General features: G+C 52.0%; 2 protein-coding genes across 2 annotated transcripts in view; both read left to right on the top strand.

Moving 5' to 3' along the window:
- Positions 1–4,306, top strand: part of LOC144488634 (aquaporin-3-like) — a 14,808-nt gene extending 10,502 nt beyond the window's left edge. Inside the window, exons 5-6 of the mRNA XM_078206699.1 lie at positions 469–686; positions 4,072–4,306. Coding sequence (XP_078062825.1) covers positions 469–686; positions 4,072–4,306 — 453 coding nt within the window. The remainder of the gene's footprint in view (positions 1–468; positions 687–4,071) is intronic.
- A 10,876-nt stretch (positions 4,307–15,182) lies between these two features.
- On the top strand, positions 15,183–54,704 carry LOC144488632 (aquaporin-10-like). Its single transcript, XM_078206698.1, has 7 exons — positions 15,183–15,191; positions 17,943–18,095; positions 33,969–34,095; positions 45,631–45,768; positions 47,723–47,841; positions 50,201–50,418; positions 54,525–54,704. The coding sequence occupies exons 1-7, from the start codon at positions 15,183–15,185 to the stop codon at positions 54,700–54,702; spliced, it is 942 nt and encodes a 313-aa protein (XP_078062824.1). The 3' UTR covers positions 54,703–54,704.
- The last annotated feature ends 12,796 nt before the right edge of the window (positions 54,705–67,500 follow it).

The raw sequence follows: 67,500 nt of genomic DNA, 5'->3' as shown, positions 1-67,500 counted from the left end.
CACCGACCCTCCCACAGTGCGGCGCTCCCTCAGCCCTGACCCTCCCACAGTGCGGCGCTCCCTCAGCACCGACCCTCCCACAGTGCGGCGCTCCCTCAGCACCGACCCTCCCACAGTGCGGCGCTCCCTCAGCACCGACCCTCCCACAGTGCGGCGCTCCCTCAGCACTGACCCTCCCACAGTGCGGCGCTCCCTCAGTACCGGCGCTGGTAGTGTCGGCCTGGATTATGGGTCTTCCGTCAATGGGGCGGGAGAGGAATGGACACGTTAGCCGGCGCTGACGGAGCTGGGATAGCCAACGGTGGAGCCAAACCCTTCAGGGGGCAAGTTGTCGTTGGGCAGACGGGTACCGGAGCCGGGGAGGGCCGGATTTCCAGATGGTTAGGACATTGGCAGTGCCAGCTCTTCAAGGCTGCCCGGAATGATGAGAGGTGCTGACCCCATTTTGACCTTTCGCTCCACCTCCAGTTAATCGGGACCGGAACTCTACTGCTCTGTATCTTTGCCGTGGTGGATGCCCAGAACTATGGCGCCCCCAAGATCCTGCAGCCCATCTTCATTGGCTTGTCGGTGGTGGGCATCGGAATGTCGATGGGATCCAACTCCGGTTATGCCATTAACCCTGCCCGGGATTTCGGGCCCCGTCTGTGGACCCTCGCGGCCGGTTGGGGAAGTGAAGTCTTCACGTAAGTCCCAAGACCATTCCCTCCCTCCCCTTCACCCGCCTGTCCTGTCCCTGCAGAGTTTGGCAAGGGGGGAATCGTGTCAGACGAATTCACTTGAGTTCTTCGAAGAGGATAGATAAAGGAGAACCAGTCGATGTAATATATTTAGACGAGAGGGAGGGGGAAAGTTTAAGGGAGATACTCAGGGGAGACCTAGAGTCAGAGAGGTTTACAACATGGAAACAGGCCCTTCGGCCCAACTTTCCCATGCTGCCCCCTTTTTTATAAACCTCTAAGTTAGTCCCAATTGCCCGCGTTTGCCCTCTATACCCATCTACCTGTCTAAATGCTTTTTAAACGACAAAATTGTACCCGCCTCTACTACTACCTCTGGCAGCTTGTTCCAGACACTCGCCACCCTTTGTGTGAAAGAATTGCCCCTCTGGACCCTCACCTTAAACCGATGCCCTCTAGTTTTAGACTCCCCTACCTTTGGGAAAAGATGTTGACTATCTAGCTGATCTGTGCCCCTCATTATTTTATAGACCTCTCTAAGATCACCCCTCAGCCTCCTACGCTCCAGAGAAAAAAGTCCCAGTCTATCCAGCCTCTCTTTATGACTCAAACCATCAATCGTAGAATAGAATAATACAGTGCAGAAGGAGGCCATTTGGCCCATCGAGTCTGCACCGGCCACAATCCCACCCAGGCCCTATTCCCGTAACCCCAGACATTTATCCTGCTAGTCCCCCTGACACTAATTTAGCATGGTCAATCCACCAAACCCGCACATCTTTGGACATCAAGTCCCGGTAACATCCTAGTAAATCTCTTCTGCACTCTTTCTAGTTTAATAATATCCTTTCTATAATAGGGTGACCAGAACTGCACACAGTATTCCAAGTGTGGCCTCACCAATGTCTTGTACAACTTCAACAAGACGTCCCAACTCCTGTATTTAGCCTGATAGAGGACTGCAAAATGATGGGAGGCAGAGACAGGGTGGATAGTCAGAGGCTTTTTCCCCGGGGTGGGAGGGCCAGTTACAAGGGGGCGGGGGGGTGGGCACAGGTTCAAGGTGAGAGGGGGGAAAGTTTAAGGGAGATGTGTGGGGGAGGTTTGTCACGCAGAGAGTGGTGGAATCAGACACATGAACAACATTTAAGAGGCATCTGGATGGGTCCATGAATAGGGAGGGAATAGAGGGATACGGACCGGGTAAGGAGAGAAGGGTTTTTCTAGTTTAGTTCGGGCAGCGTGGTCGGTGCGGGCTTGGAGGGCCGGTTCCTGTGCTGTACTGTTCTTTGTTTATTTCCAAAAGTCATTCAGTTTTATTATCCATCCCTGGGACACGGCCGTCGCTGGCTGGGTCCAGCATTTATTGCCCATCCCTAGTTGCCCCTTGGAGGGCAGTTGAGAGTCACCCACATTGCTGTGGCTCTGGAGTCACATGTAGGCCAGACCGGGGTAAGGACGGCAGTCATCATTGAACCCTACAGTGCAGGAGGAGGCCATTCGGCCCATCAGGTCTGTACCAACCACAATCCCACCCAGGCCTCATCCCAATAACCCCATACATTAACCCTAACTAGTACCCCTGACACTAAGGGACAATTTAGCATGGCCAATCCACCTAACCTGCACATCTTTGGACACTAAGGGGCAATTTAGCATGGCCAATCCACCCTAACCTGCACATCTTTGGACACTAAGGGGCAATTTAGCATGGCCAATCCACCAAACCTGCACATCTTTCGACACTAAGGGGCAATTTAGCATGGCCAATCCATCTAACCTACACATCTTTGGACACTAAGGGACAATTTAGCATGGCCAATCCACCTAACCTGCACATCTTTCGGAGTGTGGGAGGAAACCGGAGCACCCGGAGGAAACCCACGCAGACACGGGGAGAACGTGCAGACTCCACACAGACAGTGACCCGAGCCGGGAATCGAACCTGGGTCCCTGGTGCTGTGAGGCTGCAGTGCTAACCCTGCTGTGCCACCGTGCCGCCCAGAAATGGGAGGGACCAGGGCATGAGTTGGAGGGGGCTGCAGAGAGAAAAGCAGAGAGGGAGAGGCGGAGAGAGAGAGAGAGACAGAGAGACAGACAGAGAGACAGAGACAGAGAGAGAGAGAGAGAGACAAAGAAAGAAAGAGAGACAGAGAGAGAGATAGAGACAGACAGACAGAGAGAGTGAGAGACGGAGAGAGGGAGACAGAGAAAGAGAGACAGAGAAAGAGAGACAGAGAGAGAGAGACAGAGAAAGAGAGAGAGAGAAAGAGAGAGACAGAGAGAGAGAGATAGAGACAGACACAGAGAGAGAGAGAGACGGAGAGAGGGAGACAGAGAAAGAGAGAGAGAGACAGAGAGAGAGAGATAGAGACAGACAGAGAGAGAGAGAGAGACGGAGAGAGGGAGACAGACAGAGAAAGAGAGAGAGACAGAGAGAGACAGAGATAGAGAGAGAGGCAGAGAAAGAGCGAGAGAGAGACAGAGAGAGAGAGAGAGACGGAGAGAGGGAGACAGACAGAGAAAGAGAGAGAGACAGAGAGAGAGAGACAGAGAGAGAGAGACAGAGAGAGACAGAGAGAGACAGAGACAGAGAGAGATGGAGACAGAGAGAGAGAGACAGAGAGAGAGACAGAGAGAGAGACAGAGAGAGAGAGAGACAGAGAGAGACAGACAGAGAGAGAGACAGAGAGAGAGACAGAGAGAGAGACAGAGAGAGAGAGAGACAGAGAGAGAGAGACAGAGAGAGAGAGAGACAGAGAGAGAGAGAGAGACAGAGAGAGAGAGAGACAGAGAGAGAGAGAGAGAGACAGAGAGAGAGAGAGAGAGACAGACAGAGGGAGACTGGGGTTGTTCTCCTTGGCGCAGAGAGGGTGAAGAGGGGAGATCGAGTCGTGGTTTTGCCCGGTGAGCGGGAGGCCTGAGTTTCAGCTCCTGTGTCTGTGTGTGTGTGTCTGTGTGTGTGTGTGTCTGTGTGTGCGTGTGTCTGTGTGTGTCTGGCTAATCCCGAGCCGGTGGCAGGAGGGGGGGTTCTGCTTTGGGTGGGGGGGAGGGGGGCTTGTGTTTGGGTGGGGGAGTGTGGAGTAGGGTGGGGAGGGGGAGAGGGTTACTTGGGTGGCAATAGATGTACGTAGCTTCCCTGTTTAATGCACCACCTGCCCCCCCCCATGGCAAAGTGAGAGAGGTGGTGCGGGCAGAGAGGCAGGGGGAAGAGGGCTGCTATTCGACTTTGGTGTGCGGCACATTACGAGGGAGCTCCTGTGCAAATCGGAGGGTGGGAGGGAGCCGGGGAAGGAGGTCGCGTGTTGGGAATGGGTGAGGGTCGGGTGGGAGGGTGATTGGCAATGGGAGTTTCTAACCCGGTCTCCATCTCTCTCTCTCCCACGGGCAGGGCTGGCGATGGCTGGTGGTGGATTCCCATCGTGGCTCCCATGGTTGGTGCCGTCCTGGGGGCTCTGGCCTACGAGTTGCTGGTGGAACTCCATCACCTCCCGGCCCAGGGAGACGGGAAGGAGCAGACGGAGCATCAGCTGAGGGAGGAAGCCGGCGGCGGAGGGGGGAAGGAGGGTCCAGCCTCCCGGAGGGACAAGGCCGGCATCGAGGACCAATTCGCCATGGCGATGTGAGGGGCAACGGCGCCCTTCCAACCTCTGTAACCCCCTACACCCCCTCCCTATCTCTGTAACCCCCTCCAGCCCCTACACCCCCTCCCTATCTCTGTAACCTCCTCCAGCCCCTACACCCCCCTCCCTATCTCTGTAACCTCCTCCAGCCGTTACACCCCCCTCCCTATCTCTGTAACCTCCTCCAGCCGTTACACCCCCCTCCCTATCTTGTAACCCCCTCCAGCATCAACACTCCCTCCCTATCTCTGTAACCTCCTCCAACCCCTACACCCCCCTCCCTATCTCTGTAACCCCCTCCAGCATCAACACTCCCTCCCTATCTCTGTAACCTCCTCCAACCCCTACACCCCCCTCCCTATCTCTGTAACCCCCTCCAGCCCCTACACCCCCTCCCTATCTCTGTAACCTCCTCCAACCCCTACACCCCCTCCCTATCTCTGTAACCTCCTCCAGCCCCTACACCCCCCTCCCTATCTCTGTAACCTCCTCCAGCCCCTACACCCCCCTCCCTATCTTGTAACCCCCTCCAGCATCAACACTCCCTCCCTATCTCTGTAACCTCCTCCAACCCCTACACCCCCCTCCCTATCTCTGTAACCTCCTCCAGCCCCTTCACCCACTCCCTATCTCTGTAACCTCTTCCACCCCTACACCCCCTTCCTATCTTTATAACCTCTTCCAGCCCCAACACCCTGTCCCTATCTCTGTAACCTCCTCCAGCCCCTACACCCCCCTCCCTATTTCTGTAACGTCCTCCAGCCCCTACACCCCCTCCCTATTTCTGTAACGTCCTCCAGCCCCTACACCCCCTCCCTATCTCTGTAACCTCCTCCAGCCCCTACACCCCCTCCCTATTTCTGTAACGTCCTCCAGCCCCTACACCCTCTCCCTATCTCTGTAACCTCCTCCAGCCCCTACACCCCCTTCCTATCTTTATAACCTCTTCCAGCCCCAACACCCCCTCCCTATCTCTGTAACCTCCTCCAGCTCCTACACCCCCCTCCCTATCTCTGTAACCTCCTCCAGCCCTCTACACCCCCTCCCTATCTCTGTAACCTCCTCCAGCCCCTACACCCCCTCCCTATCTCTGTAACCTCCTCCAACCCCTACACCCCCTCCCTATCTCTGTAACCTCCTCCAACCCCTACACCCCCTCCCTATCTCTGTAACCTCCTCCAACCCCTACACCCCCTCCCTATCTCTGTAACCCCCTCCAGCCCCTACACCCCCTCCCTATCTCTGTAACCTCCTCCAGCCCTCTACACCCCCTCCCTATCTCTATAACCCCCTCCAGCTCCGACACCCCCCTCCCTATCTCTGTAACCTCCTCCTGCCCCCTACACCCCCTCCCTATCTCTGTAACCCCCTCCAGCCCCTACACCCCCTCCCTATCTCTGTAACCCCCTCCAGCCCCTACACCCCCTCCCTATCTCTGTAACCTCCTCCAGCCCCTACACCCCCTCCCTATCTCTGTAACCCCCTCCAGCCCCTACACCCCCTCCCTATCTCTGTAACCTCCTCCAGCCCCTACACCCCCTCCCTATCTCTGTAACTTCCTCCAGCTCCGACACCCCCTCCCTATCTCTGTAACCTCCTCCAGCCCCTACACCCCCTCCCTATCTCTGTAACCTCCTCCAGCCCCTACACCCCCTCCCTATCTCTGTAACCTTCTCCAGCCCCTACACCCCCAGGTGAATTCTTTAGATTCACCACTCTCTGGCTGAAGAAATTCCTCCTCATCTCTGTTTTAAAGGATCGTCCCTTTAGCCTGAGGTTGTGCCTCTGGTTCTATTTTTCCTACTAGTGGAAACATCCTCTCCACGTCCACTCTATCCAGGCCTCGCAGTATCCTGTAAGTTTCAATAAGATCCCCCCCCTCATCCTTCTAAACTCCAACCAATACAGACCCAGAGTCCTCAACCGTTCCTCATACGACAAGCTCTTCATTCCAGGGAACATTCTTGTGAACCTCCTCTGGACGCTTTCCGAGGCCGGCACATCCTTCCTTAGATACGCAGCAAGATTCTCGAGTGTCGAGCCATTGGTTGTGGCGTTGGTATGATCTGGAATTCCGAATTCGCCCAGATTGTGAGGCTTCCGTGTTTGTAGCGTACACGATTTGAGGATTTTCTCTCTCTGGTATTTAACTGTGTCGCGGAACGGCAGAATAAAAAAATGTGTATATCCAATAAAAAATTGTCTCACCGTGACTCTGAATCAGAGGATGACAGAACCGCCCGACATACAGGAAGACCTGGTGGACATTCCATCTTCGCTACTCCCAGGACGTCAGCCTTGCTGCCCAGGCCCCAGTGTTTAACGCTCCTCCCTAATTGCCCCTCGAGAAGGTGGTGGGAGAGCCGCCATCTTGAACCCGCTGCAGTCCCCGTGTGTGGGGTAGGTACACCCACAGTGCTGTTAGGGAGGGAGTTCTGGGATTGTTATTGGACATCAGTCAGTCCCCGTGTGTGGGGTAGGGACACCCACAGTGCTGTTAGGGAGGGAGTTCCGGGATTGTTATTGGACATCAGTCAGTCCCCGTGTGGGGTAGGTACACCCACAGCGCTGTTAGGGAGGGAGTTTCAGGATTGTTATTGGACATCAGTCAGTCCCCGTGTGTGGGGTAGGTACACCCACAGTGCTGTTAGGGAGGGAGTTCCGGGATTGTGATTGGACATCAGTCAGTCCCCGTGTGTGGGGTAGGTACACCCACAGTGCTGTTAGGGAGGGAGTTCCAGGATTGTTATTGGACATCAGTCAGTCCCCGTGTGGGGTAGGTACACCCACAGCGCTGATAGGGAGGGAGTTCCGGGATTGTTATTGGACATCAGTCAATCCCCGTGTGTGGGGTAGGTACACCCACAGCGCTGTTAGGGAGGGAGTTCCGGGATTGTTATTGGACATCAGTCAATCCCCGTGTGTGGGGTAGGGACACCCACAGTGCTGTTAGGGAGGGAGTTCCGGGATTGTTATTGGACATCAGTCAGTCCCCGTGTGTGGGGTAGGTACACCCACAGTGCTGTTAGGGAGGGAGTTCCAGGATTGTTATTGGACATCAGTCAGTCCCCGTGTGGGGTAGGTACACCCACGGTGCTGTTAGGGAGGGAGTTCCAGGATTGTTATTGGACATCAGTCAGTCCCCGTGTGTGGGGGTAGGTACACCCACAGTGCTGTTAGGGAGGGAGTTCCGGGATTTTGACCCCAGCCACAGTGAAGGAACGGCCGATATATTTCCAAGTCGGGATGGTGAGTGGCTCGGAGGGGGAGCTTGCAGGCGGTGGGTGTTCCCCATGTGTCTGCTGCCCCCCCCTTGTCCTTCTAGATGGTAGAGTTAGAGAAACATAGAAGATAGGAGTTGGAGGAGGCCATTCGGCCCTTCGAGCCTGCTCCGCCATTCATAGAGTCATAGAGGTTTACAGCATGGAAACAGGCCCTTCGGCCCAACTTGTCCATGCCGCCCCTTTTTTTTAAAACCCCTAAGCTAATCCCAATTGCCTGCGTTTGGCCCATATCCCTCTATACCCATCGTACCCATGTAACTGTCTAAATGCTTTTTAAAAGACAAAATTGTACCCGCCTCTACTACTACCTCTGGCAACTCGTTCCAGACACTCACCACCCTCTGTGTGAAAAAATTGTCCCTCTGGACCCTCTCCCCTTAAACCTGTGCCCTCTAGTTTTAGACTCCCCTACCTTTGGGAAAAGATATTGACTATCTAGCTGAACTGTGCCCCTCATTATTTTATAGACCTCTATAAGATCACCCCTCAGCCTCCTACACTCCAGAGAAAAAAGTCCCAGTCTATCCAGCCTCTCCTTATAATTCAAACCATCAAGTCCCGGTAGCATCCTAGTAAATCTTTTCTGCACTCTTTCTAGTTTAATAATATCCTTTCTATAATAGGGTGACCAGAACTGTACACAGTATTCCAAGTGTGGCCTTACCAATGTCTTCATAGAATCATAGAAACCCTACAGTCCAGAAAGAGGCCATTCGGCCCATCGAGTCTGCACCGACCATAATCCCACCCAGGCCCTACCCCCATATCCCGACATATTTTACCCGCTAATCCCTCTATTCTACGCATCCCAGGACACTAAGGGGCAATTTTAGCGTGGCCAATCAACCTAACCCGCACAGCTTTGGACTGTGGGAGGAAACCGGAGCACCCGGAGGAAACCCACGCAGACACGAGGGGAATGTGCAAACTCCACACAGACAGTGACCCAAGCCGGGAATCGAACCCAGGTCCCTGGAGCTGTGAAGCAGCAGTGCTAACCACTGTGCTACCGTGCCGCATCTGGGACGTCTTGTACAACTTCAACAAGACGTCCCAACTCCTGTATTCAATGTTCTGACCGATGAAACCAAGCATGCCGAATGCCTTCTTCACCACTCTGTCCACCTGTGACTCCATTTTCAAGGAGCTATGAACATGTACCCCTCGATCTCTTTGTTCTGTAATCTTCCCCCAACGCCCTACCATTAACTGAGTAAGTCCTGCCCTGGTTCAATCTACCAAAATGCATCACCCCGCATTTGTCTAAATTAAACTCCATCTGCCATTCGTCAGCCCACTGGCCCAATTGATCACCATCACGGCTGATCATCCAACTCAATAGCCTAATCCTGTTTTCTCCCCATAACCTTTGATCCCGTTCGCCCCCAAGTGCTCTATCCAGCCGCCTCTTCAATACATTCAATGTTTTGGCATCAACTACTTCCTGTGGGAATGAATTCCACAGGCTTACCGGGTGAAGAAATGTCTCCTCACCTCCATCCTAAATGGTCTACCCCGAATCCTCAGACTGTGACCCTCTGGTTCTGGACTCCCCCACCATCGGGAACATCCTCCCTGCGTCTCCCCTGTCTAGTCCTGTTAGAATTTATATAAGTCTCTATGAGATCGCCCCCCCCCCCCTCATTTATAGAGATATACCGCACAGAAACAGGCCCTTCAGCCCATCTCCTCCATACTGGCCAGGTTTCCGAATCTGAACTGGTCCCATTTGCCTGTGTTTGGGCGCATCTCCCTCTAAACCTCTCCCATCCATGTACCTGTCCAAATGCCTTTTAAATGTTGTCCTTGTCCCCGCCTCCACTACCCCCTTCTGGCAACTCATTCCACACACCCACCACCCTCTGTGTGAAAGAGTTGTCCCTTGGGTCCCCCTTTCCCCTCTCACCTTTAACCTCTGCCCTCTAGTTTTGGACTCCCCCCTACCCTGGGGGAAAAGACCCCGGCTGTTCACCCCTCATGATTTTATAAACCTCTATAAGGTCACCCCCACATCCTCCTACGTTCCAGGGGACAAAGTCCCGGCCTACCCAGCCTCTCCTTAGAACTCAAACCTTCCAGTCCCGGTAACATCCTTGTAAATCTTTTTTTGCCCCCTTTTCAGTTTAATAACACCCTCCCTATAGCAGGGCGATCAGAATTGTACACAGTACTCCCAAATGTGGCCTTACCAATGTCTTGTACAGCTGTAACATAACGTCCCAACTCCTGTACTCAATGCTCTGACTGATGAAGATAAGTGTGCCAAATGCCTCCTTCGCCACCCTGTCTACCTGTCTAGGTGGCACAGTGGGTTAGCACTGCTACCTCACAGCGCCAGGGACCCGGGTTCGATTCTCACCTCAGGTCACTCTCTGTGCGAAGTCTGCACGTTCTCCCCGTGTCTGCGTGGGTTTCCTCCGGTTTCCTCCCACAGTCCGAAAGTCGTGCTGGTTAGGGTGGATTGGCCAGGCTAAATTGCCCCTTAGTGTGCAAAGATGTGCAGGTTAGGTGGATTGGCCATGCTAAATTGCCCCTTAGTGTCCAAAGATGTGTGGGTTAGGTGGATTGGCCATGCTAAATGGTCCCTCAGTGTCCAAAGATGTGCGGGTTAGGTGGATTGGCCATGCTAAATTGTCCCTTAGTGTCCAAAGATGTGCAGGTTAGGTGGATTGGCCGTGCTAAATTGCCCCTTAGTGTCCAAAGATGTGCAGGTTAGGTGGATTGGCCATGCTAAATTGCCCCTTAGTGTCCAAAGATGTGTGGGTTAGGTGGATTGGCCATGCTAAATGGTCCCTCAGTGTCCAAAGATGTGCGGGTTAGGTGGATTGGCCATGCTAAATTGTCCCTTAGTGTCCAAAGATGTGCAGGTTAGGTGGATTGGCTGTGCTAAATTGCCCCTTAGTGTGCAAAGATGTGCTGGTTAGAGTGGATTGGCTGTGCTAAATTGCCCCTTAGTGTCCAAAGATGTGCGGGTTAGGTGGATTGACCATGCTAAATTGCCCCTTAGTGTCCAAAGATGTGTGGGTTAGGTGGATTGGCCATACTAAATTGCCCCTTAGTGTCCAAAGATGTGTAGGTTCGGTGGATTGGCCATGCTAAATTGCCCCTTAGTGTCCAAAGATGTGTAGGTTCGGTGGATTGGCCATGCTAAATTGCCCCTTAGCGTCCAAAGATGTGTAGGTTCGGTGGATTGGCCATGCTAAATTGCCCCTTAGTGTCCAAATATGAAGATTAAGTGGATTGGCCATGCTAAATTGCCCCTTAGTGTCCAAAGATGTGTGGGTTAGGTGGATTGGCCGTGCTAAATTGCCCCTTAGTGTCCAAAGATGTGCAGGTTGGGTGGATTGGCCGTGCTAAATTGCCCCTTAGTGTCAGGGGGACTAGCTGGGGTAAATGCATGGGGTTATGGGGATAGGGACTGGATGGGATTGTGGTCAGTGCAGACTCAATGGGCCGAATAGCCTCCTTCTGCACTGTAGGGATTCGCGGATTCTATTCTCTGATTCTAAGGTATTCCTGCCGATGTAACTAATTGCTTTAAAGCGGACTTAACAGCATTCAAAAAACAGCTTGGAATTCTGGGTTTAGCTTAGAAATTGGCCACATTCTCTGCGGGTACAATGTAAGACAAACAGCCTTTCTCACAAGGCAAACAGCAGTATACCACGGTCACAGGAGCTGACACGATAGTTAAGAAAGCCCCACCACCGCCTCTACTTTCTCAGAAGACTAAGGAAATTCGGCATGTCAGCTACGACTCTCACCAACTTTTACAGATGCCCCATAGAATGCATTCTTTCTGGCTGTATCACAGCTTGGTCTGGGCTCCTGCTCTGCCCAAGACCGCAAGAAACTACAAAAGGTCGTGAATGTAGCCCAATCCATCACGCAAACCAGCCTCCCATCCATTGACTCTGTCTACACTTCCTGCTGCCTTGGGGAAAAGCAGCCGGCATAATCAAGGACCCCCCACACACACCCCGGACATTCTCTCTTCCACCTTCTTCCGTCGGGAAAAAGATACAAAAGTCTGAGGTCACGTACCGACCGACTCAAGAACAGCTTCTTCCCTGCTGCCGTCAGACTTTTGAATGGACCAACCTCGCGTTACGTTGACCTTTCTCTACACCCTAGCTATGACTGTAACACTACATTCTGCACTCTCTCGTTTCCTTCTCTGTGAATGGTATGCTTTGTCTGTATAGCGCGCAAGAAACAATACTTTTCACTGTATCCCAATACATGTGACAATAATAAATCAAATCTATGTACTCTATGAATGGTATGCTTTGTCTGTATAGCGCGCAAGAAACAATACTTTTCACTGTATCCCAATACATGTGACAATAATAAATCAAATCTATGTACTCTATGAACGGTATGCTTTGTCTGTATAGCGCGCAAGAAATAATACTTTTCACTGTATCCCAATACATGTGACAATAATGAATCAAATCAAATCAAAAGCCAATTGTTTCTGAGCAGTTGGAGACTGCTTGTGATAACTCAGGATACGTATTCCATTAATCTGTCGACACAAATCGATGTTTAGTTAGTTCGATCCAGTTTATGTTTTGAGTTTTCTAATCCTACACAGTGCAAGCTGTCTTCTGCTGCGATCTCCATTTCTCCCTCCCTCTCTCCTAAAGTCATCCTAACATCGCTTTCTGTGAATGCTTTTAAAGGAGGCTTTAATAAAGGAGTTTCAGGTCAGACCAGTTGTCCCGAGGTCTATTCTAAAGGAAGGAATGGATCCTACAGCCTTGTATTTATCTGAGTTGAACGCCATCCGCCATGTCTTGGCCCATTTGAGCAAGATCCCACTGTAGTCTTCGATAACCCACGTCACTCTCCACCACGCCAGCGATTTTGGGTCTCATCCGCAAACTTACTGACCATTGCCTCCGAAATTCCCATCCAAATCATTTCTATAAATGACAAGCAGTTGGACGCAGTGCCGATCCCTGCGCTGTACCACTGGTCATGATGTGGAGATGCCGGCGTTGGACTGGGGTAAACACAGTAAGAAGTCTAACAACACCAGGTTAAAGTCCAACAGGTTTATTTGGTAGCAAAAGCCACACAAGCTTTCGGAACAGGCTGTCCCTTCGGCAGGTGGGTGGGAGTTCTGATCACAAACCGGGCACAAAGACACAAACTTAATTTACATGAATTATGATTGGAATGTGAGTCTTTACAGCTAATCAAGTCTTGCTATACTGGTCACAGGACTCCAGTCTAATTAACAACCCTCTACTGCCATCCTCTGTCTCCTGCCAGTAAGGCAATTTTGCATCCAACTATCGCTTCCTCAGCACCGACCCTCCCACAGTGCGGCGCTCCCTCAGCACTGACCCTCCCACAGTGCGGCGCTCCCTCAGCACTGACCCTCCCACAGTGCGGCGCTCCCTCAGCACTGACCCTCCCACAGTGCGGCGCTCCCTCAGCACTGACCCTCCCACAGTGCGGCGCTCCCTCAGCACTGACCCTCCCACAGTGCGGCGCTCCCTCAGCACTGATCCTCCCACAGTGCGGCGCTCCCTCAGCACTGACCCTCCCACGGTGCGGCGCTCCCTCAGCACCGACCCTCCCACAGTGCGGCGCTCCCTCAGCACTGACCCTCCCACAGTGCGGCGCTCCCTCAGCACTGACCCTCCCACAGTGCGGCGCTCCCTCAGCACCGACCCTCCCACAGTGCGGCACTCCCTCAGCACTGAACCTCCCACAGTGCGGCGCTCCCTCAGCACTGACCCTCCCACAGTGTGGCGCTCCCTCAGCACTGACGCTCCCACAGTGCGGTGCTCCCTCAGCTCCGACACTCCCACAGTGCGGTGCTCCCTCAGCACTGACTCTCCCACAGTGCAGTGCTCCCTCAGCACTGACCCTCCCACATTGCGGCACTCCCTCCGCAATGACCCTCCAACAGTGCGGCGTTCCCTCAGCACTGACCCTCCCACAGTGCGGCGCTCCCTCAGCACCGACCCTCCCACAGTGCGGCGCTCCCTCAGCACCGACCCTCCCACAGTGCGGTGCTCCCTCAGCACTGACCCTCCCACAGTGCGGCGCTCCCTCAGCACTGACCCTCCCACAGTGCGGCGCTCCATCAGCACCAACCCTCCCACAGTGCGGCGCTCCCTCAGCACTGACCCTCCCACAGTGCGGCGCTCCCTCAGCACCGACCCTCCCACAGTGTAGCGCTCCCTCAACGCTGACCCTCCCACAGTGCGGCGCTCCCTCAGCACTGACCAATCCACCTAACCCGCACATCTTTGGACACTGAGGGGCAATTTAGCACGGCCAATCCACCTAACCTACACATCTTTCGAACTGTGGGAGGAAACCGGAGCTCCCGGAGGAAACCCACGCAGACACGGGATTTCAATTTACTCAAGAATAAAGTATTTCAATTTCTTTACTGGAATGTGGGGGCCTTTCTGGGCGAGATCTCTCATTTCTCCCACTCCCTTGTTGCCCCTTGAACTGAGTATCTCACTTAGACAGAGGCGGGTAGTTAAGAGTTGGCCACATTGCTCTGTGTGTGTGTGTGTGGGAGAGAGATCTGGAGTCACATGTCGGCCAGACCCGGCAAGGACGGCAGATTTCCTTCCCTAAAGGGAACATTAGTGAACCAGATGGGTTTATTTTTTTACGAGAATCAATGGTAGTTGTCATGGGATCACCGTTACCGAGACTCGCTCTCAATCCCAGATTTTTATTAATCGAATTTAAATCCCCACCGGATGTCCGGGGTGGGATTTGAACCTGTGTCGTTCCACCCTCCCCCAGAGCCTGGGGCCCCTCTGGATTACTAGCCCAGTGACAACACGACTGGGCCATCGTCTCCCCGTGTGTAGTCCGGGTGGGTGCGAGATTTCCCAAGGTTTACCCGGGCCCCGAAGGCGGTTAGTTGGCATCGAGGCCCATGATTCAGGCCCTGGATGGCTTCCAATGGCAGAGCGGACCTACAGAGGGGCCGAATGGCCTCCTTTACCCTCCCCTTTTCGGAGCTGGGTTCCTCTGCCCCCTCCTCCCCGATGGCAGTTTGTTGACGGAATGCCAAGATTTCGAACCATTGTTGGCCAACAATGACCCCCCCCCCCCTCACCCGCCTTGACATTCCGAGTCGGAACATAGGACCCGGCCAATCAGTGAAGCTGGCCCTGGGCTGGGGTCAGAGGACGGACGTTCCCATTGGGTGAGGAAGGGGCCGCCTCCGGGGAGATGGGGAGAGCCAATCGCGAAGGACGTTGGTGGAGGGGGCGGGGAGGGTGGGGGTTGAGGAGTGCGTCAAGGCAACCCGCCATTTTGCTCAAGGAACCATCCAACTGTCCATTCACATCGCTCCCAGCCTCTCCCCCTTGCCACACGGGAAAGGGGAACGTCCTCTGGGGGTCCCCTACCGCCGTTAGCCAGGGTCCGTGGGGATCCATACATAACCTGCAGTCACCCCGTGGGAGAGCCTGGCTGTGGCAGGCGAGGGTTAACCTTCGCCCAGGCTGGGAGTTGGACCCAGGGTCGAAGGTTTTCTTCAGGGTCAAGGGTAGCTCCTATCTATCTCTCTCTCTCTATCTCTGTCTCTTCCAGTAAAGGCAGCGATGTCGCAGGTAGGAGAGGGTGCATCCTGAAACGGGGATTTACAACGAGCAAATATATGGGGGAGGGAGACGTGAGAGAGATCAGATACCCAGTGGAATTGGCCCTATTCGGGTGACGTGATATAGTTAGGAATTAGGAGTACCAAAGGTTGCAATGGGGAATTGGGTTAACCCTCTATTTAACCCCGTGCTGTACCTGTCCTGGGAGTGTTTGATGGGGGACAGTGTAGAGGGAGCTTTACTCTGTATCTAACCCCGTGCTGTACCTGTCCTGGGAGTGTTTGATGGGGACAGTGTAGAGGGAGCTTTACTCTGTATCTAACCCCATGCTGTACCTGTCCTGGGAGTGTTTGATGGGGGACAGTGTAGAGGGAGCTTTACTCTGTATCTCACCCCGTGCTGTACCTGTCCTGGGAGTGTTTGATGGGGACAGTGTGGAGGGAGCTTCACTCTGTATCTAACCCCGTGCTGTACCTGTCCTGGGAGTGTTTGATGGGGACAGTGTAGAGGGAGCTTCACTCTGTATTTAACGCCGTGCTGTACCTGTCCTGGGAGTGTTTGATGGGGACAGTGTAGAGGGAGCTTTACTCTGTATCTAATCCCGTGCTGCACCTGTCCTGGGAGTGTTTGATGGGGGGACAGTGTAGAGGGAGCTTTACTCTGTATCTAACCCCATGCTGTACCTGTCCTGAGAGTGTTTGATGGGGGACAGTGTAGAGGGAGCTTTACTCTGTATCTAACCCCGTGCTGTACCTGTCCTGGGAGTGTTTGATGGGGACAGTGTAGAGGGAGCTTTACTCTGTATCTAACCCTGTGCTGTACCTGTCCTGGGAGTGTTTGATGGGGAGAGTGTAGAGGGAGCTTTACTCTGTATCTAACCCCGTGCTGTACCTGTCCTGGGAGTGTTTGGTGGGGGACAGTGTAGAGGGAGCTTTACTCTGTATCTAACCCCGTGTTGTACCAGATCTGGGACAGAGGGTATAGGGTTGGAGGAGGTTACAGAGATAGGGAGGGGGTGTAGGGGCTGGAGGAGGTTACAGAGATAGGGATGGGGTGTAGGGGCTGGAGGAGGTTGCAGAGATAGGGAGTGGTGCGTAGGGGCTGGAGGAGGTTTTAGAGATAGGGAGGGGGATATAGGGGCTGGAGGAGGTGACAGAGATAGGGAGGGGGTGTATGGGCTGGAGATGGTTACAGAGATAGGGAGGGGGGGGTGTAGGGACTGGAGGGGGTTACGGAGATAGGGAGGGGGTGTAGGGACTGGAGGAGGTTACAGAGATAGGGAGGGGGTGCAAGGGTTGGAGGAGGTTACAGAGATAGGGAGGGGGTGTAGGGGCTGGAGGAGGTTACAGAGATAGGGAGGGGGAGTAAGGGTTGGAGGAGGCTACAGAGATAGGGAGGGGGTGTAGGGGTTGGAGGAGGTTACAGAGATCGGGAGGGGGTGTAGGGGCTGGAGGAGGTTACAGAGATAGGGAGGGGATGTAGGGGTTGGAGGGGGTTATAGAGATAGGGAGGGGGTGTAGGTGCTGGAGGAGGTTATAGAGATAGGAGGGGGTGTGTAGGGGCTCGAGGGGGTTACAGAGGTAGGGAGGGGGTGTAGGGGCTGGAGGGGTTACAGAGATAGGGAGGGGGTGTAGGTGTTGGAGGGGATTATAGAGATAGGGAGGGGGTGTAGGTGCTGGAGGAGCTTACAGAGATAGGGAGGGGGTGTAGGGGGCTGGAGGAGGTTACAGAGATAGGGAGGGGGTGTAGGGGGCTGGAGGAGGTTACAGAGATAGGGAGGGGGTGTAGGGGCTGGAGGGGGTTACAGAGATAGGGAGGGGGGTGTAGGGGCTGGAGGAGGTTACAGAGATAGGGAGGGGGGTGTAGGGGCTGGAGGAGGTTACAGAGATAGGGAGGGGGTGTAGGGGCTGGAGGAGGTTACAGAGATAGGGAGGGGGGTGTAGGGGCTGGAGGGGGTTACAGAGATAGGGAGGGGGTGTAGGGGCTGGAGGGGGTTACGGAGATAGGGAGGGGGTATAGGTGCTGGAGGAGGTTACAGAGATAGGGAGGGGGTGTAAGGGGTTACAGAGATAGGGAGGGGGTGTAGGGGCTGGAGGAGGTTACAGAGATAGGAGGGGGGGTGTAGGGGCTGGAGGAGGTTACAGAGATAGGGAGGGTGTGTAGGGGCTGGAGGGGGTTACGGAGATAGGGAGGGGGTGTAGGTGCTGGAGGAGGTTACAGAGATAGGGAGGGGGTGTAAGGGGTTACAGAGATAGGGAGGGGGTGTAGGGGCTGGAGGAGGTTACAGAGATAGGAGGGGGGGTGTAGGGGCTGGAGGAGGTTACAGAGATAGGGAGGGGGTGTCGGGGCTGGAGGGGGTTACGGAGATAGGGAGGGGGTGTAGGGGCTGGAGGGGGTTACAGAGATAGGGAGGGGGTGTAGGTGCTGGAGGAGGTTACAGAGATAGGGAGGGGGTGTAAGGGGTTACAGAGATAGGGAGGGGGTGTAGGGGCTGGAGGAGGTTACAGAGATAGGAGGGGGGTGTAGGGGCTGGAGGGGGTTACAGAGATAGGGAGGGGGTGATAGGGCCAACATTAGGGTAATGGGAGGGCCTCATAGTCGGAAGAGAAGGTTGCCGGGGTCAGAGGTGACAACCGGAGGGTAAATCAGTTGGCAATGATCGCTGCTAAGGACTTGCATCGTTGACTTTGTTGTTGCCCTTGGATCCATTGTGGTGTCTTCTCTCACTGAACCCTCACCCTTGAACCCTTGTCCTTGAAGGTCAACAGAGGGGTAGATCGACCTGTGACCCCGGTCAGCCAAGCGATGAGCAAAGCATCCAATGGCATGAAGATATTGAGGACAAAACTGAAGGTTAAGAACAAGCTCGCTCGGGCGTGCCTCGCAGAGTTCCTGGGAGTTTACATTCTGATGGTAAGTCACAAAACACATTCTCCTTCTCTCCACATTTCCATTTATCCTTCTCTGCACCCGGACATCACTTCATTCCTTCCTCCGGAACTCCCAGGATCAGTACAGCATGAGGTTAGATACAGAGTAAAGCTCCCTCTACACTGTCCCCATCAAACACTCCCAGGACAGGTACAGCACGGGATTAGATACAGAGTAAAGCTCCCTCTACACTATCCCCCATCAAACACTCCCAGGACAGGTACAGCACGGGGTTAGATACAGAGTAAAGTTCCCTCTACACTGTCCCCCATCAAACACTCCCAGGACAGGTGCAGCACGGGGTTAGATACAGAGTAAAGCTCCCTCTACACTGTCCCCATCAAACACTCCCAGGACAGGTGCAGCACGGGGTTAGATACAGAGTAAAGCTCCCTCTACACTGTCCCCCATCAAACACTCCCAGGACAGGTACAGCACGGGGTTAGAGACAGAGTAAAGCTCCCTCTACACTGTCCCCCATCAAACACTCCCAGGACAGGTACAGCACGGGGTTAGATACAGAGTAAAGCTCCCTCTACACTGTCCCCATCACACACTCCCAGGACAGGTACAGCATGGGGTTAGATACAGAGTAAAGCTCCCTCTACACTGTCCCCCATCAAACACTCCCAGGACAGGTACAGCACGGGGTTAGATACAGAGTAAAGTTCCCTCTACACTGTTCCCCATCAAACTCTCCCAGGATCAGTACAGCACGGGGTTAGATACAGAGTAAAGCTCCCTCTACACTGTCCCCCATCAAACACTCGCAGGACAGGTACAGCACGGGGTTAGATACAGAGTAAAGCTCCCTCTACACTGACCCCCATCAAACACTCCCAGGACAGGTACAGCATGCGGTTAGATACAGAGTAAAGCTCCCTCTACACTGCCCCCATCAAACACTCCCAGGACAGGTACAGCACGGGGTTCGATACAGAGTAAAGCTCCCTCTACACTGTCCCCCATCAAACACTCGCAGGACAGGTACAGCACGGGGTTAGATACAGAGTAAAGCTCCCTCTACACTGTCCCCATGAAACACTCCCAGGACAGGTGCAGCACGGGGTTAGATACAGAGTAAAGCTCCCTCTGCACTGTCCCCCATCAAACACTCCCAGGACAGGTACAGCACGGGGTTAGATACAGAGTAAAGCTCCCTCTACACTGTCCCCATCAAACACTCCCAGGACAGGTACAGCACGGGGTTAGATACAGAGTAAAGCTCCCTCTCCACTGTTGTTGTACCTGTTAATTCTCAGATACTTGTGACCGGTTTGCTTACCGGTTTTACCCCGGTGCCATTATTTGCAAAATGGACAAAGGACAAACACAAGTAAAGGTTCAACAAGTTTATTAATAATAACACTATTAACCCTTAAATTACCCACATAAAACAAGAGGAATCCCCAGATTCAAGTATACTACCCGTAAAGATGGTTTGGTTGAACTGCAGGCCCGATTCTCTGAGTCCCTCTGGTCTGTCGTCACGAAGGTGAGTCTCGATGGCCGCTTCTTCCTTCCTTCTCTGGTCAGTCTTCCGAATGGTCACGGTCGTCTCCTTCGTCGCGTCTTCACTTCTGATGTGTCTAAAAATGTGTCCCTTTATCCCACTGCCTGCTTGCCTTTCCAGAAACTTCTCTGGCTTCCGGCCAATGAGGTTCCAGGAGGGGGTTCCAATACCCAGTGGGTTTCTTGATGTCTGCCTGACAGGACACCAGGGTCCGCCCCCCAGGTGTCCATCTCTGTGCTGTTGCTTACAAGTAACTGCAGGAACTTTCGGTGACGGAAAGTCTGGCCCGATCTGGGCTTCTAACAATAGACCGATGCATTTCAATGAGATGCAATGATCTCCTGCTGAGTATCAGGAGAGTGCAACGACCTTTGATGGGTGGTTGATGGGTCAGGCCCAGGCATGTTTGTGTATTTGTACAATCGGCCTGTCCGAGGTTTGACTGTGTTTGATTTCAATGTGCCCAATTCTTTAATTTAGGATATCCAATTTTATCAGCCTTAAAACTAGGCCCTGTTTATATCACCACATTCCCTCCTCTTGATCCAATGAGCCTCAGCGAACCGGATCACACAATTCTTACCAAACCATCTCAACAAGCAAGTACCCCGAATCTGAGGTTGATAATATCATCCCTAACCCACAATAGTACCAACAAATTTAAGTGAAGTAAAATAATTAACAAACAATAAGAAACAACACATCAATCGGGTATATACAAAACAAAGCAATAAACAGTACAGAATATTAAATATAGATAGGAGAGTATCAAGGCTATTGATTGCAGAGCCTCTCCCGATGTCGGATGGCCCTTTGCCGAGTCAAGTTTTGCAGAAATTCCTTCTTCCATCGGGCGAATTTGAATGTGAGGGTGGTTAGGTACACCGCCATGAATAGGATTCCTATTATGGCCGGGTGTGACAGAATGCGGACCCATGGGTGGATTTGGACGTTTGAACCCCAATCCCAGAGGTCCTCCCACCATGTAGTGACTCTAATTTCACTAATGTTCTTTTCTATTTCCCTTATTTGCTGCCCCACTTTGACAAAGGTCTTGTGTGCTGTGATCAATTGTGTCCGAATTTGTTGAGGTTTCTCGAGGAGAAGTGTTATCCCAGTATCAAATTTTTCAAAATAGTCTCCCAGGCTTTGTCTCAACTTCTCGCTGGCGTTTATTAGTGTTTTCTCTCTTCTGTGTCTGTCTACCATCTCGATTAACCCTATCCGAGCGGGAATCTGTGCTTTAATGCCAAAGGTAGTGTTGTGGATGTTACAAATGGTTGCCCCATACTGGTAATTTTCTAGTGAGGTTGTGATACAATATTCTCCCTCGCCCCCGGAAGCCACCCGGGTGACACCCCTTTCCAAATCTCCAATGTCCAATTTAGGTTGGTGGTTGTTCTGAATCCACACAGGGCATAAACAAAGAACAAAGAACAGTACAGCACAGGAAACAGGCCCTTCAGCCCTCCAAGCCTGTGCCGCTCCTTGGTCCAACTAGACCAATCGTTTGTATCCCTCCATTCCCAGGCTGCTCATGTGACTATCCAGGTAAGTCTTAAACGATGTCAGCCTGCCTGCCTCCACCACCCTACTTGGCAGCGCATTCCAGGCCCCCACCACCCTCTGTGTAAAAAAACATCCCTCTGATATCTGAGTTATACTTCGCCCCTCTCAGCTTGAGCCCGTGACCCCTCGTGATCGTCACCTCCGACCTGGGAAAAAGCTTCCCACTGTTCACCCTGTCTATACCCTTCATAATCTTGTATACCTCTATTAGATCTCCCCTCATTCTCCATCTTTCCAATGAGAATAACCCCAGTTTACCCAATCTCTCCTCATAGCTAAGACCCTCCATACCAGGCAACATCCTGGTAAACCTTCTCTGCACTCTCTCCAATGCCTCCACGTCCTTCTGGTAGTGCGGCGACCAGAACTGGACGCAGTACTCCAAATGTGGCCTAACCAGCGTTCTATACAGCTGCATCATCAGACTCCAGCTTTTATACTCTATACCCCGTCCTATAAAGGCAAGCATACCATATGCCTTCTTCACCACCTTCTCCACCTGTGTTGCCACCTTCAAGGATTTGTGGACTTGCACTCCTAGGTCCCTCTGTGTTTCTATACTCCTGATGACTCTGCCATTTATTGTATAACTCCTCCCTACATTATTTCTTCCAAAATGTTCATTTTCATACACCGGATATGGGCACACAACCATTTTTTCTCTGTGTTCACATTTCAAGAAGAGTTTTAACAACACCAGGTTAAAGTCCAACAGGTTTATTTGGTAGCAAATACCATAAGCTTTCGGAGCACTGCTCCTTCGTCCGATGGAGTGGAAATGTGCTCTCAAACAGGGCACAGAGACACAAAATCAAGTTACAGAATACTGATTAGAATGCGAATCTCGACAGCCAACCATGTCTTAAAGATACAGACAATGTGGGTGGAGGGAGCATTAAACACAGGTTAAAGAGATATGTATTGTCTCCAGACAGGACAGCCAGTGAGATTCTGCAAGTCCAGGAGGCAAGCTGTGGGGGTTACTGATAGTGTGACATAAATCCAACATCCCGGTTTAGGCCGTCCTCATGTGTGCGGAACTTGGCTATCAGTTTCTGCTCAGCGACTCTGTGCTGTCGTGTGTTGTGAAGGCCGCCTTGGAGAACGCTTACCTGAAGATCCAAGGCTGAATGCCCGTGACTGCTGAAGTGCTCCCCCACAGGAAGAGAACAGCCTTGCCTGGTGATTGTCGAGTGGTGTTCATTCATCCGTTGTCGTAGCGTCTGCATGGTTTCCCCAATGTACCATGCCTCGGGACATCCTTTCCTGCAGCGTATCAGGTAGACAACGTTGGCCGAGTTGCAAGAGTAGGTACCGTGTACCTGGTGGATGGTGTTCTCACGTGAGATGATGGCATCCGTGTCGATGATCCGGCACGTCTTGCAGAGGTTGCTGTGGCAGGGTTGTGTGGTGTCGTGGTCACTGTTCTCCTGAAGGCTGGGTAGTTTGCTGCGGACAATGGTCTGTTTGAGGTTGTGCGGTTGTTTGAAGGCAAGAAGTGGGGGTGTGGGGATGGCCTTGGCGAGATGTTCGTCTTCATCAATGACATGTTGAAGGCTCCGGAGGAGATGTCGTAGCTTCTCCGCTCCGGGGAAGTACTGGACGACGAAGGGTACTCTGTCCACCATGTCCCGTGTTTGTCTTCTGAGGAGGTCGGTGCGGTTTTCCGCTGTGGCGCGTCGGAACTGTCGATCGATGAGTCGAGCGCCACATCCTGTTCTTATGAGGGCATCTTTCAGCGTCTGGAGGTGTCTGTTGCGATCCTCCTCATCCGAGCAGATCCTGTGTATTCGGAGGGCTTGTCCGTATCTCCACATCCTGTTCACATTTCTCCAGACTGGTGCCTATGAGCTTCCCTCCTTTCTCAACCACATACGGTCGAGTCCCCTGGTATCCCATCCACATCCCTCCTTTAATGATCCCTATATTTTCAAAAAGTCTCAACCCGACCTTATCTTTTAAAATTACTGGGATCCCCAACACCATTCCTAGTGCAGTCCCCGGGGTTCCTCTACAACTATCGCTGGACCAGACCTTGGTCAGTTGCCGTGATTGGCAGTTAGTGACATTGGGGTGTCTTTTTCCCCGGTACAGGTGTTCATTCTGTCCATCACGGATCCAGGACGGAACTTTCCCCCTGCTAACCCGGTCGAGATTCTCTCCTAACTGCTCGACCATCCGTTGCCCATAGATGCTACACAGGGTCCGGTTCCGTTGCCTGGCATCATCTTCCAACCTCTCTCGGGCGATCTGATTAATAGTTTGGGCATGTCTTTCTAGTACAATAACCATAAGGCTACTGTTCTCAGCCAAATCTCCCTCGGCATCTTGCCGAGCATTTTCATTTAAACTGTCCAAGGTCTGTTTAACTTGTCGAGTTAGGACTCTGAGTTTATTATCCAAATCAGCCAGATCCAGTGCGTTAATGGTGGATACCCCCGCTCCGTACGCAGTCGCCAGATCATTCAGGATTCCCTCCTCTTTCGCCCCTTTGACCTGGGCGTCTCTTCCCCCGGGTGTGTCTTTCGGCTCAGCAGCCTCTGGGTCAAGTGGAGGTACAACTTTCTAAGTGGGGAGGGACACCAGTGGATAAATGTATTCCAGCTAAATCTACCACTCCTGGTACCAATTCGTAGTGTGTGTTGTCGAATAATATTTTCCCTGTATGTTTTTCGTTTCAACCCATTTTGGGGACCTGGGGTGGTTTTGGGACAAGTGGGGATGGTTAACAGTTGGTCTTAACCCATTCTTAATTTCACAGTATATATACTCATTCTGAATAACCTTACCGAGGCTCTTCTTTCCCAATTCCAGCCCTTTTTCTGGGCCATGGGCTAGACAGGCTAGCTCCATTTCCCCCATGGTTAGTGTACGCCCACCAATCACTAGTGAGGGTTGTCCTTAGGGGGCAGTAATCAGAGCTCCCATTATCTTTCCTAGAAATCATAGAAACCCTACAGTGCAGAAGGAGGCCATTCGGCCCATCGAGTCTGCACCGACCACAATCCCACCCAGGCCCTACCCCCACATATTTTACCCGCTAATCCCTCTAACCTACACATCCCAGGACTCTAAGGGGCAATTTTTAAACCTGGCCAATCAACCTAACCCGCACATCTTTGGACTGTGGGAGGAAACCGGAGCACCCGGGGGAAACCCACGCAGACACGAGGAGAATGTGCAAACTCCACACAGACAGTGACCCGAGCCGGGAATCGAACCCGGGACCCTGGAGCTGTGAAGCAGCAGTGCTAACCACTGTGCTACCGTGCCGCCCCTGTACACCACTCTTTGGTTATTACACTCATAGGTGATACTCTTATTGGGGTGTACCCATAGGATGCCATCCTCACATTTGCCAGCATCTGGTGGGGTGAACCACATATAACCGGGGTATCGGAGGCTGATCTTCTGGTCTTTGGTTGATGAGGTGTCTGTGGTTTGGTCTGAGATGAGGAGTCCCAGATAGCAGAGGAGTATGGAGTTCATTCTGGGGGAGATCAAGGTAGCACTTGTTAATTAGAAACATAGAAATAGAAACATAGAAAAACTACAGCACAAAACAGGCCCTTCGGCCCCACAAGTTGTGCCGAACATATCCCTATCTTTTAGGCCTACCTATAACCCTCCATCCTATTAAGTCCCATGTACTCATCCAGGAGTCTCTTAAAAGACCCTATTGAGTTTGCCTCCACCACCACTGACGGCAGCCGATTCCACTCGCCCACCACCCTCTGTGTGAAAAACTTCCCCCTGACATTTCCCCTGTACCTACCCCCCAGCACCCTAAACCTGTGTCCTCTCGTAGCAGCCATTTCCACCCTGGGAAGCAGCCTCTGAGAGTCCACCCGATCTATGCCTCTCAACATCTTATATACCTCTATTAGGTCTCCTCTCATCCTACGTCTCTCCAAGGAGAAAAGACCGAGCTCCCTCAGCCTATCCTCATAAGGCATGCCACTCAATCCAGGCAACATCCTTGTAAATCTCCTCTGCACCCTTTCAATCTTTTCCACATCCTTCCTGTAATGAGGCGACCAGAACTGAGCACAGTACTCCAAGTGGGGTCTGACGAGGGTCTTATATAGCTGCATCATTATCCCCGGACTCCTAAACTCAATCCCTCGATTGATAAAGGCCAGCACACCATACGCCTTCTTAACCACCTCCTCCACCTGCGGGGCCGGTTTTAGAGTCCTATGGACCCGGACCCCAAGGTCCTTCTGATCCTCTACAGTACTAAGAGTCTTTCCCTTTATATTGTACTCCTTCATCCCATTCGACCTGCCAAAATGGACCACGACGCATTTATCTGGGTTGAAGTCCATCTGCCACTTCTCCGCCCAGTCTTGCATCCTATCTATGTCCCTCTGTAACTTCTGACATCCCTCCAGACTATCCACAACCCCACCAACCTTCGTGTCGTCGGCAAACTTACCAACCCATCCCTCCGCTTCCTCATCCAGGTCATTTAATTCTTATTAACACCTGATTCTCTTTTCCTTTTCTTTACTAGAATGTCGTATGACTCCCGTATCTTTTTTTTAAAAAAACAAAGAAATAAGTAAATGAATAATAAAGGCCCAATCGTGTCAATCGAAGGGTTGGTCGGGAATCAGTGTTTAATGGGGTTGAATGGGGTAAGGAGTTGGCAGAGCGTGTGGGTATGTGGCATGTGTCCTTGTTGTTGGAGGACTAAGGCCCAGTATCACAATAGATCCTTCATCCCACAACCAAACTGTGGTGTGTCGGAAAATTATGACGCAGGATAATGTGGGCAGATAAGAAACCCTTTTCAATTGGGTGATGCGTGGACTGGACAGATAAAGCTATTTACAATCTGGACTGTGACGTCCTGATTCTTTCTCAGTGGAGGGAGCCTATATGGGTGGGCTTTGGCTGCCAGGTACCCACTGCATTACCACCTCTGGTAGTGAGCGTGGGTCAAACGGTTCTGGGAGTCCCGGTACCAGGGGCGCCACAGGGGGTAATGTTTGCGGGGTGCGCCATCCTTTTGGTCGCGCTCCCCTGGGTTAGGGTTTTATTCCTGATGCCCTGTAAATTGGGGCGGGAACCGCAGATTCGTGCGCTGTTCCTGGGGGTAGTAGGTGGGGGTTATAGTGGCTTGTCGGGCCGGTCCTTCGAGGGGCATGGGTCGGGGTCCATGGTCAGGGAACCGCTGAGATGGTCACGTGGGGTGGTGCCCTACAGTCCCGGGCAAAATGGTTGGGTTGCCCTCAGTTATAACACTGTGCTTGTGGGGGTGCATATCTGGGGTTGGTTTTATCTTGTCCCCTGTACCTGGGGTTGGGGATATATCGGGGTTCTGCGCGGGGCAGCGGTTTTCTGTATCGATGATTGGCAGGGGTTTATGGGGGTGAGTTTTCCTGTCCCCTGTTTCCACCTCCCCCTTCATTACACCAAACCGGGGCTGGGTCTGTGTGGATTGGGTTCATCTTTCCGTGTTTTGGGGGTGTCTGTTTGTCTGACCTCCCGTTCCCCCACACGAGTCATTTTGCGGATGGCCCAGGCTTCTGTGTGTGTATTATCATCGGGATCAAAATTCTCACAGGCTTTCCGACTCCCCTCGGTGGCGTGTGCTATCAGGGTCCGGGTCCATGTGGGCCGGTGGTGTGCATTTAATTGGACTCGATTTAATTGGCCAAAAACCGCAACAAATTGGTTCCATAGTCGGCCAGCATAGGCTGTCGGGTGCTCCCCTCTCTTTTGTTGGCAGTTGTTTAAGCCTTGTACCGGGTCATCCCTATTGTAGCCTATGGCAGCCAGAACGGCCGCCTTCATTCCTGGTAGGGTTCCCCCAGCCACGTTCTGGGGTTCGGGTAGGGCGGAACGGATGGCAGGACTTAGACATAACAGAATAAGTTTAACCTCTTCTGCCTCGTCTAGGCCGTTCAAAACACGATATTGGGTGACCTGGTCAAAGAGAGCATGTGGATCCCCGGAGGGTTCAAATATTCCAATCACTTTAGCTATGTCAGTGAGCTGGGTCATGGTGTATGGAGTGACATAAGTCACATTGTCCATCCTGTCGTTGGGTGGTGACCGGATTCATCGGTACAGGAACGGGATTAGTGACTGGATTTATCGGAATGGGAATTGGACTCGGAGCAGAGACTGAGTTTTCTAGGATAGGGGCCAGATTAGGCGGTGCCGTTGGTTCCACTCCCGGGAAGGGAGGTGGGGGTCTCCAGTCGGCAGTGACGCTAGCTGTTGCATAATGGCAGGCATCCTCTTCTAAATCCCCCCACTCTACCCCTGGGTCACTATCCCCTGTTTCGGTCGTGTATGCACACATTACACCCCTTTTTATGGCTGGTTGTGATTTTAAATCTTCAATCTCGCGCAGGCATTTGGAGTGGTCTGTTGCGCGGGCTGTATTTACTTTTCCTGCTTGGTGCAAAACTTTTACTGCAGCCTGTAGGTCGCTGCATTTGCGTTTAACTTCCTCTCCCTGTTGCAGCGCAGCCTCTCTCTCACGGACAGCACGCTGTGCCTTTTGGCAGGCTTTATCACATTGAGCCTGGAATTGGCTCATGTGTATCATATTAATCTGGTTCCTTTCCTCTCGTGTGCCTACCTCCCCTTCCAATTGTTGTATGCGTGTGGTAGCATTCATTAAGTCCTGCTTTAGTTGGGTTACCTAGGCCTCTCTGTCCCGTTTAACCCAGATAATCACCGCTTCTCTACCAAGGAGCTGTTCCAGGCAATCGCAATCGCCTTCCTAAGCTCGGGAGCCCTTTCACCCATTTCCTTATGGGCACGATTCCAACAATTCTCCCCCTCGGATCCCAGATCCGCTTTCGGGGCGTCACCCCACTGCACCCATTTGTGCCACTTATGGTTCAAATATAAACGGAGAACTTCCTCCCATTCAGCATGACTGGCCATAATTATTTCCTTTTAGGATTCGTCACTTGAGTATGGGTAAGGGATCGGGGTAGGGGTCCGGTTTTCACTAAATTCCCTCTCGTAGATTTTACCCAAATTCCCGAGACTGTTCCAGTTCGAACTACACAGTTTGTCCACCTCGTGTTACAGACACCGGGTTTATGGCCCAATTTACTGGTCGAATCTGTATCACTCACTTAAGACTGGCCGTCACGTGGGGCAGCTGCCCTCTTAATTCAGGCTCAGACGGAGTGTTGGAGAATACCGGGTTGAAGGTTCGACTTCGGAGCAACGTATCACTTCTTATCGAAGTCCCATCTGGGTCGCCATTGTTGTACCTGTTAATTCTCAGATACTTGCGACCAGTTTGCTATCTCCAAGGTTTTACCCCGGTGTCCATATTTGCAAGATGGACAAAGGACAAACACAAGTAAAGGTTCAACAAGTTTATTAATAATAACACTATTAACCCTTAAATTACCCACATAAAACAAGAGGATACCCCAGATTCAAGTATACTACCCGCAAAGATGGATTGGTTGAACTGCAGGCCCGATTCTCTGAGTCCCTCTGGTCTGTCGTCACGAAGGTGAGTCTCGATGGCCGCTTCTTCCTTCCTTCTCTGGTCAGTCTTCCGAATGGTCAAGTTCGCCTCCTTCATCGAGACCTCACTGCTGGTGTGTCTGAAATGTGTCCCTTTATCCCCAGCCTGCTTGCCTTTCCAGAAACTTCTCCGGCTTCCGGCCAATGAGGTCCCAGGAGGGGGTTCCAATACCCAGTGGGTTACTTGATGTCTGCCTGACAGGACACCAGGGTCCGTCCCCCAGGTGCCCATCTCCATGCTGTTGCTTACAAGTAACTGCAGGAACTTTCGGTGACAGAAAGTCTGGCTCGATCTGGGCTTCTAACAATAGACCGGTGCTTTTCAATGAGGTGCCATGATCTCCTGCTGAGTCTCAAGTAGAGTGTAACGACCTTTGATGGGTGGTTGATGGGTCAGGCGCAGACACATTTGTGTATTGTACAATCGGCCTGCCCGAGGTTTGACTGTGTTTGATTTCAATTTGCCCAATTCTTTAATTTAGGATATCCAATTTTATCAGCCTTAAAACATTCCCTGTTTATATCACCACACTGTCCCCCATCAAACACTCCCAGGACAGGTACAGCACGGGGTTAGATACAGAGTAAAGGTCCCTCTACACTGCCCCCCATCAAACACTCCCAGGACAGGTACAGCACGGGGTTAGATACAGAGTAAAGCTCCCTCTGCACTGTCCCCATCAAACACTCCCAGGACAGGTACAGCACGGGGTTAGATACAGAGTAAAGCTCCCTCTACACTGTCCCCATCAAACACTCCCAGGACAGGTTCAGCACGGGTTAGATACAGAGTAAAGCTCCCTCTACACTGTCCCCATCAAACACTCCCAGGACAGGTACAGCACGGGGTTAGATACAGAGTAAAGCTCCCTCTACACTGTCCCCATCAAACACTCCCAGGACAGGTACAGCACAGGGTTACATACAGAGTAAAGCTCCCTCTACACTGTCCTCCATCAAACACTCCCAGGACAGGTACAGCACAGGGTTAGATACAGAGTAAAGCTCCCTCTACACTGTCCTCCATCAAACACTCCCAGGACAGGTACAGCACAGGGTTAGATACAGAGTAAAGCTCCCTCTACACTGTCCCCCATTAAACACTCCCAGGACAGGTACAGCACGGGGTTAGATACAGAGTAAAGCGCCCTCTACACTGTCCCCCATTAAACACTCCCAGGACAGGTACAGCACGGGGTTAGACACAGAGTAAAGCTCCCTCTACACTGTCCCCCATCAAACACTCCCAGGACAGGTACAGCACGGGGTTAGATACAGAGTAAAGCTCCCTCTACACTGTCCCCATCGAACACTCCCAGGACAGGTACAGCACGGGGTTAGATACAGAGTAAAGCTCCCTCTACACTGTCCCCCATCAAACACTCCCAGGACAGGTACAGCACGGGGTTAGATACAGAGTAAAGCTCTCTCTACACTGTCCCTCATCAAACACTCCCAGGTCAGGTGCAGCACGGGGTTAGATACAGAGTAAAGCTCCCTCTACACTGTCCCCCATCAAACACTCCCAGGACAGGGACAGCACGGGGTTAGATACAGAGTAAAGCTCTCTCTACACTGTCCCCCATCAAACACTCCCAGGACAGGTACAGCACGGCGTTAGATACAGAGTAAAGCTCCCTCTACACTGTCCCCCATTAAACACTCCCAGGACAGGTACAGCACGGGGTTAGATACAGAGTAAAGCTCCCTCTACACTGTCCCCCATCAAACACTCCCAGGACAGGCACAGCACGGGGTTAGATACAGAGTAAAGCTCCCTCTACACTGTCCCCCATCAAACACTCCCAGGACAGGTACAGCACGGGGTTAGATACAGAGTAAAGCTCCCTCTACACTGTCCCCCATCAAACACTCCCAGGACAGGTACAGCACGGGGTTAGATACAGAGTAAAGCTCCCTCTACACTGTCCCCATCAAACACTCCCAGGACAGGTACAGCACGGGGTTAGATACAGAGTAAAGCTCCCTCTACACTGTCCCCCATCAAACACTCCCAGGACAGGGACAGCACGGGGTTAGATACAGAGTAAAGCTCCCTCTACACTGTCCCCCATCAAACACTCCCAGGACAGGTACAGCACGGGGTTAGATACAGAGTAAATCTCCCACTACACTGTCCCCCATCAAACACTCCCAGGACAGGTACAGCACGGGGTTAGATACAGAGTAAATCTCCCACTACACTGTCCCCCATCAAACACTCCCAGGACAGGTACAGCACGGGGTTAGATACAGAGTAAAGCTCCCTCTGCACTGTCCCCATCAAACACTCCCAGGACAGGTACAGCACGGGGTTAGATACAGAGTAAAGCTCCCTCTGCACTGTCCCCATCAAACACTCCCAGGACAGGTACAGCACGGGGTTAGATACAGAGTAAAGCTCCCTCTACACTGTCCCCCATCAAACACTCCCAGGACAGGTACAGCACGGGGTTAGATACAGAGTAAAGCTCCCTCTGCACTGTCCCCATCAAACACTCCCAGGACAGGTACAGCACGGGGTTAGATACAGAGTAAAGCTCCCTCTGCACTGTCCCCATCAAACACTCCCAGGACAGGTACAGCACGGGGTTAGATACAGAGTAAAGCTCCCTCTACACTGTCCCCATCAAACACTCCCAGGACAGGTTCAGCACGGGTTAGATACAGAGTAAAGCTCCCTCTACACTGTCCCCATCAAACACTCCCAGGACAGGTACAGCACGGGGTTAGATACAGAGTAAAGCTCCCTCTACACTGTCCCCATCAAACACTCCCAGGACAGGTACAGCACGGGGTTAGATACAGAGTAAAGCTCCCTCTACACTGTCCCCATCAAACACTCCCAGGACAGGTACAGCACGGGGTTAGATACAGAGTAAAGCTCCCTCTACACTGTCCCCCATCAAACACTCCCAGGACAGGTACAGCACGGCGTTAGATACAGAGTAAAGCTCTCTCTACACTGTCCCCATCAAACACTCCCAGGACAGGTGCAGCACGGGGTTAGATACAGAGTAAAGCTCCCTCTACACTGTCCCCCATCAAACACTCCCAGGACAGGGACAGCACGGGGTTGATACAGAGTAAAGCTCTCTCTACACTGTCCCCCATCAAACACTCCCAGGACAGGTACAGCACGGCGTTAGATACAGAGTAAAGCTCCCTCTACACTGTCCCCCATTAAACACTCCCAGGACAGGTACAGCACGGGGTTAGATACAGAGTAAAGCTCCCTCTACACTGTCCCCCATCAAACACTCCCAGGACAGGTACAGCACGGGGTTAGATACAGAGTAAAGCTCCCTCTACACTGTCCCCCATCAAACACTCCCAGGACAGGTACAGCACGGGGTTAGATACAGAGTAAAGCTCCCTCTACACTGTCCCCCATCAAACACTCCCAGGACAGGTACAGCACGGGGTTAGATACAGAGTAAAGCTCCCTCGACACTGTCCCCCATCAAACACTCACAGGACAGGTACAGCACGGGGTTAGATACAGAGTAAAGCTCCCTCTACACTGTCCCCCATCAAACACTCCCAGGACAGGAACAGCACGGGGTTAGATACAGAGTAAAGCTCCCTCTACACTGTCCCCCATCAAACACTCCCAGGACAGGTACAGCACGGGGTTAGATACAGAGTAAATCTCCCACTACACTGTCCCCCATCAAACACTCCCAGGACAGGTACAGCACGGGGTTAGATACAGAGTAAATCTCCCACTACACTGTCCCCCATCAAACACTCCCAGGACAGGTACAGCACGGGGTTAGATACAGAGTAAAGCTCCCTCTGCACTGTCCCCATCAAACACTCCCAGGACAGGTACAGCACGGGGTTAGATACAGAGTAAAGCTCCCTCTGCACTGTCCCCATCAAACACTCCCAGGACAGGTACAGCACGGGGTTAGATACAGAGTAAAGCTCCCTCTACACTGTCCCCCATCAAACACTCCCAGGACAGGTACAGCACGGGGTTAGATACAGAGTAAAGCTCCCTCTGCACTGTCCCCATCAAACACTCCCAGGACAGGTACAGCACGGGGTTAGATACAGAGTAAAGCTCCCTCTGCACTGTCCCCATCAAACACTCCCAGGACAGGTACAGCACGGGGTTAGATACAGAGTAAAGCTCCCTCTACACTGTCCCCATCAAACACTCCCAGGACAGGTTCAGCACGGGTTAGATACAGAGTAAAGCTCCCTCTACACTGTCCCCATCAAACACTCCCAGGACAGGTACAGCACGGGGTTAGATACAGAGTAAAGCTCCCTCTACACTGTCCCCATCAAACACTCCCAGGACAGGTACAGCACGGGGTTAGATACAGAGTAAAGCTCCCTCTACACTGTCCCCCATCAAACACTCCCAGGACAGGTACAGCACGGGGTTAGATACAGAGTAAAGCTCCCTCGACACTGTCCCCATCAAACACTCCCAGGACAGGTACAGCACGGGGTTAGATACAGAGTAAAGCTCCCTCTACACTGTCCCCATCAAACACTCCCAGGACAGGTACAGCACGGGGTTAGATACAGAGTAAAGCTCCCTCTACACTGTTCCCCATCAAACACTCCCAGGACAGGTACAGCACGGGGTTAGATACAGAGTAAAGCTCCCTCTACACTGTCCCCCATAAAACACTCCCAGGACAGGTACAGCACGGGGTTAGATACAGAGTAAAGCTCCCTCTACACTGTCCCCCATCAAACACTCCCAGGACAGGTACAGCACGGGGTTAGATACAGAGTAAAGCTCCCTCTACACTGTCACCCACCAAACACTCCCAGGACAGGTACAGCACGGGTTAGATACAGAGTAAAGCTCCCTCTACACTGTCCCCATCAAACACTCCCAGGACAGGTACAGCACGGGGTTAGATACAGAGTAAAGCTCCCTCTACACTGTCCCCATCAAACACTCCCAGGACAGGTACAGCACGGGGTTAGATACAGAGTAAAGCTCCCTCTACACTGTCCCCATCAAACACTCTCAGGACAGGTACAGCACGGGGTTAGATACAGAGTAAAGCTCCCTCTACACTGTCCCCCACCAAACACTCCCAGGACAGGTACAGCACGGGGTTAGATACAGAGTAAAGCTCCCTCTACACTGTCCCCATCAAACACTCCCAGGACAGGTACAGCACGGGGTTAGATACAGAGTAAAGCTCCCTCTACGTGATAATATCTGAACTCTCTCTCTCTCTCAGACGAATGCAACCCGTGTTGATAATAAACTTTTCCTTATTTAGTTGATGGGAACATCCACTGTCGCTCAAGTGGTGACGAGCTTTGACCAGAAGGGGACATACATTTCCATTAATTTTGGCTACGCAATAGGTGTTTTATTTGGCATCTACGTGTCGACAGGTGTCTCAGGTAAAGCATGACATCGACTAACAGATACCCGGGAGTGAGTTACAGACGGGAATCTAATCGAGGGGTTCGGGGTGGTTTATATATAGAATAACAGATACCCGGGAGTGAGTTACAGACTGGAATCTAATCGAGGGGTTCGGGGTGGTTTATATATAGAATAACAGATACCCGGGAGTGAGTTACAGACTGGAATCTAATCGAGGGGTTCGGGGTGGTTTATATATAGAATAACAGATACCCGGGAGTGAGTTACAGACTGGAATCTAATCGAGTGGTTCGGGGTGGTTTATATATAGAATAACAAATACCCGGGAGTGAGTTACAGACTGGAATCTAATCGAGGGGTTCGGGGTGGTTTATATATAGAATAACAGATACCCGGGAGTGAGTTACAGAGTGGAATCTAATCGAGGGGTTCAGGGTGGTTTATATATAGAATAACAGATACCCGGGAGTGAGTTACAGACTGGAATCTAATCGAGGGGTTCGGGGTGGTTTATATATAGAATAACAGATACCCGGGAGTGAGTTACAGACTGGAATCTAATCGAGGGGTTCGGGGTGGTTTATATATAGAATAACAGATACCCGGGAGTGAGTTACAGACTGGAATCTAATCGAGGGGTTCGGGGTGGTTTATATATAGAATAACAGATACCCGGGAGTGAGTTACAGATTGGAATCTAATCGAGGGGTTCAGGGTGGTTTATATATAGAATAACAGATACCCGGGAGTGAGTTACAGACTGGAATCTAATCGAGGGGTTCGGGGTGGTTTACATATAGAATAACAGATACCCGGGAGTGAGTTACAGACTGGAATCTAATCGAGGGGTTCGGGGTGGTTTACATATAGAATAACAGATACCCGGGAGTGAGTTACAGACTGGAATCTAATCGAGGGGTTCGGGGTGGTTTATATATAGAATAACAGATACCCAGGAGTGAGTTACAGACTGGAATCTAATCGAGGGGTTCGGGGTGGTTTACATATAGAATAACAGATACCCAGGAGTGAGTTACAGACTGGAATCTAATCGAGGGGTTCGGGGTGGTTTATATATAGAATAACAGATACCCGGGAGTGAGTTACAGACTGGAATCTAATCGAGGGGTTCGGGGTGGTTTACATATAGAATAACAGATACCCAGGAGTGAGTTACAGACTGGAATCTAATCGAGGGGTTCGGGGTGGTTTATATATAGAATAACAGATACCCAGGAGTGAGTTAGAGACTGGAATCTAATCGAGGGGTTCGGGGTGGTTTATATATAGAATAACAGATACCCGGGAGTGAGTTACAGACTGGAATCTAATCGAGGGGTTCGGGGTGGTTTATATATAGAATAACAGATACCCGGGAGTGAGGTACAGACTGGAATCTAATCGAGGGGTTCGGGGTGGTTTATATATAGAATAACAGATACCTGGGAGTGAGTTACAGACTGGAATCTAATCGAGGGGTTCGGGGTGGTTTATATATAGAATAACAGATACCCGGGAGTGAGGTACAGACTGGAATCTAATCGAGGGGTTCGGGGTGGTTTACATATAGAATAACAGATACCCGGGAGTGAGTTACAGACTGGAATCTAATCGAGGGGTTCGGGGTGGTTTATATATAGAATAACAGATACCCGGGAGTGAGTTACTGACTGGAATCTAATCGAGGGGTTCAGGGTGGTTTATATATAGAATAACCGATACGCAGGAGTGAGTTACAGACTGGAATCTAATCGAGGGGTTCGGGGTGGTTTATATATAGAATAACCGATACGCGGGAGTGAGTTACAGACTGGAATCTAATCGAGGGGTTCGGGGTGCTTTATATACAGAATAACAGATACCCGGGAGTGAGTTACAGACTGGAATCTAATCGAGGGGTTTGGGGTGGTTTATATATAGAATAACAGATACCCGGGAGGGAGTTACAGACTGGAATCTAATCGAGGGGTTTGGGGTGGTTTATATATAGAATAACAGATACCCGGGAGTGAGTTACAGACTGGAATCTAATCGAGGGGTTTGGGGTGGTTTATATATAGAATCACAGATACCCGGGAGTGAGTTACAGACTGGAATCTAATCGAGGGGTTCGGAGGGTGTGGTGAACCATCGTTGGTTCACCACTGGGGGTTGTTATTATGTTACTGTTGGGCTAGGGTGTTATTACTGTGGGGGTTGTACAATGTTGTTGGGTTAGGGTGTTTACCTGTTATAAGTGTTATCATGGCACACTCCAGTGGGGTCCCGCCTCCGGTGGCAGGGTATAAGACCCCCTGCTCCGGCAGGACCCCTTCAGTCTGAACTGGTGAATTCGTGTTAGTAGTTTCATTGTTACTGTATTAAAGCCTTCAATACTAAAGCCTTGATTCCAGGTGCTCATTGACGCGCATCAATTTAATACAGTAAACAGAGAGTATGGAACAGATCCTAAAACCGGATCGTCTGACACTGGACCCACGTGCGGTCGGTGCAGCTAACACGTTCGAACATTGGTGGAAGTGCTTCGAGGACTACCTGGCAGCCTCGGTAGCTATCACTACGGACAGTGATAGACTCCAGGTCCTCCACGCGAGGGTAAGCGACACGATTTACCTAGCCATTCGTGCAGCTCCCACTTACCAGGGTGCCGTCGAGCTCCTAAAGAATAGGTACATTACGCCACCCAACGAGATTCACGCTCGTTACCTCCTCGCTACACGACGTCGGCAGTCGGGCGAAACCATGGAGGACTACGCCAATGAGCTCCTGCAGCTTGCCAGGGGTTGCGACTGTAAGGACGTCTCCGCCGAGCAGTACATGTACGACCTCGCCCGAGACGCGTTCGTAGCAGGGGTAGGGTCCTCGTACATCAGGCTTAAATTACTAGAAAAGGGGAAACTCAACTTGACCCAGGCAATGGGGATGGCCGTGAGGTTGGAGGCGGCGTCGAAGAGCTTGGCGCTGTACCCCGAGGACCACGTGCAGTCAACGTGGTTGGAGCAAGCTCTGCTCCCTCCTCGCCCCGTGAACCCGCGCTCCCAGATCGATTCGACGACGGCGGCAGCTCCAGGTGGCCAGCGATGCTATTTTTGCGGTGGGGCCAAGCATCCACGGCAACAGTGTCCGGCAAGAACGGCAATCTGCAGCCAGTGCGGTAAAAAAGGCCACTACGGCAAAGTCTGCAGGTCCAAACCTAAAAACGGCAGTGCAGCTTGTAACCCTCCAGAACGGTGACCATCTCTTTCGGCGCCGCAGTACCCACGAGGTCCGACCACGTGCGATCTCAGGACGGCGCCATCGTGGCAAACAGAGGAGGAGGAAGACCACCAGGAGTCGCTGCGCTTGGCGCCCTCGCCCACGTGCGATTCATGGGGGCGGCCATCATGGTCCACGACGACTAGGAGCGACCAGCAGGGGTCCTCAGCATCCACATCGGCAGCATGCAGCAGCGACCAGCAGGGGTCCTCAGCATCCACATCGGCAGCATGCAGTGACGCCCAGGGGCCAACGGTGGCGTCGATCTCTCTGGATCAGACCAGGCATTACAGACTGGAACATTCCATGATGGAGGTAAAGGTTAGTGGCAGAACTGTGAATTGTCTGTTTGACAGTGGGAGCACCGAAAGTTTCATACACCCTGAAACTGCTAAAAGGTGTGGACTCCGGGTTCTCCCTGCCAAACAGACAATTTCCATGGCATCACAGTCCCGGTCTGTACCGATCCAAGGACGATGTATGGTAACTCTTGAGGTACAGGGCACAGTTTACGAGCAATACAGGCTCCTTGTGCTACCTCACCTTTGCGCGCCAATTCTCCTCGGACTAAACTTTATGGTCCACATGAAGAGTGTGATCCTACAGTACGGTGGGCCACTCCCTTCACTGGCAGTAGGGAACCAGCCGCAGCCTCCAAATTGCCCAAAGCGCCCCGCGTGCAATCTATCCACCCTGAAGATCACGACACCATCCCTTTTTAAAAATCTGGTACCTGGCTGCAAGCCCATCGCTACTAAAAGTAGGCGTTACAGCGCTGAGGACCGGATCTTTATTAGATCTGAGGTTCAGCGGCTCCTCAAGGAAGGGATCATACAGGCCAGTGCTAGTCCGTGGAGAGCGCAGGTCGTGGTAGTCAAAAGCGGGAACAAACCTCGGATGGTCATCGACTATAGTCAGACCATTAATAGATACACGCAGCTGGATGCGTATCCTCTCCCGCGCATTTCTGATATGGTCAATCAGATTGCGCAGTACCGAGTGTTTTCTACCATAGACCTTAAGTCCGCCTACCATCAACTCCCCATCCGCCCAGAGGACCGACAATATACGGCCTTTGAGGCGGATGGTCGTCTATACCAATTCCTCAGGGTTCCATTTGGTGTCACCAATGGGGTCTCGGTCTTCCAGCGTGCTATGGACCGAATGGTGGACCAGAACGGGTTGCGGGCTACCTTCCCGTACCTGGATAACGTCACCATCTGCGGCCATGACCAGCAGGACCACGACACGAATCTCCAACACTTTCTGCGCACTGCATCTCGCCTGAATCTGACCTATAACAGGGAGAAGTGCGTATTCCGTACGCGTAAGTTAGCCATCCTCGGATACGTGGTGGAAAACGGGGTCATTGGCCCTGATCCAGACCGTATGCGACCACTCACTGAACTTCCCTTGCCCGCTAGCACGAAAGCACTGAGGAGATGCCTCGGGTTCTTTTCGTATTATGCACAGTGGGTCCCCAACTACGCGGACAAAGCTCGTCCGCTCATTAAGTCCACGACCTTCCCACTTACGCCGGAGGCCCAATTGGCCTTCAAGGTTTTGAAAAGCGACATCTCGAAAGCCACGATGCACGCGGTGGATGAATCCATCCCTTTCCAGGTGGAGAGTGATGCATCGGACTTCGCCCTAGCCGCCACACTAAACCAGGCAGGCAGGCCCGTCGCGTTTTTTTCCCGCACCCTTCAAGGCCCAGAGATTCGGCACTCAGCGGTGGAGAAGGAGGCTCAGGCCATTGTGGAGGCAGTCAGACACTGGCGCCATTACCTGGCAGGTAAGCGGTTCACCCTGATCACGGATCAACGATCCGTGGCGTTTATGTTCAGTAACACGCAGAGGGGCAAGATCAAGAACGATAAGATCTTGCGGTGGAGAATTGAGCTCTCCACCTATAATTACGATATTATGTATCGTCCAGGGAAGCTCAATGAGCCCTCGGATGCCCTCTCGCGCGGAACATGCGCCATCATGCAGGAGGACCGCTTGAAGGCTCTCCACAATGATCTGTGTCATCCTGGAGTCACCAGACTCTACCACTTCATCAAAGCCCGCAACCTGCCCTACTCGGTGGAGGATGTCAGGTCAGTTACTAGAAGCTGTCGGATTTGCGCAGAATGCAAACCACACTTTTATCGACCAGACCGGGCACAATTGGTCAAGGCCACTCGCCCTTTTGAGAGGCTGAGTGTGGATTTTAAGGGCCCCCTTCCCTCAACGGACCGGAATGTCTATTTTCTCAATATAATAGACGAATATTCCCGGTTTCCGTTTGTTTTCCCCTGTGCGGACACGTCAACTGCCACCGTCATCAAGGTTTTCAGTGAACTTTTTACCCTGTTCGGGTACCCCTGCTATATTCATAGCGACAGGGGCTCGTCGTTCATGAGCAACGACTTGAGGCAATTCCTGCTCTCATTCGGGATTGCCTCTAGTAGAACCACGAGCTACAACCCTAGGGGTAACGGACAGGTGGAAAGGGAGAATGCTACAGTCTGGAAGGCTGTCCTACTGGCACTGAAATCCAGGGGCCTTCCAGTCTCCCGTTGGCAGGAGGTCCTTCCAAATGCGCTCCATGCTATCCGCTCCCTCCTGTGTACGGCAACCAATGCTACTCCCCACGAGAGGATGTTCTCATTCCCTCGGAAGTCGTCCTCGGGGACCTCATTGCCAGCCTGGTTGACGTACCCAGGACCCGTCCTTCTGCGGCGCCATGTGAGGGCTCGCAAGTCCGACCCCTTGGTCGAACCGGTCCAACTCCTCCACGCCAACCCTCAGTATGCCTATGTGGCATATCCTGACGGGCGAGAGGACACTGTCTCCATTAGAGACCTGGCGCCCGCAGGGGACGTAGCAACCCCTGTCGCTCCTATTCCCCCAGTCACAGATCCACTACTCCTCATTACTTCCCCAGACGTGGCGCGGTCAGCACCGGGACCAGTGCATAACACTTTTACTCCCATGTACAGCTTGCCTGAGACTCGGAGATCGGCGCCACCATCATCATCATCACCACCACCACTACCACCAAACGTTCCAGGATCCCCTGCACCATCGCCTCACCAGGGCCGGCCGGCCCGGGAGTCCTTGAGGGGACAGCCAGAGGTTACTTTGAGAGAGCTACCACAAGCACCTGCTCCGTTTTCGCAACCGGTGTTGAAGAGATCGGCACCTGCTCCGGTTTCGCAACCGGTGTTGAGGAGATCGCAGCGTCGGTGCGGTCCTCCAGACCGTCTGGACTTGTGAATCCTGTTATTTTTTTTGTTATTGTCTGTTTTCGTCCACCCCGCCACCTTTTGTTCCTAAAGGAGGGGTGAATGTGGTGAACCATCGTTGGTTCACCACTGGGGGTTGTTATTATGTTACTGTTGGGCTAGGGTGTTGTTACTGTGGGGGTTGTACTATGTTGTTGGGTTAGGGTGTTTACCTGTTATAAGTGTTATCATGGCACATTCCAGTGGGGTTCCGCCTCCGGTGGCAGGGTATAAGACCCCCTGCTCCGGCAGGACCCCTTCAGTCTGAACTGGTGTATTCGTGTTAGTAGTTTCATTGTTACTGTATTAAAGCCTTCAATACCAAAGCCTTGATTCCAGGTGCTCATTGACGCGCATCAGGGGGGTTTATATATAGAATAACAGATACCCGGGAGTGAGTTACAGACTGGAATCTAATTGAGGGGTTCGGGGTGGTTTATATATAGAATAACAGATACCCGGGAGTGAGTTACAGACTGGAATCTAATCGAGGGGTTCGGGGTGGTTTATATATAGAATAACAGGTACCCGGGAGTGAGTAACAGACTGGAATGTAATCGAGGGGTTCGGGGTGGTTTATATATAGAATAACAGATACCTGGGGGTGAGTTACAGACTGGAATCTAATCGGGGGGTTCGGGGTGGTTTAAATAGGGAATAACAGATACCCGGGAGTGAGTTACAGACTGGAATCTAATCGAGGGGTTCGGGGTGGTTTATATATAGAATAACAGATACCCGGGAGTGAGTTACAGACTGGAATCTAATCGAGGGGTTCAGGGTGGTTTATATATAGAATAATAGATACCCGGGAGTGAGTTACAGACGGAATCTAATCGAGGTGTTCGGGGTGGTTTATATATAGAATAACAGATAGCGGGGAGTGAGTTACAGACTGGAATCTAATCGAGGGGTTCGGGGTGGTTTATATATAGAATAACAGATACCCGGGAGTGAGTTACAGACTGGAATCTAATCGAGGGGTTCGGGGTGGTTTATATATAGACTAACAGATACCCGGAGTGAGTTACAGACTGAAATCGAATCGAGGGGTTCAGGGTGGTTTATATATAGAATAACAGATACCCGGGAGTGTGTTACAGACTGGAATCTAATCGAGGGGTTCAGGGTGGTTTATATATAGAATAACAGATACCCGGGAGTGTGTTACAGCCAGGAATCTAATCGAGGGGTTCGGGGTGTTTTATATATAGAATAACAGATACCCGGGAGTGAGTTACAGACTGGAATCTGATCGAGGGGTTCGGGGTGGTTTATATATAGAATAACAGATACCCAGGTGTGAGTTACAGACTGGAATCTAATCGAGAGGTTCAGGGTGGTTTATATATAGAATAACAGATACCCGGGAGTGAGTTAGAGACTGGAATGTAATCGAGGGGTTCGGGGTGGTTTATATATAGAATAACAGATACCCGGGAGTGAGTTACAGACTGGAATCTAATCGAGGGGTTCGGGGCGGTTTATATATAGAATAACAGATACCCGGGAGTGAGTTACTGACTGGAATCTAATCGAGGGGCTCAGGGTGGTTTATATATAGAATAACAGATACCCGGGAGTGAGTTACAGACTGGAAGCTAATCGAGGGGTTCGGGGTGGTTTATATATAGAATAACAGATACCCAGGTGTGAGTTACAGACTGGAATCTAATCGAGGGGTTCGGGGTGGTTTATATATAGAATAACAGATACCCGGGAGTGAGTTACAGACTGGAATCTAATCGAGGGGTTCGGGGTGGTTTATATATAGAATAACAGATACCCGGGAGTGAGTTACAGACTGGAATCTAATCGAGGGGTTCGGGGTGGTTTATATATAGAATAACAGATACCCGGGAGTGAGTTACAGACTGGAATCTAATCGAGGGGTTCGGGGTGGTTTGTATATAGAATAACAGATACCCGGGAGTGAGTTACAGACTGGAATCTGATCGAGGGGTTCGGGGTGGTTTATATATAGAATAACAGATACCCAGGTGTGAGTTACAGACTGGAATCTAATCGAGGGGTTCGGGGTGGTTTATATATAGAATAACAGATACCCGGGAGTGAGTTAGAGACTGGAATCTAATCGAAGGGTTCGGGGTGGTTTATATATAGAATAACAGATACCCGGGAGTGAGTTACAGACTGGAATCTAATCGAGGGGTTCGGGGTGCTTTATATATGTAATAACAGGTACCCGGGAGTGAGTTACAGACTGGAATCTAATCGAGGGGTTTGGGGTGGTTTATATATAGAATAACAGATACCCGGGAGTGAGTTACAGACTGGAATCTAATCGAGGGGTTCAGGGTGGTTTATATATAGAATAACAGATACCCGGGAGTGAGTTACAGACTGGAATATAATCGAGGGGTTCGGGGTGGTTTATATATAGAATAACAGATACCCGGGAGTGAGTTACAGACTGGAATCTAATCGAGGGGTTCGGGGTGGTTTATATATAGAATAACAGATACCCGGGAGTGAGTTACAGACTGGAATCTAATCGAGGGGTCAGGGTGATTTATGTATAGAATAACAGATACCCGGGAGTGGGTTACAGACTGGAATCTAATCGAGGGGTTCGGGATGGTTTATATATAGAATAACAGATACCCGGGAGTGAGTTACAGACTGGAATCTAATCGAAGGGTTCGGGGTGGTTTATATATAGAATAACAGATACCCGGGAGTGAGTTACAGACTGGAAGCTAATCGAGGGGTTCGGGGTGCTTTATATATGTAATAACAGGTACCCGGGAGTGAGTTACAGACTGGAATCTAATCGAGGGGTTTGGGGTGGTTTATATATAGAATAACAGATACCCGGGAGTGAGTTACAGACTGGAATCTAATCGAGGGGTTTGGGGTGCTTTATATATAGAATAACAGATACCCGGGAGTGGGTTACAGACTGGAATCTAATCGAGGGGTCAGGGTGGTTTATGTATAGAATAACAGATACCCGGGAGTGGGTTACAGACTGGAATCTAATCGAGGGGTCAGGGTGGTTTATGTATAGAAAGCAGATGTGGATACAACCTTGGGTAATACGGAATCATTGGGATGACAGACGGGATTCCGAGGGTTAAGTTATGTCGAGGTGTGATTTCCAGAATCCGCCTGGAATTCTGAACATTTGAGGCCGTTTGGATTCGCGTTCCGGAGATCAGAAGGTTTGTCGGTCGAGTGGGGAGGGAATATTTAGGCCCATTTCTGGATTTGCGGCCTAGTGCAGGCAAGTGGAGCGACCAATCAATGAAAGGACGTGAACGTGGGAAGCTGTTTGCTGCCCAGATTGGGGGGCGATGGGGGATTGAGGTTTGGAAGCCTGTTGCTCCAAGGCCTCAATCTGGATCGACTGTCAGGTGTCAAGGGGCTCCAGGCCTAGGGTAGGCGGATGTCGCTAGGCCGCAGGTCAGGCCTGGTCTCACTGAGCGCTAAGACAGGGTCAAGGAGCTAAATTGTCCGGAAACATTCCCCCCCCACTAGAGAGGGGCTCTGTCCCCAACGTCCACCATGTCCCCCAACCTCCGCAACCCCCCAACCCCACCCACCCCCAACCCCCATCCATACCCCTGCCATTTTTGGAACATAGGAATTAGGAATTTGATCTGATGTATTTTTGTCACATGTATTAGGACACAGTGAAAAGTATTGTTTCTTGCGCGCTATACAGACAAAGCATACCGTTCATAGAGTACATAGATTTGATTTATTATTGTCACATGTATTGGGATACAGTGAAAGTATTGTTTCTTGCACACTATACAGACACAGCATACCGTTCATGGAGTACATAGGGGAGTAGGAAAGGAGAGAGTGCAGAATGTAGCGTTACAGTCATAGCAAGGGTGTAGAGAAAGATCAACTTAACGCGAGGTAGGTCCATTCAAAAGTCTGACAGCAGCAGGGAAGAAGCTGTTCTTGAGTCGGTCGGTACGTGACCTCAGACTTTTGTATCTTTTTCCTGAAGGAAGAAGGTGGAAGAGAGAATGTCCGGGGTGCGTGGGGATCCTTGATTATGCTGGATGCTTTTCCCGAGGCAGCGGGAAGTGTAGACAGAGTCAATGGATGGGAGGCTGGTTTGCGTGATGGATTGGGCTACATTCACGACCTTTTGTAGTTCCTTGCGGTCTTGGGCAGAGCAGGAGCCCCATACCAAGCTGTGATACAACCAGAAAGAATGATTTCTATGGAGCATCTGTAAAAGTTGGTGAGAGTCGTAGCTGACATGCCAAATTTCCTTAGTCTTCTGAGAAAGTAGAGGCTTAAGTAGACAGAGTCCATGGATGGGAGGCTGGTTTGCGCGATGGGACAGTGTTACGTTCACGACCCTTTGTAGTTTCTTGCAGTCTTGGTCGGAGCGCGGTTCAAGGCCTGAACTTGTCAACTTCTGCTCCCACTTCCTATGTTCCTACGTCAAACCCTGGAATCAGTCTGGGAAACCTTCTCTCTCCCGCACTCTTGGAAGCATTGATCCAATATCCCCCCACGGCACGGTAGCACAGTGGTTAGCACTGCTGCTTCACAGCTCCAGGGACCTGGGTTCGATTCCCGGCTCGGGTCACTGTCTGTGTGGAGTTTGCACATTCTCCTCGTGTCTGCGTGGGTTTCCTCCGGGTGCTCCGGTTTCCTCCCACAGTCCAAAGATGTGCGGGTTAGGTTGATTGGCGATGCTAAAATTGCCCCTTAGTGTCCTGGGATGCATAGATTAGAGGGATTAGCGGGTAAATATGTAGGGATATGGGGGTAGGGCCTGGGTGGGATTGTGGTCGGTGCAGACTCGATGGGCCGAATGGCCTCTTTCTGTACTGGAGGGTTTCTATGTTTCACCCCGACCATTCGAAGGGACATTTTCGAATCTGCTTCCCTTCCGAGAAATGCCCCCCCGACCTCGCGCCAACGCACCTCCTTTTACGCCAATCCGATGGTCCTCAGTTCGCTCCCGAATTGTTACCCGGTGGTCTCGAACCTCCCCCACCCTCACTAACACTCTTTTTTGTCTTTCAGGGGCACACCTGAACCCTGCCGTCACCTTCAGCCTGTGCGTAATTGGCCGCTTCCCGTGGAAAAGGCTCCCGTTCTACACCATTGCCGAGTGCCTGGGGTCCTTCACCGCCTCGGCGACCACTTACTGCCTGTATTACGGTACGTGACATGGCGGGAAAGGTCGGGCGCCGTCCCCGCGCCCTCCACCCGCAGGCGCTCAATCTCCTCTCGACACTGCCTGCTCTCTGAAAGGGTCTCCCTTTTGGAATTACTGCCATTGACAAATACCGCCATTTTGTTTAGGGACATCCTGCCGACTACCCGCCATTTTGTTTAGGGATCTCCTGCCGACTACACAGAGCTTGACATAGAACTAGCGCCCCTCCCCCGTGCGCGCATCGCCAATGATGTAGAGCGTGTCACTGGGGACAGCACCGTGGCACAGTGGGTTAGCACTGCTGCCTCACAGAGCCAAGGACTCGGGTTCGATTCCCGGCTCGGGTCACTGTCTGTGTGGAGTCTGCACCTTCTCCCCACGTCTGTGTGGGTTTCCTCCGGGTGCTCCGGTTTCCTCCCACAGTCTGAAAGATGTGCGGGTTAGGGTGGATTGGATCCATCCCTCAGCACTGACCCTCTCACAGTGCGGCGCTCCCTCAGCACTGACCCTCCCACAGTGCGGCGCTCCCTCAGCACTGACCCTCTCACAGTGCGGCGCTCCCTCAGCACTGACCCTCCCACAGTGCGGCGCTCCCTCAGCACTGACCCTCCCACAGTGCGGCGCTCCCTCAGCACCGACCCTCCCACAGTGCGGCGCTCCCTCAGCACTGACCCTCCCACAGTGCAGCGCTCCTTCAGCACTGACCCTGCCACAGTGCGGCGCTCCCTCAGCACCGACCCTCCCACAGTGCGGCGCTCCCTCAGCACCGACCCTCCCACAGTGCGGCGCTCCCTCAGCACCGACCCTCCCACAGTGCGGCGCTCCCTCAGCACTGACCCTCCCACAGTGCGGCGCTCCCTCAGCACCGACCCTCCCACAGTGCGGCGCTCCCTCAGCACTGACCCTCCCACAGTGCGGCGCTCCCTCAGCACTGACCCTCCCACAGTGCGGCGCTCCCTCAGCACCGATCCTCCCACAGTGCGGCACTCCCTCAGCACTGACCCTCCCACAGTGCGGCGCTCCCTCAGCACTGACCCTCCCACAGTGCGGCGCTCCCTCAGCACTGACCCTCCCCACAGTGCGGCGCTCCCTCAGCACTGACCCTCCCACAGTGCGGCGCTCCCTCAGCACTGACCCTCCCACAGTGCGGCGCTCCCGCAGCACTGACCCTCCCACAGTGCGGCGCTCCCTCAGCACTGACCCTCCCACAGTGCGGCGCTCCCTCAGCACTGACCCTCCCACAGTGCGCGCTCCCTCCGCACTGACCCTCCCACAGTGCGGCGCTCCCTCAGCACCGACCCTCCCACCGTGCGGCGCTCTCTCAGCACCGACCCTCCCACCGTGCAGCGCTCCCTCAGCACCGACCCTCCCACAGTGCGGCGCTCCCTCAGCACTGACCCTCCCACAGTGCGGCGCTCCCTCAGCACCGACCCTCCCACCGTGCGGCGCTCCCTCAGCACCGACCCTCCCACCGTGCAGCGCTTCCTCAGCACCGACCCTCCCACAGTGCGGCGCTCCCTCAGCACTGACCCTCCCACAGTGCGGCGCTCCCTCAGCACCGACCCTCCCACAGTGCAGCGCTCCCTCAGCACCGACCCTCCCACAGTGCGGCGCTCCCTCAGCACCGACCCTCCCACAGTGCGGCGCTCCCTCAGCACTGACCCTCCCACAGTGCAGCGCTCCCTCAGCACCGACCCTCCCACAGTGCGGCGCTCCCTCAGCACCGACCCTCCCACAGTGCGGCGCTCCCTCAGCACCGACCCTCCCACAGTGCGGCGCTCCATCAGCACCGACCCTCGCACAGTGCGGCGCTCCCTCAGCACTGACCCTCCCACAGTGGGTAGGCCTGGCTTGGTGGATCTGGAGTGGGCGAGGCGGGGGGGGGCTAGTGGTTGCGGTCAGTCCCACGACCTGCTGATCCTTGACCCCTGGATGAATTTGGTACTCTCTCACCAGATGCGATTCACCAGTTTTCTCAAGGGAATTTCACCGTCCGAGGACCAAGAGGCACTGCTGGAATCTTCGCCACCTACCCTGTGGAATATCTCTCTCTCCAGAATGGCTTCATCACTGAGGTAGGCCCGAACGGCCATTCTGAGGAAATGAGGGATGATCCGGGAGTTCCAGAGGTGGCGGTCCCCACAGACCTTCGGGTTCCAGGTTCCAATCCCACTCCGGCACCTGATGACAGAGAAACCTTCACTTCCAAGCCATCAAATTAATTTCTTTATTCATCCCCAGTTCGCGAGCGTCGCTGGCCAGGCCTAGGTTTCATTGCCCAACCCTAATTGGCCCTTCAGAAGTTGCCATCGTGAATCCAATGCAGTCCCCGTGTGGGGTAGGTACACCCACAGTGCTGTTAGGGAGGGAGCTCCAGGATTGTTATTGGCCATCAGTCAGTCCCCGTGTGTGGGGTAGGTACACCCACAGTGCTGTTAGGGAGGGAGTTCCAGGATTGTTATTGGACATCAGTCAGTCCCCATGTGTGGGGTAGGTACACCCACAGTGCTGTTAGGGAGGGAGTTCCAGGATTCTTATTGGACATCAGTCAGTCCCCGTGTGTGGAGTAGGTATACCCACTGTGCTGTTAGGAAGGGAATTCTGGGATTGTTATTGGACATCAGTCAGTCCCCGTGTGTGGGGTAGGTACACCCACAGTGCTGTTAGGGAGTGAGCTCCAGGATTGTTATTGGACATCAGTCAGTCCCTGTGTGTGGGGTAGGTACACCCACAGTGCTGTTAGAGAGGGAGTTCCAGGATTGTTATTGGACATCAGTCAGTCCCCGTGTGTGGGGTAGGTACACCCACAGTGCTGTTAGGGAGGGAGTTCCAGGATTGTTATTGGACATCAGCCAGTCCCCGTGTGTGGGGTAGGTACACCCACAGTGCTGTTAGAGAGGGAGTTCCAGGATTGTTATTGGACATCAGTCAGTCCCCGTGTGTGGGGTAGGTACACCCACAGTGCTGTTAGGGAGGGAGTTCCAGGATTGTTATTGGACATCAGTCAGTCCCCGTGTGTGGGGTAGGTACACCCACAGTGCTATTAGGGAGGGAGTTCCAGGATTGTTATTGGACATCAGTCAGTCCCCGTGTGTGGGGTAGGTACACCCACAGTGCTGTTAGGGAGGGAGTTCCAGGATTGTTATTGGACATCAGTCAGTCCCCGTGTGTGGGGTAGGTATACCCACTGTGCTGTTTGGAAGGGAATTCTGGGATTGTTATTGGACATCAGTCAGTCCCCGTGTGTGGGGTAGGTACACCCACAGTGCTGTTAGGGAGGGAGTTCCAGGATTGTTATTGGACATCAGTCAGTCCCCGTGTGGGGTAGGTACACCCTCAGTGCTGTTAGGGAGGGAGTTCCAGGATTGTTATCGGACATCAGTCAGTCCCCGTGTGGGGTAGGTACACCCTCAGTGCTGTTAGGGAGGGAGTTCCGGGATTGTTATTGGACATCAGTCAGTCCCCGTGTGTGGGGTAGGTACACCCACAGTGCTGTTAGGGAGGGGGTTCCGGGATTGTTATTGGACATCAGTCAGTCCCCGTGTGTGGGGTAGGTACACCCACAGTGCTGTTAGGGAGGGAGTTCCATGATTGTTATTGGACATCAGTCAGTCCCCGTGTGTGGGGTAGGTACGCCTACAGCGCTGTTAGGGAGGGAGTTCCAGGATTGTTATTGGACATCAGTCAGTCCCCGTGTGTGGGGTAGGTACACCCACAGTGCTGTTAGGGAGGGAGTTCCAGGATTGTTATTGGACAGTTTTATTTCTTGCGCGCTATACAGACAAAGCATACCGTTCATAGAGATGGAAAGGAGAGAGTGCAGAATGTAGTGTTACAGTCATAGCTAGGGTGTAGAGAAAGATCAACTTAATGCGAGGTCGGTCCATTCAAAAGTCTGACAGCAGCAGGGAAGAAGCTGTTCTTGAGTCGGTCGGTACGTGACCTCAGACTTTTGTATCTTTTTCCCGACGGAAGAAGGTGGAAGAGAGAATGTTCGGGGTGCGTGGGGGTCCTTGATTATGCTGGCTGCTTTTCCCCGAGGCAGCGGGAAGTGTAGACAGAGTCAATGGATGGGAGGCTGGTTTGCGTGATGGATTGGGCTACATTCACGAACCTTTGTAGTTCCTCGCGGTCTTGGGCAGAGCAGGAGCCCCATACCAAGCTGTGATACAACCAGAAAGAATGCTTTCTATGGTGCATCTGTAAAAGTTGGTGAGAGTCGTAGCGGACATGCCAAATTTCCTTCGTCTTCTGAGAATGTCCGGGGTGCGTCGGGGACCTTGATTACGCCGGCTGCTTTTCCCGAGGCAGCGGGAAGTGTTGACAGAGTCAATGGATGGGAGGCTGGTTTGCGTGATGGATTGGAATCAAACATTGGAGGGTATCACTAGACCTTGAGCAGTAGTCAATAAGACCTCTTGCCTTTGTCCGCAGGTAATTGGCACTGCCACCTTGCTCTTCTGCATCCTGTGCATTGGCGACAGCAAGAACGCGGGTATTCCGCCATTCTTACAACCCCCCCTCACCTCCATTGCGGTGTTCTTTATTGGGCTTGGCATGGGTGCCAACACAGGCTACGCCATCAACCCAGCAAGAGACCTTGGCCCGCGGCTGTTCACCTTCATGGCGGGCTGGGGCATTGAGGTGTTCACGTAAGTACCCTGCCTGAACATACACTTGACATACGGATCACAGACGATTTACATGCAAATGCAACAAATTCACAAGGCGTTGATCGAAATACATCCATCTGGGTAACTAAATAGAACTGACATCACATTTACGTTGAGCAATTTCCTTCTTCAAAGAATCATAGAATCCCTACAGTACAGGAGGAGGCCATTTGGCCCATCGAGTCTGTACAGACCACAATCCCACCCTATCCCCATAACCCCATGTATTTATCCTAGCTAATCCCCCTGACACTAAGGGGCAATTTAGCACGGCCAATCCACCTAACCCACACATCTTTGGACACTGAGGGGCAATTTAGCACGGCCAATCCACCTAACCTGCACATCTTTGGACTCTGAGGGGCAATTTAGCATGGCCAATCCACCTAACCGACGCATCTTTGGACACTAAGGGGCAATTTAGCACGGCCAACCCACCCTAACCCGCACATCTTTGGACACTAAGGGGCAATTTAGCATGGCCAATCCACCTAACCTGCACATCTTTGGACTCTGAGGGGCAATTTAGCATGGCCAACCCACCTAACCTACACACCTTTGGACTCTGAGGGGCAATTTAGCATGGCCAATCCACCTAACCTACACATCTTTGGACACTAAGGGGCAATTTAGCATGGCCAATCCACCTAACCTGCACATCTTTGGACTCTGAGGGGCAATTTAGCATGGCCAATCCACCTAACCTACACATCTTTGGACACTAAGGGGCAATTTAGCATGGCCAATCCACCTAACCTACACATGGGCGGCACGGTAGCACAGTGGGTTAGCACTGCTGCTTCACAGCTCCAGGGACCCGGGTTCGATTCCCGGCTTGGGTCACTGTCTGTGTGGAGTTTGCACATTCTCCTCGTGTCTGCGTGGGTTTCCTCCGGGTGCTCCGGTTTCCTCCCACAGTCCAAAGATGTGCAGGTTAGGTTGATTGGCCATGCTAAATTGCCCCTTAGTGTCCTGAGATGTGTAGGTTAGAGGGATTAGCGGGTAAGTATGTGGGGGTAGGGCCTGGGTGGGATTGTGGTCGGTGCAGACTCGATGGGCCGAATGGCCTCCTTCTGCACTGTAGGGTTTCTATGATTCTATGATCTTTGGACACTAAGCGGCAATTTAGCATGGCCAATCCACCTAACCTGCACATCTTTGGACACTAAGGGGCAATTTAGCATGGCCAATCCACCTAACCGGACATCTTTGGACACTAAGGGACAATTTAGCATGGCCAATCCACCTAACCCGCACATCTTTGGACACTAAGGGACAATTTAGCATGGCGAATCCACCTAATCACATCTTTGGACACTAAGGGCCAATTTAACATGGCCAATCCACCTAACCGGACATCTTTGGACACTAAGAGACAATTTAGCACGGCCAATCCACCTAACCTGCGCATCTTTGGACATTAAGGGCCAATTTAGCATGGCCAATCCACCTAACTGGACATCTTTGGACACTAAGAGACAATTTAGCATGGCCAATCCACCTAACCTGCACATCTTTGGACACTAAGGGCCAATTTAGCATGGCCAATCCACCTAACCGGACATCTTTGGACACTAAGAGACAATTTAGCATGGCCAATCCACCTAACCTGCACATCTTTGGACACTAAGGGCCAATTTAGCATGGCCAATCCACCTAACCTGCACATCTTTGGACACTAAGAGACAATTTAACATGGCCAATCCACCTAACCTGCACATCTTTGGACACTAAGGGCCAATTTAGCATGGCCAATCCACCTAACCCGCACATCTTTGGACACTAAGGGGCAATTTAGCATGGCCAATCCACTGTGCTACCATGCCGCCCCGTGTCAATAATAGGAAGGCAGATTATTACTCGAACGGGTGTAAATTGAGAGAGGTGGATACTCAGCGAGACCTTGGAGTCCTCGTGCATCAGTCGCTGAGAGTAAGCGCGCAGGTACAGCAGGCAGTAAAGAAGGCAGATGGTATGTTGGCCTCCATAGCGAGAGGATTTGAGTATCGGGATAGGGATGTTTTGCTGCAATTGTACAGGGTGTTGGTGAGGCCACACCTGGAGTATTGTGTACAGTTTTGGGCTCCCTATCTGAGGAAGGATGTCCTTGCTATAGAGGGAGCGCAGCAAAGGTTTACCAGGCTGATTCCTGGGATGGCAGGTGTGTCACATGAGGAGAGACTAAGTCGGTGAGGATTATATTCACTGGAGTTTAGAAGAGTGAGAGGGGATCTCATAGAAACTTATAAAATTCTAACAGGGTGGATTCAGAAAGAATGTTCCCAATGGTGGGGGGAGTCCAGAACTAGGGGGGGTCATAGTTTGAGGATAAGGGGTAAACCTTTTAGGACTGAGGTGAGGAGAAATTTCTTCACCCAGAGGGTGGTGAATGTGTGGAATTCACTCCCACAGAAAGTAGTTGAGGCCAAAACGTTGTGTGATTTGGAGAAGGAATTAGATCTAGCTCTTGGGGCTAAAGGGATCGAGGGATATGGGGGGGGAATCAGGATATTGAATTCGATGATCAGCCATGATCAGAATGAATGGCGGAGCAGGTTGGAAGGGCCGAATGGCCTCCTCCTGCTTCTCGTTTCTATGTGTCTATGAATTTTATTTTAGGGCGGCACGGTGACACAGTGGGTTAGCACAGCTGCCTCACAGCGCCAGGGACCCGGGTTCGATTCCCGGCTTGGGTCACTGTCTGTGCGGAGTTTGCACATTCTCCCCGTGTCTGCGTGGGTTTCCTCCGGGTGCTCCGGTTTCCTCCCACAGTCCGAAAGACGTATTGGTTGGGGTGCATCGGCCGTGCTAAATTCTCCCTCAGTGTTACCCGAACAGGAGTGTGGCGACTAGGGGATTTTCACAGTAACTTCATTGCAGTGTTAATATAAGCCGACTTGTGACACTAATAAATAAACATTACTTTACTTATTTTACCAATGTGGATAACGTCACATTTATCCACATTCATTGAACATTGAATACAGGGGCGGCACGGTAGCACAGTGGTTAGCATTGCTGCTTCACAGCTCCAGGGACCTGGGTTCGATTCCCGGCTTGGGTCACTGTCTGTGTGGAGTTTGCACATTCTCCTCGTGTCTGCATGGGTTTCCTCCGGGTGCTCCGGTTTCCTCCCACAGTCCAAAGATGTGCGGGTTAGGTTGATTGGCCATGCTAAATTGCCCCTTAGTGTCCTGGGATGCGTAGATTAGAGGGATTAGTGGGTAAAATGTGTAGGGATATGGGGGTGGGGCCTGGGTGGGATTGTGGTCGGTGCAGACTCAATGGGCCGAATGGCCTCTTTCTGTACTGTAGGGTTTCTATGATTTCTATGATTCTAGGAGTTGGGACGTCTTGTTGAAGTTGTACAAGACATTGGTAAGGCCACACTTGGAATACTGTGTACAGTTCTAGTCACCCTATTATAGAAAGGATATTATTAAACTACAAAGAGTGCAGAAAAGATTTACTCGGATGCTCCCGGGACTTGATGGTTTGAGTTATAAGGAGAGGCTGGATAGACTGGGACTTTTTTCTCTGGAGCGTAGGAGGCTGAGGGGTGATCTTATAGAGGTCTATAAAATAATGAGGGGCACAGATCAGCTAGAGAGTCAATATCTTTCCCCAAAGGTAGGGGAGTCTAAAACTAGAGGGCAGGGGTTTAAGGTGAGAGGGTCCAGAGGGGCAATTTTTTCACACAGAGGGTGGTGAGAGTCTGGAACGAGCTGCCAGAGGCAGTAGTAGAGGCGGGTACAATTTTGTCTTTTAAAAAGTGTTTAGACAGTTGCATGGGTATAGAGGGCAAACGTGGGTAATTAGGACTAACTTAGGCGTTTTAAAAAGGGGCGGTATGGACACGTTGGGCCGAAGGGCCTGTTTCCATGCTGTAAACCTCTCTGACTTTTACTCACCTCTCTCAGTCTACACCCATTCAAATAATAATCTGCCTTCCTATTATTGCTCCCTAAGTGGATAACCTCACATTTATCCCCACCCGCTCAGCTGGGGCACCCTCCTCACAGCTCACCCCCAGCCATCCAGCTTTGTGTCCTCTGAAAATTGACGTCGATTTATATCTGTGGCAGGGCCGGAAATGGATGGTGGTGGATTCCCATCATTGCCCCACTTATCGGGGGCGTCCTCGGCTGCCTGATCTACATCCTTCTCATCGAGCTACATCACCAGGACCCCGAGGAGCCCAAAGAAGCGGTCAAGGCCGACGCAGGGAAGGACCCAGAGCAGGCCATGGAGGAGCCTGTGTAGAAGTGGGCATTGGAGTCGGGGGGTGCGCGGGGGGGGGGGGGGGGGGCGGGGAAGGCTATTTGAATTTTATGCCTCCCCCCCCCATCTCAATTCAAACAAAGCAACTTTAATTTTTGGACTCATCAACGTGCGATCGGAGGGGGTGGGGGGGGGGGGGGGGGTGACGGTCTCCATGGCAACCGGGGGCCGGGGTGGGGCCTACCCAGGAATCAGGGCGCTAACAATCGGGAATGAGGCCTTGTTAAATTTATCCGCCAATCCAACCCCAAATCTGCTGAAAGGAATCTCAACCAATCGAATTAAAATTTAGCTCACAGGAAGTGCTCCAAGCACCCCCCCCCCCCCGCTATCACCCCCACCCCACCTTTCCCCCACCCTCTGGTAACAGAGGGCAACTCGGGGCCTCATGGGGTAACAAGGGTTGGGACTCGCCATGATTGAGCTAAGGTCTTTGTCCCTCCCCCTCACTCCCCTCACCTCCCTACCCCTCCCCCCACCAGCCCCTAAGGCCCCACCTCCGCGCCCCCCCCCCTCCCCCACTCCTCTTCCCACCCTCTGGCAGCAGAGGGCATCTCGGGCCTAGTGGGCGAGCAAAAGCCTGAGATTCGCCATGAGTGAATTGAGGCCTTTGTCCTCCCCCCTCACCTCCACCCCACCCCGCCGCCATTTTTGACAGGAGGTTTGGCTTCGGAGAGGATGGCTTCCTGGTCAGACCCTCGCGACCCTGACTCCCAGGCGGTTGCCCCGGTTTTGTCATTCCTCCCCTCCCTTAGGCCTTCCCAAAATAGGCCCAGAGAGGAGGGGCTATTGGATTGGAGGAGGGGCCATTAGATTGGACGAGGGGCTATTAGAGTAGAGGAGGGGCTATTGGATTGGAGGAGGAGCTATTGGATTGGAGGAGGGGTTACTGGATTGGAGGAGGGGTTACTGGATTGGAGGAGGGGCTACTGGATTGGAGGAGGGGCTAGTGGATTGGAGGAGGGGCCACTGGATTGCAGGAGGAGCTACTGGATTGGAGGGGGCCTATTGGATTGGAGGAGGGACTATTGGATTGGAGGAGGGGCTACTTGATTGGAGGGGGCCCATTGGATTGGAGGAGGGACTACTGGATTGGAGGAGGGGCTGTTGGATTGGTGGAGGGGCTATTGGAGTGGAGGTGGTGCTCTTGGGGGGAGGAGGGTTGCTGGATTGGAGGAGGGGCTACTGGGTTGGAGGAGGGGCTATTAGAGTAGAGGAGGGGGCAAATGGATTGTAGGAGGGGCTACTTGATTAGAGAAGGGGCTATTGGATTGGAGGTGGGACTATTGGATTGGAGGAGGGGCTGTTGGAATGGAGGAGGGGCTATTGAAGTGGAGGCAGGGCTCTTGGAGGGGAGGAGGACCTTTGGAGGAGGAGGGTGATTGGAGGGGGAAGTGATTGGAGGGAGGGAGAACGGAGGTGGAGGGTGATTGGAGGGGAGGGAAATTGGAGGGAGGGTGATTGGGGAGGGAGAGATTGGAGAGGGAGGGAGGGTGATTGGAGGGAGGGAAAGTGGAGGGAGGGTGGTTGGAGAGAGGGAGATTGGAGGGAGGGTGATTGGAGGGAGGGTGATTAGAGGGAGGGTGATTAGAGGGAGAGTGATTGGGAGGGAGTGATTGGAGAGGGAGGGAGCGTGATTGGAGGGAGGGAAAGTGGAGGGAGGGTGATTGGAGAGAGGGATTTTCAAGGGAGGGTGATTGGAGGGAGGATGATTGGAAGGAGGGAGATTGGAGGGTGATTGGAGGGAGGGAGATTGGAGGGAGAGAGATTGGAGGGAGGGAGGTTGGAGGGAGGGAGATTGGAGGGAGGGAGATTGGAGGGGGAGGGAGGGTGATTGGAGGCGGTAGGGTTCGAGGGGAAGCAGAGATCCTGTGCTTGCTAGGAGTGGTTGAGGTCTGGGTGCTGTCCTAAGGTCAAAGTCTCTCTCTCCGAATTGCAAGTGGACAAGATGGAGTGGTGGAATTTATTAAAGAATTTTCAACTAAGATCTCCACACGTTTCAGAGACATTACTGCTTTAACCGACTCGATTCACAATCTCCCTAATCCGCACATCTTTGGACATTAAGGGGTAATTTAGCATGGCCAATCCACCTAACCTGCACATCTTTGGACACTAAGGGGCAATTTAGCATGGCCAATCTATCTAATCTTGACATCTTTGGACACTAAGGGGCAATTTAGCATGGCCAATCCACCTAACCTGCACATCTTTGGACACTAAGGGGCAATTTAGCATGGCCAATCTATCTAATCTTGACATCTTTGGACACTAAGGGGTAATTTAGCATGGCCAATCCACCTAACCAACACATCTTTGGACACTAAGGGGCAATTTAGCATGGCCAATCCACCTAACCTGCACATCTTTGGACACTAAGGGGCAATTTAGCATGGCCAATCTATCTAATCTTGACATCTTTGGACACTAAGGGGTAATTTAGCATGGCCAATCCACCTAACCTACACATCTTTGGACACTAAGGGGCAATTTAGCATGGCCAATCCACCTAACCTGCACATCTTTGGACACTAAGGGGCAATTTAGCATGGCCAATCCACCTAACCTGCACATCTTTGGACACTAAGGGGCAATTTAGCATGGCCAATCCACCTAACCTGCACATCTTTGGACACTAAGGGGCAATTTAGCACGACCAATCCACCTAATCTAGACATCTTTGGACACTTGGGAACAATTTAGCATGGCCAATCTATCTAATCTTGACATCTTTGGACACTAAGGGGCAATTTAGCATGGCCAATCCACCTAACCTGCACATCTTTGGACACTAAGGGGCAATTTAGCATGGCCAATCTATCTAATCTTGACATCTTTGGACACTAAGGGGTAATTTAGCATGGCCAATCCACCTAACCTGCACATCTTTGGATACTAAGGGGCAATTTAGCATGGCCAATCCACCTAACCTGCACATCTTTGGACACTAAGGGGCAATTTAGCATGGCCAATCTATCTAATCTTGACATCTTTGGACACTAAGGGGTAATTTAGCATGGCCAATCCACCTAACCTACACATCTTTGGACACTAAGGGGCAATTTAGCATGGCCAATCCACCTAACCTGCACATCTTTGGACACTAAGGGGCAATTTAGCATGGCCAATCCACCTAACCTGCACATCTTTGGACACTAAGGGGCAATTTAGCACGACCAATCCACCTAATCTAGACATCTTTGGACACTTGGGAACAATTTAGCATGGCCAATCCCCCTAACCTGCACATCTTTGGACACGAGGGGCAATTTAGCACGGCCAATCCACCTAATCTGCACATCTTTGGACACTAATGGGCAATTTAGCATGGCCAATCCACCTAACTCGCACATCTTTGGACACTAGGGGCAATTTAGCATGGCCAATCCACCTAACCCGCACATCTTTGGACACTAGGGGCAATTTAGCATGGCCAATCCACCTAACCCGCACATCTTTGGACACTAGGGGCAATTTAGCATGGCCAATCCATCTAACCAGATTGTAAACTCAGAACTGTATCCTGCTGGCTCCCCCCCAAGGGTTGATGGGAAGGTGAAACTGAATACACACAGGTCAGCCCTGACCTTGTTGACTGGGGGAGCAGGGCTCAATGGGCTGGGTGGCCTACTCCTGCTCCTAATTCATTCGTACGTGTCCCACCACCCCCCACCTTGCATATCCCCCTCCGCCTTAAAGGTATTCCAAGATTCCTTCCACCATTTCCCTTAAAGGTCCACCCACCTCCCACTCTGCTACCAGGGCTAAAAGTCCCTTTTAGGGAAGTCTAAAACGAGGGATTAGGTTTAAGGTGAGAGGGGAGAGATACAGAAGGGTCCATGGGGACAATTTTTTCACACAGAGGGTGGCGAGTGTCTGGAACGAGCTGCCAGAGGCAGTAGTAGAGGTGGGTACAATTTTGTCTTTTAAAAAGCATTTAGATAGTTACATGGGTAAGATGGGTATAGAGGGATATGGGCCAAATGCGGGCAATTGGGACTAGCTTGGGGGTTTAATAAAGGGGCGGCATGGATAAGTTGGGCTGAAGGGCCTGTTTCCATGCTGTAAACCTCTGTGACTCTAACAGGGTGTGGAGATGCCGGCGTTGGACTGGGGTAAGCACAGTAAGAAGTCTCACAACACCAGGTTAAAGTCCAACAGGTTTATTTGGCAGCAAATGCCATAAGCTTTCGGAGCGCTGCTCCTTCGTCAGATGGAGTGGATATCTGCTCTCAAACAGTGCACAGACACAGAAATCAAGTTACAGAATACTAATTAGAATGCGAATCTCTACAGACAGCCAGGTCTTAAAGGTACAGACAATGTGGGTGGAGGGAGCATTAAACACAGGTTAAAGAGATGTGTATTGTCTCCAGACAGAACAGCTCGTGAGATTCTACAAGCCCAGGAGGCAAGCTGTGGGGGTTACTGATAGTGTGACATAAATCCAACATCCCGGTTGAGGCCGTCCTCATGTGTGCGGAACTTGGCGATCAGTTTCTGCTCAGCGACTCTGCGCTGTCGTGTGTCGTGAAGGCCGCCTTGGAGAACGCTTACCTGAAGATCCAAGGCTGAATGCCCGTGACTGCTGAAGTGCTCCCCCACAGGAAGAGAACAGTTTTGCCTGGTGATTGTAGAGCGGTGTTCATTCATCCGTTGTCGTAGCGTCTGCATGGTTTCCCCAATGTACCATGTCTCGGGACATCCTTTCCTGCAGCGTATCAGGTAGACAACGTTGGCCGAGTTGCAAGAGTAGGTACCGTGTACCTGGTAGATGGTGTTCTCACGTGAGATGATGGCATCCGTGTCGATGATCCGGCACGTCTTGCAGAGGTTGCTGTGGCAGGGTTGTGTGGTGTCGTGGTCACTGTTCTCCTGAAGGCTGGGTAGTTTGCTGCGGACAATGGTCTGTTTGAGGTTGCGTGGTTGTTTGAAGGCAAGAAGTGGGGATGTGGGGATGGCCTTGGCGAGATGTTCGTCTTCATCAATGACATGTTGAAGGCTCCGGAGGAGATGTCGTAGCTTCTCCGCTCCGGGGAAGTACTGGACGACGAAGGGTACTCTGTCCACCGTGTCCCGTGTTTGTCTTCTGAGGAGGTCGGTGCGGTTTTTCGCTGCGGCGCGTCGGAACTGTCGATCGATGAGTCGAGCGCCATATCCTGTTCTTATGAGGGCATCTTTCAGCGTCTGGAGGTGTCTGTTGCGATCCTCCTCATCCGAGCAGATCCTGTGTATTCGGAGGGCTTGTCCGTAGGGGATGGCTTCTTTAACATGTTTAGGGTGGAAGCTGGAGACGTGGAGCATCGTGAGGTTATCCGTGGGCTTGCGGTACAGTGAGGTGCTGAGGTGACCGTCCTTAATGGAGATGCGTGTGTCCAAGAATGCAACCGATTCCGGAGAGTAGTCCATGGTGAGTCTGATGCTGGGATGGAACTTGTTGATGTCATCATAGAGTTGTTTCAGTGATTGTTCACCATGAGTCCAAAGGAAGAAAATGTCATCGATGTATCTAGTGTATAGCATCGGTTGAAGGTCCTGTGCGGTGAAGAAGTCTTGTTCGAACCTGTGCATGAAGATGTTGGCATATTGAGGTGTGAATTTGGTCCCCATGGCTGTTCCGTGTGTCTGGATGAAGAACTGGTTGTTGAAGGTGAAGATATTGTGATCCAGGATGAACCGGATGAGTTGTAAAATTGCATCTGGAAACTGGCAGTTGACGGCATTGAGTACTGAGGCCGTTGCAGCAATGCCATCATCGTGGGGGATGCTGGTGTAGAGTGCCGAGACATCCATTGTGACGAGGAGTGCTCCTGGTTCAACTGCTCCATGTGTGCTGAGTTTCTGTAGGAAGTCCGTAGTGTCGCGACAAAAGCTGGGGGTTCTTTGTACAATGGGTTTCAGGATGCCCTCGACATAGCCGGAGAGGTTCTCGCACAGGGTTCCATTTCCTGAAACGATGGGACGGCCGGGTGTGTTTGCCTTGTGTATTTTTGGGAGGCAACTGCCAGTTTCCAGATGCAATTTTACAACTTATCCGCTTCATCCTGGACCACAATGTCTTCACCTTCAACAACCAGTTCTTCATCCAGACACGGAACAGCCACGGGGACCAAATTCGCAACTCAATATGCCAACATCTTCATGCACAGGTTCGAACAAGACTTCTCCACCGCACAGGACCTTCAACTGACGCTATACACTAGATACATCGATGACATTTTCTTCCTTTGGAGTCATGGTGAACAATCACTGAAACAACTCTATGATGACATCAACAAGTTCCATCCCACCATCAGACTCACCATAGACTACTCTCCGGAATCGGTTGCATTCTTGGACACACGCATCTCCATTAAGGACGGTCACCTCAGCACCTCACTGTACCGCAAGCCCACGGATAACCTCACGATGCTCCACTTCTCCAGCTTCCACCCTAAACACGTTAAAGAAGCCATCCCCTACGGACAAGCCCTCCGAATACACAGGATCTGCTCGGATGAGGAGGATCGCAACAGACACCTCCAGACGCTGAAAGATGCCCTCATAAGAACAGGATATGGCGCTCGACTCATCGATTGACAGTTCCGACGCGCCACAGCGAAAAACCGCACCGACCTCCTCAGAAGACAAACACGGGACACAGTGGACAGAGTACCCTTCATCGTCCAGTACTTCCCCGGAGCGGAGAAGCTACGGCATCTCCTCCGGAGCCTTCAACATGTCATTGATGAAGACAAACATCTCACCAAGGCCATCCCCACATCCCCACTTCTTGCCTTCAAACAACCGCACAACCTCAAACAGACCATTGTCCGCAGCAAACTACCCAGCCTTCAGGAGAACAGTGACCATGACACCACACAACCCTGCCACAGCAACCACTGCAAGACGTGCCGGATCATCGACACGGATGCCATCATCTCACGTGAGAGCACCATCCACCAGGTACACGGTACCTACTCTTGCAATTCGGCCAACGTTGTCTACCTGATACGCTGCAGGAAAGGATGTCCCGAGGCATGGTACATTGGGGAGACCATGCAGACGCTACGACAACGGATGAATGAACACCACTCGACAATCACCAGGCAAGACTGTTCTCTTCCTGTGGGGGAGCAATTCAGCAGTCACGGGCATTCAGCCTTGGATCTTCAGGTAAGCGTTCTCCAAGGCGGCCTTCACGACACACGACAGCGCAGAGTCGCTGAGCAGAAACTGATAGCCAAGTTCCGCACACATGAGGACGGTCTAAACCGGGATGTTGGATTTATGTCACATTATCAGTAACCCCCACAGCTTGCCTCCTGGGCTTGTAGAATCTCACTGGCTGTTCTGTCTGGAGACAATACACATCTCTTTAACCTGTGTTGAATGCTCCCTCCACCCACATTGTCTGTACCTTTAAGACCTGGCTGTCTGTAGAGATCCGCATTCTAATTAGTATTCTGTAACTTGATTTCTGTATCTGTGCACTGTTTGAGAGCAGATATCCACTCCATCTGACGAAGGAGCAGCGCTTCGAAAGCTTATGGTATTTGCTACCAAATAAACCTGTTGGGACTTTAACCTGGTGTTGTGAGACTTCTTACTCTAACAGGGTCCAGACTGCAAGATCACATAAGAGAGACCAGGCCTCGGGGTCCCTTTAAGAGGGTCAAGAGTGCATGGTCCCTTTAAGTGGGTGCAGGCTGCAAGGGCTCTTTCAGAGGGTTGAGGCTTTAAGGCCTCTTTAAGATGATCCAAGTTGCAAGGCCCCTTTAAGAGAGAACAGGCTGCAAGTTCCCTTTAAGAGGGAACAGGCTGCAGGATCCCTTTAAGGTGGTCCAGAATGCAAAGTCTCTTTAAGAGGGGGCAGGCTGCAAGATCCCTTTAAGAGGAAACTGGGTGCAAGATAGGACTCTTAAATCGGCCTCGCAGGTGGAGGATGCGGTCAAGAAGGCGTACGGCGTACTAGCCTTCATTAATCGAGGGATTGAGTTTAGGAGTCGGGAGATAATGCTGCAGCTTTATAGGACCCTGGTTAGACCCCACTTGGAGTACTGCGCGCAGTTCTGGTCACCTCATTACAGGAAAGATGTTGAAGCCATTGAAAGGGTGCAGAGGAGATTTACAAGGATGTTGCCTGGATTGGGGGGCATGCCTTATGAGGATAGGTTGAGGGAGCTTGGTCTCTTCTCCCTGGAGAGACGAAGGATGAGAGGTGACCTGATAGAGGTTTACAAGATGTTGAGAGGTCTGGATAGGGTGGACTCTCAGAGGCTATTTCCAAGGACTGAAATGGTTGCTACGAGAGGACACAGGTTTAAGGTGCTGGGGGGTAGGTACAGAGGAGATGTCAGGGGTAGGTTTTTCACTCAGAGGGTGGTGGGTGAGTGGAATCGGCTGACGTCGGTGGTGGTGGAGGCAAACTCGTTGGGGTCTTTTAAGAGACTTCTGGATGAGTACATGGGATTTAATGGGATTGAGGGCTATAGATAGGCCTAGAGGTAGGGATATGATCAGCGCAACTTGTGGGCCGAAGGGCCTGTTTGTGCTGTGGCTTTCTATGTTCTATGTTCTTAAGATCCCTCTCAGTGAGAACAGGCCGCAAGGTCCCTTTAAGAGGAAACAGGCCGCATGGTCCCTTTAAGAGCGCCTAGGCTGCAAGGCCCCTTTAAGAGGGTCCATCTGCAAGGTACACTTAAGTGGAGCGAGGCTGCATGGTCCCTTTAAGAGGGCCAATGATGCAAGATCCATTTAAGATGGTCGAGGCTGCAAGATCCCTTTAAGAGGGAGCAGGATGTAAGATCCCTTTAAGAATGGTAAGCAGTCTCACAACACCAGGTTAAAGTCCAACAGGTTTATTTGGTAGCAAACGCCACTAGCTTTCGGAGCGCTGCTCCTTCGTCAGGTGAGTGGGAGTTCTGTTCACAAACAGGGGTTACAGAGACACAAACTCAATATACAAAATAACGATTGGAATGTGAGTCTTTACAGGTAATCAAGTCTTAAAGGTACAGACAATGTGAGTGGAGAGAGGATTAAGCACAGGTTAGAGAGGTGTGTATTGTCTCCAGACAGGACAGTTAGTGAGATTTTGGAAGCCCAGGCGAGCCGTGGGGGTTACAGATAGAACATAGAAAAGCTACAGCACAAACAGGCCCTTCAGCCCACAAGTTGCGCTGAACATGTCCCTACCGACTACGCTTACCTATATCCCTCTATCTTACTAACTTCCATGAACTTATCCAAAAGTCTCTTAAAAGATCCTATCGAATCCACCTCCACCACCACTACCGGCAGCCGATTCCACGCACCCACCACCCTCTGAGTGAAAAACTTACCCCTCACATCTCCTCTGTACCTACTCCCCTGCACCCTAAACCTGTGGCCTCTTGTGGCAACCATTTCAGCCCTGGGTAAAAGCCTCTGAGAATCCACTCTATCAATACCTCTCAACATCTTATACACCTCTATCAGGTCACCTCTCATCCTTCGCTTCTCCAAGGAGAAAAGACCTAGCTCTCTCAACCTATCCTCATAAGGCATGCCACCTAATCCAGGCAACATCCTTGTAAATCTCCTCTGCACCCTTTCTATGGCTTCCACATCCTTTCTGTAATGAGGCGACCAGAACTGGGCTCAGTACTCCAGGTGGGGTCTGACCAGGGTCCTATACAGCTGCAGCATTATCTCCCGATTTCTAAACTCAATTCCTCTATTGATGAAGGCCAGTATTCCATACGCCTTCTTAACCACAGCCTCCACCTGCGACGCTGCTTTGAGCGACCTATGAAACCGGACCCCAAGATCCTTCTGATCTTCCACACTGCCAACCGTCTTACCCTTAATATTATATTCTTTCATCCTATTAGACCTGCCAAAATGAACCACCAGACACTTATCTGGGTTGAAGTCCATCTGCCACTTCTCCGCCCAGTCTTGCATCTTATCGATGTCTCGTTGCAACTGCTGATAATGTGACATGAACCCAATATCCCAGTTTAGGCCGTCCTCAAGTGTGCGGAACTTGGCTGTCAGTTTCTGCTCAGCGACTCTGCGCTGTCGTGTGTCGTGAAGGCCGCCTTGGAGAACGCTTACCTGAAGATCAGAGGCCGAATGCCCGTGACCGCTGAAGTGCTCCCCAACAGGAAGAGAACAGTCTTGCCTGGTGATTGTCGAGCGGTGTTCATTCATCCGTTGTCGTAGCGTCTGCATGGTTTCCCCAATGTACCATGCCTCGGGACATCCTTTCCTGCAGCGTATCAGATAGACAACGTTGGCCGAGTTGCAAGAGCAGGTACCGTGTACCTGGTGGATGGTGTTCTCACGTGAGGTGATGGCATCCGTGTCGATGATCCGGCACGTCTTGCAGAGGTTGCTGTGGCAGGGTTGTGTGGTGTCGTGGTCACTGTTCTCCTGAAGGCTGGGTAGTTTGCTGCGGACAATGGTCTGTTTGAGGTTGTGCGGTTGTTTGAAGGCAAGAAGTGGGGGTGTGGGGATGGCCTTGGCGAGATGTTCGTCTTCATCAATGACATGTTGAAGGCTCCGGAGGAGATGCCGTAGCTTCTCCGCTCCGGGGAAGTACTGGATGACGTTGAGTACTTTAAGAATGAAAAGGCTGCAAGACCCCTTTAAGAGGGTCCAGACTACCAGGTCTCTTTAAGAGGAAAAAGACTGCACGGTCCCTTTAAGAGGAAAAAGGCCACAAAGTCTCTTTAAGAGGGAAGAGGCTGCAAGGCCCCTTTCAGAGGATGGTGGCTGAAAGATCCCTTGAAGAGAATCCAGGCTGCAAGGTCCCTTTAAGAGCAAAGAGGATGCAAGGCCCCTTTAAGAGTGAAGAGGCTGCAAGTCCCCTTTAAGAGGATGCAGCTGCCAGGTCTCTTTCAGAGGAAAAAGGCTGCACGGTCCCTTTAAGAGGAAAAAGGCCACAAAGTCTCTTTAAGAGGGAAGAGGCTGCAAGGCCCCTTTCAGAGGATGGTGCCTGAAAGATCCCTTGAAGAGGGTCCAGGCTGCATGGTCCCTTTAAAAGGAAAAAGGCCACAAGGTCCCTTTAAGAGAGAAGTGGCTGCAAGACCTCTTTCAGAGGATGGTGGCTGAAAGGTTCCTTTAAGAGAGTGCAAGCTGCAAGGTCCCTTAAAGACGGTCCAGGCTGCAAGATCCCTTTAAGAGAGAAGAGGCCGCAAGATCACTTTAAGAGAGAAGAGGCTGCAAGATCCCTTTAAGAGGGAAGAGGCTGCAAGGTCCCTTTAAGAGAGAAGAGGCTGCAAGGTCCCTTTAAGCGGGAAGAGGCTGCAAGTTCCCTTTAAGAGGGTCCAGGCTGCCAAGTGCCTTTCCCTGCCCCGAATAAAGATGGCCGACGGGCCGAGGGAAGGGGATCGACTTCACTTCTGCCCCGCAGATGACGACACGCCGGCGTCTGACGTCAGCGCGCCGAGTGATTGACAGCTGGCCCGGGCAATGGAGCAAACAGGAGGGAGCGGCGCATGCGCAGTGCTGCAGCAATGTATCTGGCCATGGCAGGGACTGAGTGAGAGGCAGAGGCTGCCACGGGAAAGGGGAAGAGGCTGCCACAGGGAGGGGGAACGGGAAGGGGCACAGCCAATGCACAACACATGCAAACTGCACTGCAAGCTGCATTTAATGCACTGGAGCAGGTGAGATTGCCCAAACTTTGGGTTTTGTAGCGGGTTTGGCAGCAATTGGCCAGGACTGCATGTGTAGGCAAAGTGTGCATCATGTGTGTGTGTGAGTGTGAGAGAAGAGAGAGAGTGTGAGAGAGTGTGTGTGAGAGAGAGTGTGTGTGAGTGAGAGAGAGTGTGAGAGAGTGTGAGAGAGTGTGTGTGTGAGAGTGTGTGTGTGAGAGAGAGTGTGAGTGTGAGAGAGAGTGTGAGTGAGAGAGAGTGTGAGTGAGAGAGTGTGTGTGAGTGAGAGAGTGTGTGTGAGTGAGAGAGTGTGTGAGTGAGAGAGTGTGTGTGAGTGAGAGAGGTGTGAGTGAGAGAGTGTGTGTGAGTGAGAGAGTGTGTGTGTGAGAGTGTGTGTGTGAGAGTGTGTGTGTGAGAGTGTGTGTGTGAGAGAGTGTGTGTGAGTGAGAGAGAGTGAGAGAGAGTGAGAGAGAGTGAGAGAGAGTGTGAGAGTGTGAGAGAGTGTGAGAGAGTGTGAGAGAGTGTGAGAGAGTGTGAGAGAGTGTGTGTGTGAGAGTGTGTGTGTGAGAGAGAGTGTGTGAGAGAGAGTGTGAGTGAGAGAGTGAGTGTGAGAGAGTGTGTGTGAGAGAGAGTGTGAGTGAGAGAGAGTGAGAGAGAGTGAGAGAGAGTGAGAGAGAGTGTGAGAGAGTGTGAGAGAGTGTGAGAGAGTGTGAGAGAGTGTGAGAGAGTGAGAGAGTGTGAGAGAGTGTGAGAGAGTGTGAGAGAGTGTGTGTGTGAGTGTGTGTGTGAGAGTGTGTGTGAGAGAGAGTGTGTGAGAGAGTGTGAGTGAGAGAGGTGAGTGTGAGAGAGTGTGTGTGTGAGAGAGAGTGTGAGTGAGAGAGAGTGAGAGAGAGTGAGAGAGAGTGAGAGAGAGTGAGAGAGAGTGTGAGAGAGTGTGAGAGAGTTGTGTGTGAGAGTGTGTGTGTGAGAGAGTGTGTGAGAGAGAGTGTGAGTGAGAGAGTGAGTGTGAGAGAGTGTGTGTGTGAGAGTGTGTGTGTGAGAGAGTGTGTGGTGAGAGAGAGGTTGTGTGAGTGTGAGTGAGTGGAGAGAGAGGTGTGAGTGAGAGAGGGGGGAGTGGTGTGGTGGAGAGAGAGAGAGTGTGTGAGTGAAGAGAGAG

Source organism: Mustelus asterias, unplaced genomic scaffold (assembly GCF_964213995.1).
Source record: "Mustelus asterias unplaced genomic scaffold, sMusAst1.hap1.1 HAP1_SCAFFOLD_1729, whole genome shotgun sequence".
NCBI classification, from domain to species: Eukaryota; Metazoa; Chordata; class Chondrichthyes; order Carcharhiniformes; family Triakidae; genus Mustelus; species Mustelus asterias.
The sequence above is the reverse complement of the archived record's forward strand: the minus strand, read 5'-3'. Positions and strand labels throughout refer to the sequence as shown.

Coding starts and splice junctions, on each gene's coding strand:
- LOC144488632 (XM_078206698.1), top strand. Junction 18,096..33,968: donor TGGGAGTTTACATTCTGATG/GTAAGTCACAAA, acceptor TTCCTTATTTAG/TTGATGGGAACATCCACTGT. Junction 50,419..54,524: donor TGGGGCATTGAGGTGTTCAC/GTAAGTACCCTG, acceptor TATCTGTGGCAG/GGCCGGAAATGGATGGTGGT.